This window comes from Catharus ustulatus, chromosome 17 (assembly GCF_009819885.2).
Source record: "Catharus ustulatus isolate bCatUst1 chromosome 17, bCatUst1.pri.v2, whole genome shotgun sequence".
Taxonomy (NCBI): Eukaryota; Metazoa; Chordata; class Aves; order Passeriformes; family Turdidae; genus Catharus; species Catharus ustulatus.
The window spans coordinates 9,610,092-9,665,025 of NC_046237.1; the positions used below are offsets into that span (position 1 = coordinate 9,610,092).

Sequence of the window (54,934 nt, forward strand, 5' to 3'; positions counted from 1 at the left end):
CTTCCTTGCCTGCACAAACCAGGTGCATGTGGGTGAATTAAAAAAAAATAAAATCACCTAGGAAGTTTATTTGTATTATTGTCCTTCAGTATTCCCCACATTCCAGATGAGAAGTATTTTCTTTCTGCTCCTGCTTTTCTTCCACTGTGTGCAGCAGTGAGGTCACTGAGCAGAGGTTTTGTGACTCAGTTGCTGGGTGGCTGCCATCATCCTGTTCCCAGGAAAGGCAGAGGGTGACTCAGCTGGACATGCAGCTAAGGAGGAATATGGATCTTCCTAAAGGCACAGTTCTGCAAAGGCTGAGCCATGGAGGAGCAATCAAACTTACAGCTGGTTTGGGCTGGAAGGCACCTTAAAGATCATCTAAAGAGCTCTGGGGTATTTCTTTAAACCAAAATTGTTAATTGCACCATGGATAGTCCCTAGAGAAGGACATTGACACAGGAGCCCTGAAGCCATGCAATTCCCCAAAACAGATCTCCTCAGGCCCTGCAGACTGCAGAGTCTGTAGGATAATGTGCTTCTGCTGGGGCTGAGCTGGCACCAAGCCCCTCTCCCAGATCCATGGGACTGGCATCTCAGACACCTCTTCTCATGGCTGATCCTCTGTGAGGGCATTGCACCAGGGACCCCCATGGTCTCAGTCAGGCTGAACAAGCCCATGACCTGCTGCCAGAGCCCTCTCCAGCAAAGCCAGGATGGACAGGAACCAGCAGGATGGACAGGAATCACCATGATGGACAGGAATCACCAGGATGGACAGGAATCACCTTGCAAGGACCAGTCCTGCCAAAGCTCCCCAGCTGCACCGCTACCTTCCCTCACAGCACATGGCTTCAGTTCTGCTCCTGCCAGCACAGCTCTGTGCCTGGCACAGCCTCAAGCCCTCACTCTGAAGGCATTTTCCTCTCCTACCACTTTGCCTTCAGGGATATCCTTTCAGCTAGGCAGGAGCTGAATAACATTTTTCTTGCCCTAGGGATCCCTCCCAGATCTTTACCTGTCCACAGAGCAACCTTTTCTCTCATACCCTGGATACCCTGTGGAACAGAACCCCTGCTCCTCCCTAGCCCTGGGCACCAGGCTTTTATAGCATTCCCAGGTTCCTGCTCAGCTGGGATCCTTGGGGCTCACAGGACCAGCTACCCCATCACTACAGGTCCCCAGCACCCCTCTATCAGCATGCTGGGGTTTACTGAGAGGGTGTCATCTCCTCCTTTCCTCAGTCTTCATCCTCTTCATCCTGTCCTGTGTGCTGTTAAATCCTGGGACTGTTCCTGCTCCATCTCTGTGGCTGTTGCCTGTTAATGCTCTCATCCCTGGAGTTCTGGCATAGCTGGGAAAAGTTTTTTAAGAACATCACCTCCTGCTTGCCCCTCATCCTTGCTAGATCTCCCACTGCCAGTCTCCCCACACATTTTCCTGAAGGAAAGACGCTTATGGATATATAAATAAAGCAACCTGTGTATTCTTTTCCCTGCTCAGAGCTTGTATAACCTGTGGTTGACCCCTCCTAGTCCTCCCCAAACCACAACCCCAGTATGTGCTGCCGCCGCCGCTGCTGCTCTGGCATTTTTATGAATGGCCGTGAGCCCAGGGAAGAGATGTGAGCATGGATTTGGAACAGCTCCATCCCTTCTACCGCACGCGCTAATCTTGACAAATGATCAGCGTGTGGCTTTCGAAACCAGAGATAAGGCTGTCTGACCACTTCAAGTCACTAGACTTTCCCACGAAGAAAGGGATTTTGTTCTCAGCCCCCGGCCACAGCTTCCTCCAGAGCCTGGGCAAGCCCAGGTGCCCCCACCCCACAGTTTGGGGGACACACACTGCAATCACACCCTGGGACTGGGGCCAGGGGCTAGCTCAGAACAAAACCCTGGCAACCTCCAAACAAGGCAAATGTTGTGACTTTGCACCAGGGATTCCTCCTGCCTGCACACCTGCACCCCCTTCCCACTGAGACCAATGGGAGAAATGGTCCATGCCCAGCATGGCAAAAGCATGTGCTGGGAGCCAAAAAGAACTTCCAGCTCTGAATCATGAGCATGGTGGATTTCCTTGAGCTCAGTTTTAGCTGGGAACTGGAGCACCTGCAGAATTGTCACTGCTCTCCTTGCCACTGTTGTGGCATTTGGGACATGCATCCTGCCAACACAGTGTCCCCATCCCTCCCCAGGGCTGGGGAAGCAGTGTGGGATAGCTGTGGGATCTTCCCAGGGATTATGACATGGGAAAGGAGCCCTCAGTGCGTCCTGATGGATGTGCACCTGGGAAATCCAGGCTGTCCAGAAGGTTCCCTCTCTCACACAGACACAGACACAGACCCGCTGCCAAGAGAAAAGGCCTCTGTGAGTGCCAATTCAAGGAATGCCTTTGATCCAGTGGGAATCACTAGGGAGAAGCTCTGCCTCTAAATAGAGCTGCTCTCTTGCCTTGCCACTTTGGGAAATGAATTTGTACTTGGAAAAACTCAGGCTGGGAGAGCTCTTGGGAAGCCATCCAATCTATTTCCCTACTCCAAATTGGTCCTGACAGGTTTTTTTTTATCTAACCTTTCCTTTAAAATCTCCAGATGGCTCAATACAGTCTCCTCCAGGGCTATATTATTTTTACTAGAAAATACTGTTTTGTTATTAATATTCAACTTAAATTTCCCTTGCTGCAATCTGCTCCTATCCCATGGCAACAGAGAGAGCAACTGCCCTCTCATTGCCCAGCATGGTGGGGGTTTTTCCACCAGTGGTACCTATTTAAAGCTCAGCATTAGGGTGGGCAAGGCTGGTCCTGGCCAGGATCAAGCTGAGTTGCAGAGTTCCTGGGCTGTGCTGTCACTTTTGCTGTCACTTTTGCTGTCACTGTGGGTCTGGAGGCACAAGAACTCACACCCACTGTGCCCTGTGCAGGCACCAAACCTCAGACCCAGCTGGGAACGGGAGGTCAGGGACTGCTGGCTTGTTGACCCATGAAGGGAGGCAATTACTCAGCTGGAGAGGCCATGCAAGTGTTAATTAAAAGGCATGGGAAGCAGAACAGGTCACTGTTTGGTGTCATCTGCTTGTGAAATTAGCCCTGTGGTGGTTCCCCCAGCCCTCCCCAGGAGTCAGAGCAGGGGAGCAGCTGCCCATAGTGCCTCTGCTCTTGCTCTCCTCTCTTCCCGCTCAGCTCCTGTTTCTGGGTGCCTCCTGTGTCCTGAATAATGTCATCTGCTGGATCCTTGGTAGGGAAAAACTTCTACCTGTTCATTCCTGGACTGGCTTGGAGCATAGCTGTGCAGAGGTGGAACCAAAACAATCAGCTTCTGGCAAACCAAGTGGAGAAAGAAGCTCCCTAGGCACATGGTGAGCCATTGTAGGATGTGCTCATATGGAATCAGTGATGATCACAACCCTCCTGGTTAGGCACCCCTGTGCGTAGGGTTTTCCCAGCATCCAGCTTTGAGCAGCAGCAGCTCTGATCTGATCCCCTTTACTCTCCAGGTGAAGCCAGGGGAGAAAGCAGATTTTTCCTCTGGGAAGCACCAGAGGTTGGTGCTCCCTGACCAGAGAGCAGCTCTGCAGAGCCTTTAAGCAGCAGTTCAGTGAGGCAAAGCCCTTCTGTTCTGCTGGAGAGCTCAGTGCTCAGCATGTGCTTCACAGCTCGGGGAGATGGGGCTTGGCATATTTTCTATCAGCCCTGGGACATGCCTGTGTTGGGACAATGCCCTGGGAGGAAGGAGTCTCCTGTTTGTTCTCCACATGAGACCTCTCCAAAGCCAGGTTGCCATGCCAGGCTCCTCACAGGGACCCTCCTGTGCCTGGCCAGGGCTTGCAGTGTGGTGGGGACTGGCAGCAGCACAACTGAGCACCAGAATTCAACCTGAGCTGCTCCCTGATAAGAGCAACTCCACAAATCCCAGTTTCCTTCTGCTCTGTGACTCATGGCTGGATTAGCTCACAGCTAATAAAGCACATAAGTTTTACCCATAGTTTGGGCACACATAATGGCTCTCTCCTGTATGGATTCCTTGATGTCTTACAAAAGACTTGATGATGAATCCATTTCCTCAGCTGGGACCTAAGTTTGGCGTTCTCTTGTCTACTCAGATGTCTTTTTTCATCAACAATTAGACAATAGAACAAGAAAATGGGATTCAGTCTCTCTGAGGATCCTGCCTCACTCTGAAATCTGGCAGAAAGGGATCTGGTGCTACAAAGGTGGGTTTGGACAGCAGTGACAGACAGACAGACAGACACACCCACCCAAGAGCAGTGATTCCCACCTCCCTCCTTTCCCAGCGAAGGAGGTGAGAATGAACGAGCATTTTAACTGAGTTGTACCCATTGAGCACAGCACAGGCTCAAAGCCCAGGGCCAGGGGCTCTTTCTGAAACCGTGCAACACCAGATGTTTTTTTCCGGAGGCCTCAGACACACACGTGCAGCATGCTGTTATTAGAACTGGCTCACACTCCCTGCGCACAGGGAAAAAAAATTAAGGCTGTGCTCAAGCTTCGTTCTCCACTTTGGCATCCAGCATTAAACCAGGCAGGCTCGGTCGGCTTTTGTTTGTTTTTACAGATTTGCTTATGGACCGTCCCTCCTGCAGCATCCCAGCGGAGCAGAACAATTCAGTGCACCAGCTGGATGAGGATTGCTTCATGTGCTGCCAAATGTACCACGTACAAACCACGCTGCAGCACCTCTGGGGTGCAGCCTGACAGGCACATGGCAGCTCAGCAACACCCTGCAGCAGCTTGAACCAAGAGGATGCACTGCTTCAGTGCTCAGGCTTCCTCCCCTTGGTTTTCTGCCTGGTCTGTCCAGCTTGCCTCTCCCAGCTCGGCCTTCTGATGGATTTTTCTTCTCCTGATAATGTTTCTGTACTCACCTCAGACCGAGCCAAAGACTCACTTTAACTGAAAAAGGCTGTTTGTCTCAATATCTTATCATCTCTGTCTCAGCCCAAGCCTTGATGTGTCAGTGCCAGTGTCAGCCCAAGCCTTGATGCCTCCTTCTCCCAGCAGCAGATTTCACTCTTTCATTTGCAATTTCACCCAGTCACCATTTTTAGTCACCTTTTGTTTTCCTCCAAGAGTTTCGGAGAAGCATGGCACACCTTGTCATGGTGCTTCCCTGACTTAAATCTGCCTTCTGCCTGCCAAGACAGGAGTCTCATCAAAAAATCTCTGTTCAGGTTTTGGTGGGATGCCCAAGGGTGTAACTGTCTGCATAGATCACAAAATTTCCTGTTCCCTGGCATGGCTTCACCTCTGCAGGGCTTCAATACGACCTCCAGTGGGTGGCACTGGGGATGTTACCCCCTGTCGAAATGCCCAGTTCCCCACGTGGGGGTCCCTTCCCCCCCACCTAGCAGCTGTGGCTCACACAAAGGGTCTTGAACCGCTGTGGTTAATGGTGTGGAACCTGGGGAGGGCTGGCAGGGCAGGGCAGGGTGCTCGAGGTACTCTGCTTCCCTCTCCCCCTTCCTGCAGGTGCTGGGATCTCTGGGGATGCTCGATGCACCAGGCTGGCGCCAGCCATATGATTGACAGCTGCCAATCTCCAGCAGCACCGACGTCCTCGGGAGCAGAGTTAGGGTCGCTTCAGCCTTTCCCTCGCTTGTGCTGCGGGATGAAGCAGGGCAGAGCTGATACCGGGGAGAACCAGAAGCCAGAGGGCTCCAGACCCCGCTGCACCTGCTGCCCCGTGGGGGCAAAGCCCAGTGCGCAGGGAGAGGGCATCGGGAGAAGGGGAGAAAAGGGGGCCGGGAGAGGCTGCGAGCCCCTCGCAGCCCCGCGGGGTGGGCACCGCGCTCCGCCCGGGCTGAGCCGGGGCTGCAGCACCGCTGCCTGGGGCCGGACGGGCGGAGAACGGGGGTCGGGGGGCTTCGCTTTGTCTCCCCGCCCGCGGGGCCGGGGTCGGCGGCCGTGGGAGGGCGGGAGGAGGAGCGCGGCCCGCCCCCGCCGCCGCCGTACAAAAGGGGACGGGCGGGCGGCGGAGCGGCGTGTGCCGCCGGGCAGGGACAGGGACAGGGACAAGGACAAGGAGCGGGACAGGCAGGGCAGGGGCCGGGCAGGGCGCAGCGGGCGGCGCTCCGCTCCGCTCCCCTCCGCAGCGCTGTCCCGGCGGGGCCCCGCGGCCGCCCCGTCCCGCCCCGTTCCATCCCATCCCATCCCATCCCGTGCCGTGCCGTGCCGTTCTATCCCATCCCATCCCGCTCCGCCGGGCCGGGACCATGCGGCGGGCGCGGGCGCTGCGCCGCCGCGGAGCGCTGCTCGCCTGCCTCTCCCTGGGGACGCTGCTGGCCCTCGCCGACGCCAAGGGTGCCTTCTACCCCCCCGCCGCCCCCCTGCCCTACGGCGGCAGGTACAGCCTCTACACGGCCGGCTCCAGCCCGCAGCTCGGCCCTGGCAAGCCCGTGGGCAAGCACAAGTAAGCGACCCCCGGCCGCGGAACCCATCCCGAGGGCACCGGGCACCGAGCCGGGTCTCCGTCGGGCATCCCTTACCGGGAACAGACCGCGGCCACCGGGCACCGGCCACGCGTCTGGGCTCTGCAGGCAGCATCCCCGGGGATCGGGTTGCCGCGGGTACCCGAACCCCGGTGCCGAGCAGGGGAACCTCCCGCGGGGCATCCCGGGCTGGGCAGCAGTGCCCGGGTACCGGCCGCGGGCAGCCCTTGCTCCGTGTCATCTGCCGGGTACCGAGCAGGGGCTGGCGGCAGCGCAGCGGGGTCCGTGTGTCTGTGCCCCCCTCCATCCAGAGGAGGGTTCGGGGCTGTATTTCCAACAGGGAACGGGCTGCGTGCGGTGCGGGACGGGGCTGCGGGAGTGGGATGGGGGTGCCCGTGTGTGGTTTCGGGGTAGGTTCGTGTACCTGCTCTGCGGGCGGGGGGCAGGGGGTGCTGATGTGCGGGAGGGGAGGGTGGCAGTGCACAGACCTACGCGTGAAAATGAAAACAGGCTGGTTTGGGAGAGAATTAGCTTGTAAAATACATGCATACTGGAGTTTAAATGCGTTTTCTAGAAACCTGGAAAGCTCAGGCAGTGAGGAATGTAGATTTTACACAAACTGTAGACTTTTTCCGTTCAGTTGCATAAGAGCTGCTACACTGGGGACAGAGAGGGGGCTGTCGCTTCCCTCTCTGCTTGTTCACTGGAGCAGTTTCTGCCGGGCTCCTTTGAAAGAGGGAGGATGTGGGGTTATGAACAAGCTGAAATGAATAAAGTAACACTCGGAACGAACAATACTGGCAGTGCCAGTGAGAGCTTTCAAAAACCCATAACATTTTCCAGCTGCTCACTCTAAAAACATCAGTCTGGAGCCATAAAACTGCTTGCTACAGGTGTGTGAGAAGGGAAGGGGTTCTGAGAGGGAAAGTGAGCCAGAGCCACACTAACCCCAACAGTCACAGGTAGGCAGTGTTTATTAGTAGTGGCTAGTAGATCTGCCTACACTGGCTAGTAGCTAACAGAGGCAGTTGCTGTGTTTGTAAGCAGGTTTATGGATAGATGGTGATCCTAAGTTTCCACATACACACATGAACTCCCCTGCCTCCAGCTAAGAGAAGTGGCTGCCTTCCTTCTCCTGTGGTCCTGTGCACGGATGAATGACTCACTTGTGGAGGAGCAGGGAGCAGCACAGGGCCCTGCTCCTGCTCTGAGCCTGGCAGCCCCTTGCCGGGGCAGAGCCACTCAGGTCTGGGCAGGCTGGAAATGCCAGTCACAAATGAGAGTTGTGTGCCCATCCCAGGGGATCAGAGGGAGGTCTTGGTGAGGGGCCGGGGTGGATGTGCTGGTACAGCACCTGAAGGAGTGAGTAGGATGTGCTGAGGGTGGGGATCTGTGCTGGAAGGGAGCAGAGAGAGACTTGGAGGAGGATAACCCTACTCACACCTTGCAGCTTCACTGAGAGAGCTCCTGCCCTGGGCGGGCTGTTGGAGACCGTGCTCAGGACCTCTGAATGGGGGCCCTGGGAGGCAGCTGGGGTTGCTGCAGCTCAGCTGCCAGGTCACAGACTGGGATGCAGTTGGAGTTCCCTGGCATGGCCATCACATGGCCTGTGGAGAGCAGCCTCAGGGCTAAGCACAGAAACGAGCTGCGGGGCCCCAGCCCAGCTCTCATGGGCTTGCCATGATGCTCTGGATGATATTGAGACACCTCTGGCAGGTGGAGGCAGAGGAAAGGGACTGTGACTGCCAGGATGGAGCAGAAGGGTTTGGTAAGGAGGGCTGTGGTGTCTCCTGTTTGTGGGTGTGCATGCACAGGGTGGGTGTGCACAGCCCTCCCCCAGCCCCCACCATGGCACACTCAGGGGCCAGAGCAGCAGGACTTTGGCTCACCCTGAGTGGGGAAAGATTGATGAAGGAGGGACAAGCACTGATGGCAAACAGGTGAAGACAAAGTCCATTCCCTACCCATCCATACCAAGCCCCCAGCTGGCACAGGGGAAGCCACGTCCTCCCGCCTCACTGAACACCTCTCTGCACCTGCAGCCTGCGCTGGCCCATCTGCTCCATCCCGCTGACCTCCTGCCTCAGCTCTGCTCTGCTCTGTGAGCCTGTGCCCTCCTCTCCTCCCGCTCTGCCGTCTGCCACAGCCCCCTGTCCTTAATCCCTGCCTCACCACACATCCCTGCTGTCTCTGCCCCTGTGGACCAAGTCCATCTGCTCCTGCCGCCAGCTCTGCCTTCAGCTGGAGCAGCCTTGGCCTCCATCTGTCCTACCAGCAGTCCTACACCCTTCCCACACACTGCCTTCCTCCCAGCCAACTTCTCCTCAGTGCCTGGCTTTGCTGCTTGGCTCAGGAAAGCTGCCTGGTACCTGTGGCACCCAGCTGCAGGCGGATGGCAGGAGGGAAGGGGCTCTCTGTGCTAACCGTCCTAGAGATCTGAAGGGGTTTCCAGCCTCCGTCACAGATCTGCTCTGTCCTTGCCTTCATGATGGAGGCACCCACAATGCTGCAGCCCTGCAGAGCAGCATCTCCTCTCTGTCCCATCTGTGGCAGCACCCACAGCAAGGGCTGAAGGCTTTTGTGTTGGCCCCTGCACTGGCAGCACTCCAGCAGCTGCAGCAGGACACTCTGCAGGACACCCCCCTGCCAGGCACTGCTGGAGCTGTTTCTGGGATGCTGTTCCTACAACTGCTGTTTCTGCTGGGATTCTGACTGTCCTCACAGCCTGTCTCACCACAGCCCATGCTGTGCCAAGCACAGCCCAGCTCTGGGGACACCACCAGCACTGGTGACAACACGGCTGTGACTGTGACAGGAACCACGCTCCTGCAGCATGGCTGTGATGTCCCTGCCCAAGTGGGAGGGCTCCTTCCAGCTCCTGCCCCCCAGACCTCGCTGGCAGTGTCTGGCAGTGCAGGCACTGCTGTCTGCTGGGCAGGGGGTGACAGTGACTCGCTGTGTTTCTCCCCAGGAGTTTCTGTGCCTACGTGGTGCAGCGCAACGTGACGTGCACGCTGCAGGACGGGGCTGAGAGCTACGTCAAGGCTGAGTACCACAAGTGCAGCTGGGGACCCAAGTGCCCAGGGAAAGTGCTGTGAGTATGGGGGACACTGGGGGCTGGCTCCCTTCCCCTCCCAAAGACCTCTCTCTCCTGAGACCCTGTGCCACCTTTCTGACCATGAGCCCCCAGTAAAGGACTTTTCCTGGACATGGCAGTTAGTGGCAGGGCAGTGATGCTGGAAGGAGGCAAGGTGGAATCTGTCAGGAGGGAGAGGGAGCTCTATCCCTCCTCAGGAACTGTCAGGGGAGGTTTAGACTGGATACCAAGAAAGGGTTTCCACCCAGATGGCAGCTGAGCCCTGGAAAAGGCTCCCCAGGGAAGCTGATCATGGCACCAAACCTGATAGAGTTGAAGAAGCATTTGGACAATGTTCTCAGGCACATGATGTGATTTTTGGGGGCGTTCTATGCACTTGCTGGGCACAATGATCCTTATGGGTCCCTTCAAACTCAGGATGTTCTATGATTCAGGAATAAATCTGGAGATCATGGGGAGTGGGGAGGTGCCTGTGCACGTGTGTAGGAAAGCAGTTTGTCATGGACCTGCAGTGTGGCAGAACAATGGCAGCTTGGTGAGAACCTGACTGAGACAACGAGGAAATTAAACCTGTAGCTGAGGATGGCTCAGTGCTTCCTGCTCCAGGAAAATATTTTCAAAACTCTTTGCTACCTCAGCAGTAGCAAACAGGAGGGAAACACTTTACTGTGCCACAGCTGGAGCTGCTGGTGCTGCAGGGCAGACACTGGGACTCTGTGCTTCACCACCCTCTGGGGATGCTGCTCCATGTGGAACAGCTGCTCTCCTGCATCCTCCCCAGCCTTGAGGAGTGGAGCTGAGCTGTGCACAGAGGAAAAGTGGGATGAGAGGAGATTTTGTCAGAGCCTGGTCCCCATCCTGTGGAGCTGGCTGGGACTCTCCATGTCCTGGTGGTGTCAGGGCTCTGCTCACATCCTCTGCTGGCAGAGATGGGCAGCAGGACCCACTCACTCACTTGTTCTTTCCATCACAAATGTTTCAGCAGCATTCAGGGACTTCAGGACATCCTGCAGCTGCTGGTACCCATGGAGGAGATCTCCACTATGTCCTCTGTTTGTCTCCTTCAAACAAACCAGGATGTTTTCTGAGGGCAGACAGGCCCACAGCTGAATTTTCTGCAGAGCCTCAGATGCTGCATCCATGGACAAAAGGGAAGCATGGGTCTTCCATGTGCTGGGACCATCAGCTACTGTTTGTGCAGCTGGCTGCAAACACTTCCCCTTGCTTTCTCCTTGTTTGGAGCAGGGGTAGAAAGTTTTGGAGGTGGCCAAAGCTTTGAGCTCCTCTGCAGAGGCTGGGATGACACAGAGAAGGTGCTCTGCCTTTTGGATGCCATTCTCCTCCTTTCTTCACCCCCTGACAGTGGCAGGAGCAGCAATCTCCCATGGTACATCCAGGCAGGTTTCTACACAGTACAAGGGAAGGAAAGATCACTGAAATTCAGCAACATCTGTGAAGAGGAGTAACAAGAAGAGCTTGTTTTGAAACTGTCCCTTTGGGAAATTGATGCTGAGAAATTTTGAAGAGATTCAAAGAGCAGAGGATTTGGGCTTGGTTTATCCCCCTGCCCTGTGGTGTGCATGGAGGTGGCTGTATCTTGCTGGGAATGGTGTGGAAGCAGCACTGCCAGGGCTGGGGACACTGTGGATTCGGACAAGGACGTGGATGGCAGGGAATCAGCCCCATGTGCTGCCCTGACTGATGGATAAGTGCCTTCTGCAGCCCCTCTGCAGCATGGGTGGCTGTGCTGCTCCTCCAAGACCTTCTGCTGAACGTGCTGGAGAAGAACAAGAGGCTGAACATGTGTGTTATTGCAAAACAGCAAACTTCAGGATTTTCAGGCCCTGGAAAATTCAGATTGGAAATTTCCAAAAGGCAGGCTTAAAGCTTTGGTATTTAAAGGTGGTGAGAAAAGTGCTGTGGTCAGCCCTGTATGGCAGGGGGGACACAGGTGCCAGCAGGGTCCTGTCCATCCCTGCTGCCTCTCAGGGAAGTCCCACAGACAAGCAGGGAGCAGCTGAATCCTCCCCCATGGCTGCTGGGACCCCATCAGAGCCACAGCAGAGGGGGAAGGTGTGAGGTGGGCTTGCACTTTGTGTGCTGGGTGTGGGAGGATCAATGCTGTGGTACCCAAATTAATGATGGACACACTTCCCAGGGCATCCCAGCTGGGGCAGGAGGCAGTGTAAGGAGCCAACCCTCTGTGCACATCACAGCATCACCCTGGAGACCCTCACCAGGCCAGCCCAAGCCCCTGTAGGCTTCCCAGTGAACTGATGCCCTCCACACAGAGAGAAAACACCTTTTCAAAGGGATTTTAACCATCATGGGGTCTTTTAGACAGTATTACAGTTGAGAAGAGGATTTTTTGATCTCACTAGGAAATTCTGTAGGTCAATTCAAAGTGCAAACCACTTTTATAAGCGGTCCACTTCCCTTTTGGAAGGGATGTGAGCTTGCAGGGCTTTTGAAATCAGTTCCATCATTTCATCTTGTGCTCTGCTGGCCAGAAGTTGCCAAACAGTGTGGCACCTGTCACAGTGGTCACCTATCAGGCCAGGGACTGCAGCAATACACTTAGAGCTGCAGTTCTAAATCAACACAATGTCCCAGGTTAAAATATACTTGAAAAAAAACCCCACCATAATGCTACATTGAGCTGTGGTGCAGCAAGAGCTCTTGGAGAAGATGGGCCATGGTCTGTAGGTGCAACACAAGGGTTTCAGCCAGGCTTTCCCATGTGCCCAGGTCTCCCAGTCCAACAGGACTGTGACCCTGCTCTATTGCTTGATGTTGAGGTTGCTTCTCTAAACTGTCTTCTCTCTCCCTCTCCTGGAAAGGTACCGCACCTTCTTCAGGCCCAAATACAAGATTGGATACAAGACAGTGACCGAGCTGTCCTGGAGGTGCTGCCCAGGCTTCATGGGAGAAGGGTGCCATGACAGCCCGACAGACCAGCCTGGCCTTCTGCCCCAGCATCCCAGCCCTAAAATGCCTCCTGGGCAAAAGATGTTTCCAATGCCCAGACTTCCTCCCTATCCCAAAAGCCACCCTGACCTGTTTCCAGGACCAAAGAATCAATATGGTGAGATTTTGCTCCTGCTTCATGTCCCCAGGTCACCATACCATTGTTCTCTCTGTTCCAGCACAGAACATGAATCTGGCAGAAATTCAGTGAGTGACATATTTTCTATCAGAGACCTGACATTTGATTGCTTTCTGAATCTTGTTTCTTTCAAAACATGCAGCTTAAAAATTGCCTTTCCTCATTGATTTAGAGAATTTTCCATTAATTATGGGGTTGATAGAGTGCATCTCAAGATGAAGCTCTCCTGGGCTGTTATCATCTGCTGTTGCACTTGGGAACAGAGGGCTGGATCCCAAAAGGAAAGAAGGTTTCCTGATAGCTTAAGGAGAGATGTGGGCTGAGATTTTGCTGAAATGACAGTAATAGGGGATGGGACACATGGCTATGATGGGAAAGGATTTAAAGGAGGGAAGTTAAAGCATCACCAGCCCTCTCTATTTCTTTCCCTGTGCAGGCAGGAAGCTGCCCGGCCTCTTTGGGGACCGCCTGGATCGGCTGGAGGAGGAGGTGAGGCGCCTGTCCCAGTCCTACGACAGCCTGCACACCATGGTGAGCGGGCTGGGGGACCGCCTGCGCTTGGCCATCCAGGAGGACACCACCAAGATGATCGGCTCCCTGATGAACAGCCCGGGCACGCCAGACTCCTCCGTGGGCTTCGGCATCATTCCCGACGGCCTGGTGGATGTGGCGGACAAAGCCGACATGGCCACCTACCCTCCCGTGGGGGAGATCCTGACCAAAGTGACGGAGGTGAGCGACGTGCTGAAAACCAAGGCAGATCTGCTGCACGAGGTGCGCGGCATGGTCCTGGACCACGACGGGCAGATCAAGCACCTGCTGGAGTCCGCCCGGCCCTCGCCCCTCACCTCCATCGACCTGCTGGAGGAGTACGTGGACACGAGGCTGAGCAGCCTGCGCGGAGAGCTGCTCGACGGCTTCGAGAAGAAGCTGGGCAAGATCCAGACCACGTGTGATTTCCGCATCCAAGAGGTGCGGCAGCAGTGCGAGGAGGAGAAAGCTGCCAACCTGCGGCTGCAGCAGACGCTGGATGGGAAGGAGCTGGAGATCAAGAAAGAGATCTCTCAGTTGGAAACCCAGATCCAAGGGCTGACGGTGGTGGAAAGCTGCTGCAGCAACCTGGACTACCTCACTGATCGCATGAATATCCTTGAGAAAGGCCTTCACAGCATCTCCGAGTCCCAGAAGAACCTGCACTCACGCCTGGATGGAGAAATCTCCACTGTCACCCTAGGGAACCTCTTTGAAGGGCGCTTTGAGGACCTGGAAGCCAGGCTGAATGCTACAGAGAAGGAAACGGGGAGCTGCTGCTCTGGTATAGAGGACAGCATGAAAGGCACAGTGGTGGCAGAGGTGGATGGCATGAGGACTGCCTTTGAAGATAAAATGCAGACCCTGGAGGACAGGTTCATGACCATTGTGGGAGAGCTGAACAATGTCAGTTCTCCCACGGGCATGGACGGAGCAGTGGTGCCTGTGCTGGAAGGGGAGCTTGCCAGCATGAGGAAACGGACGGATGAGACACTGGAGGTGTTGCAGAATCGCCTCATCACACTGGAGAGCACCTGCTCCCTGGGCTGCACCTCCGCCTCCAAAGATGTGGAGACCTTCCGGACCGAGATCGAGGACTGCCAGAACAAGAACCAGGACCTGCTCCTCCGCATGGACAGCAATTACGACCTCCTGCGCAAGCTGAACGCCACCATCCTGGAGATCCAGCGGCGAATCGAGGAGGAAGCCTCGGGGGCTTTGCAAGGGGAGATCACCTTGCTAAAGATCAACCTGAACACGGTGAGCAAGTCTCTGACAGGGCTCAAGGACTCTGTCTCCCAGTACTCAGACACTGTGACACACATCAACTCCTCACTCGATGAGCATGAGAGGAAGATTGAGGATGAGGTCCACTCCATCCAGGAGAAAGTCAACGACCAAGGCTCCCAGCTTTTCTTCAGCAATCGCCGTGTCCTGAACCTCAAGGGAGACCTGGAGCGACTCAAAGCCAGGATTGTCAGCGACCTGAGCTCCTGCAAGAGCGTGGCCCACGGCCTGCAGCAGGAGGTGTCTCACTTTGACGAGCGGGTGGCGCGGGTGGAGAGTGCCTGCGGCAGGCTGGGCACCATCACCGGCAGCCTGGACGGCATAAGGGAGGAACTGGAGAAACACACGGGCAGTCTGTGGGACTACATGGACCACATGAACGGGACACTGGCTGCCCACTCTCAGGAAATAACAGGACTGAAGGACAACTTGCTTGACTGCCAAGCCAAGGTGTCTGAGCTGGCGGAACAGGTCGGGCACTTGGAGGAGAAGGTGGAGAGGAGGCAGCATTAGCCACGCTGCCATGCCATGTGTCTTCCTTCTGCTGTGAAGGACAGGATTAAATTATATCACACAGACTCGCTCCAATGTGACAACAGTTCTTGGGATAATTTTTTTTATGAAAAGCTGCTACAATTTTTTTTTTCCTTAATCTTGTTTGCCCCACTTCTCTTTAACTCCACCATGCTGGTACTCCCCTCCTGATGCTCAGCAACTGTCCTGACCCTGGTGCAGCAGTATCACTGCCTCCTGTCTGGGGATGTTCTTTGGCTCCTGGGCTGATGACTGCAGAAGGACAATTCAAGAGTAAGCTGGAGGCAAAAACATTTTTTTAAATTTTATTTTTGTGGATTTATCATTTCTCGAAGAATAAAGCCCTGTAGTTATCAGCTGAGGAATAGTTTCTCTGGCCTAAAGACCACCTGCATCTTAATCCAGAGACTCAAGCAGAGCCAAGGCTCCTTGCAGGGAACAAAACTCACCACAGGAATTGTAGTTTTCTAAGAACACACGTATTCAGACATCCCTCTGGGAACTGGCTTCCCTTCTCTGAGATGGCAGCCCTCCTTGTGTATGGTAAATCCATTTATAATGCTCCCTCCTCCATACAGATGCACATGCCTTATGGAGCATATGAGGGTGTGCATTAGGAAAACACATATGCATATGTGTATATATATATATATATATATGGTATGTGTATATATATTTTTGAACAATTGTGTCATGGTGCTCATCTGATTCCAGTTTCCTAATGCTGCCCCTATATCCGTTGCCATACTCCACAGACCCACACTGAGTAGCTGAAAGCCATGGCAGCAGTGTTTGGAGAGAGCCCCATGTTCCCTGGGGCTGCTGTGCTTTGCCATCCCACTTTGCCGGGCTCTCTGGTAACACCTGGGACTGACATGGAAAACACGTGTCTTCCCGGAGGAGAGATGTATCCATAGGTCTCTGCAGAGATGAAGCTGGGCACAGAGCAGTCCTCTCCTCCAGCTCTGGCTCTCTCCTGTTTTATTGCTCCTTATTATTGCTTAAACTTTGAACTCCATCATCTCGTTCCAGGCAGGGTTGTCTCATCCCTGCTCCACGTTGTAAGTGCAGCAGGGGAGGAGCAGGAGCCTGCATCCTCCTCATACTCTTCTGGGAGGCCAGTAGCCCTGGGACCAACAGTGATGTGGAACAAGGCAGGGCATCTTTGAGCATACCTCAGCTCACAATAAACAACTCACATAATTTTACCAGCTTGACTCTGGTTTCCCTGAATAGGCAGGCTGGAAAATGTTGTCCATGTTCCTGAGCAGCTCCAGCCTTGCCCTACAGAGCTGTTGCACACAGAATCACCTCTCCCTAGGAGCCCACCATGGGCACTCTCTGCTGATCAGCCAATGTGGACTTCATTATTAGGATGAGGAGGAAATTAAAAAGCCTCTACCCAGCAACTCGGGCACTTTATAGCAGAGGAACAGATTTGTATCAGCAGTGCAGCTCATGAACCCCTCCACACCAGCCAGCCTTTGGCTCTCACGCAGTGCCTGTCACCCTCACCAGGCTGTCCCTGCTCTTCTGCACCAGGATTGCCTCCCTGATCCCCCCAGTTGCATAAAGGAGCAGCTCTCTGCTCTGACCAGCACAAATCTAGCAGCTCCCAGCTCAGATACATCTGGGTGCCTTTTGTCCCCCAGACAATCTGGGTGAGCTCCCTTAAACATGCTCCCAGGCTGGGGAGGGCCACAGGGATCACTGAGTCCAGTAGCCACACCATGTTCCCCTGGGCAGTAAAAGCTCCTTCCCCTGCCAGGGGAGGGCAAGCCATCAGCTGTGGGAGCACACAGAGGACATGTGGGCCCCCCACCACTTGCCCAGCCCTGCCAGGTGCTCACAGCATCAGAATCCACTCTCACTGCTCTGGGCTTTGCTGATTTGGAGCGACCCTCCAGCTGCTGAGACACTTCTCCAGCTGAGGAACAACCACTGCTGCCATTGGGCATCCTGCTAAACCTGCCCTTGGACAACAAAACCTATTTTTTTCTCCAGCCTAAGGAAAGAGTCGGAAACCAACACTCAGTACTTTGTGATGGGCCAGGGGAGCCCTCACCCTGCAAGGGGAGCATCCTGCCTAAGCCCCTTTTCCATCCCCTCACACCAGGGAGAAAACCAAAGAGAAAACCAAGCCAAGGGCCAGGCTCCCTGTTCTCCAGCTGGGTTAGAGTGGCTGAACAGGAATGGCCTCCCCAGAAAAGAGGGAGCCAGGACTGACTGTAATAAAACTACGACAAGGAAGAAGTCTGACCTTCTGGAAAATGGTGCTATGTTTGGACTATTCCTGACTAGTCACTTGAAACTATGGACATTATTCATTATTTCAGTTCTCAGCTCTTCATGTTAAAAAGTGAAAGGAACTTTGTATAAAACTGGGAATTTTAAAAAAATGCTTGCAGAGTAAGGAAATGGTGTCCATGAGGTTGTCCTTGCATGGGCAGCTTTCTGAGGCAGTTGATAACTGATCCTGTTAAAAGACTGTGTTCTGTTGTTTTTAAAACTATGTCTATTTGTTCAGATTTTAAAAGCTGAGAAACTGATTGTACTGGAAAGGAAAAAAATAAAGTATTTCTTTCTGAGGTTTCCAGGATCAAAATGGCTTGTGTGGCTTCCAGAAGTGGCAGACAAGAACAAGACTTACACTCACACACAGGGGTCAGGGAAGGAGAAGGTGACTGGAGGAAGGAGCCCAGCAGTGCTTGTGCCTTTGTTTCACTTTATAATCTCCCATGAAGAGACAATTGGAGATGCTCAGCCCGGAGAAGAGAGAGACATGGGGAGGCCTCACTGCAGCTGGGCAGGGCTTGAAGGGTCCCATAGGAAAGATGGGGACAGAGTGTTCAGCAGGGTCTGTGGTGGGAGGAGAAGGGGGGATGGATTTCAGCTGCAGGAGGTTGATTTGGGTTGTATCTAAGGAAATTGGTATTTTACACTGAGGGGGTGAGGCACAGAACCAGGCTGGGCACAGAGGCTGTGGATGTCCCTTCCCTGGGAACAGCCGAGGGCAGAGAGGAAAGGACTCTGAGCAGCCTGGTCTGGCGAGAATAGGTAAGTTAAGACTAAGTGATGGATCCTTTCCAAGCAGTAGAAGAGTTCATCTGAACATTTGTTAAAGGAAAAGTGTCTGAAAATCCTGCTGAGGCGAATTCAGTGGGAAATAGTTATAGAAATCACCAAGTTCTTAAAAGAGAGGTGTGTGCTATTGAGCTGGACACAGCTCAGTCAGGATATCTCCCTGCTGCCTGCATCTTGCCATCCATCCCTGCAGGATGCTCAGTTTTTGTCCCAGTGAAGGTACAGTGCCATTCCATGGAGGTGGGCTGGGGCTCTGTGGGGGATGCTGTGGGACAGGGACCCCACTGTGAGGCTTTGCTCCCTATGCAGCCTGTCACAGACACTGAGGAGATGGAGGTGGACATTAACACTGATGTGGAGGAAAACACTGAAGCAGATGTTGAAGACTATGGAGAGGAAGAGATGCAGGTAGAGGTGGATGTGAATGTAGATTTGGATATGGAGGAGGAAATGGAGGAAGAGACGGAAGTGGAAATGGAGGATGATGTTGAAGACGTGGAAGTGGATGAGAAAGGTGAGCAGGAGGACATTGTCCTGGGATGGACACCAAGCCCAGGCAGGCGCTGGCCATGCCCTGCCCACAGGCAGAGTGGGTCCCCTGCTGCCAGGCTGGGGCTGGGCTGGGTGGCCCTGCTCAGGGACACAGTGCCTGGGGGTGGCCCTGGCTTCTGGTGGCACAAGCAGCACCCCCAGCCTGCCCTGGCCTTGCTTTGGGCCGTGCTTTGGGTGCCACTGCCTGGGGGCAGCCCCCAGCCCCAGGCAGGCTCAGTGCTGGCAGCAGAGTCCTGCTGTGCCAGCGTGTGCCAGCCTGGGGGCACAGGGAACAGCCCTCTGTGCCTGGCTGCAGTGACCCTGTCGCCTGCTTTGCTTCCAGGACCGATGGAGATGCCAGCCAGGGGTGCCACCCTTCTGGATATATGTTTCAGAATTCGTTGTTACATTTTCATCTTTAAATGTATTTTAGAGTTTGTTATTCTCTTCTACATGTATGTTTCATACATTGTTACATAGGTTTTTGCAATGTTAATACCTTTTATGGATTGTTCTTATAAAGATTCTTGCATTGAAAATACATTGGGTAGTTTTTGTTTCTGCTCTTCTATAAATTAACAATCTTTATTTTTCACACCTCAGCTCTTATTTGCATTTGCTTTGGGCACAGGGAGCATTTGCAGGGTCGTGGGTTCCAGCTGGTCTGGGTGCCTGGGACTGGAGGTCCCTGGGGCTGTTGGCAGGGCCACTCTGGGGCTACTTGTGCACACAGGGGTCCCTCTGTGTCCTGATGTGACTTTGTGATGTTGAATTGTACACCCATTTGTCTGTTCAGCAGAGAAATAAGTTTGGTATCTTTAAGGATGGGTGTGAAGGGGGGGAAGGCAACGTGGTGGATATAGACAGTTGTTTGCAAAAGGTAGAGACAGGAGTTCCATCACTTTGTCTCCTGGACTGTGTCCTGCTGGTGGGTAGCAGGAGAGAGCTCTCCTTTGCTTTTAGTTAGTTTCTGACTGACTGAACCAGAGAAGTTCCCTGGAAATTTATTTTCCTTTTCCCAGGAAATATTTGAAGCTGCTCTGGACTGGGGACTGGGGGGAAGCACCAGGAGCCTGCACCTGTGGGCACTGGGTCCTGGCCTGGTCACGGGCATTTTCCAGTGCCAGAGGGACGGACAGAGTGAGCTGAGCTAGCAGCCACAGGGAGAGACTTTGTGAATTTGTAAGACAGTAAACTCTTCAGAGCAACACGAGGTATTGTGTTTAGATATTGTTCTTTTTTTTTAAATGCTGGGCCTGTTGAATTTCCTGGTCTTTTCCGCTTCACTTTCAGGAATTTATTCCTCAACAGATTCCGGAAGGAGCTACTTGGGTTTGCTTCCTGGGGTGGCCCTTTAGAGGTTTTCTCCCAAATTTGCCCTAAACCAGGACACAGTGATGAGTCACACCTTCCTTGCAGTTGCTTTGGACATGTGTGATAAACACAGAGGCAAATCCCTGTGTGCCCTGGCCCTTGGGATCCCATGAGGGAGCAGGGCTGAGCCTGCATGCTCCTGCACAGCCTCACCCAGGGCTCTTCCCTGGCTGTCCCTGGTGCTACTGAGGCCGTGCTCTCTGTGGGCACCCCCTGCTCCCGGCCACCCCAAGGGGCTGGAGCCAGCCCAGAGTGAGCCTCAGCACAGGGGCCTCTGGCTTTGGCAAGCTCTCCTGTCCATTCAGCCCCATGTGCATACAGAAGAAGCCTGAATTTGTTTTCTGTTTTTAATTAATTTTGCCACCGTTGCTAAACATAGTAATTAAGAATTTTAAAAAATAGGAAAAAAGCCGTTTTCTAGAAGCTGGTCCCATCACCCCCAGGACCCACTTGGTAGGAGGCTTAAGCAGAATAAGCCCAATCACATTTTAGAAAGGACTTGGAGGCTGGCTCCCACTTCTAATGCACAGGGATAGAGCCGACAAGAGGCAGCCTGGATTAAGGCACTATTTATTATTGTTCAGAACACTCAAAACCCCAGAATCTATCCTAAACTTTTACAAGTTGATGGGCAGTTTCAGCTACCAAACTGCTGGTAGCTGGACTGTCTGAATCACTGGTCATACCAGAGGTAGTAACAGCTAAATAATAAATACAACTGTGAAAAACCACCACCTTTAAAAAAGAGCCAGGCTTTGGAGGAGCTACAAACACCAAAAGAAACCCAGCTTTCAAGAAAGGGTTTTTAGCAACTGAGTTTTGATGAGTCAGAGCTCTTTGTTACCCTGCCCTTTGGCCCCCTGCTAAGTGGTGTGGTGATCTCTATGACAAGTGCAAAATGCACAAGCAGCACACAGGGAGGATGAGGTGCACCTGGAGCATTTAGTCCTGGCAAAGAACATGCAGGAGAGCTCTGGGTCAGGTCTCCACAGGATGGGGTTAGGACAAGCCATCCAAGTCAGTATGAGGCACTGGAGGTCTCCAGTAGGCAAAGGGGCTGTGCCTGCCCAGTGCTCCCCGTCTGTCCCACAGGAGGGAAGAAGATCTCCACCAGCTCCGACAGCCGCTCGTATCTGGGGGGTGAGAAGGAAGTTACACTGGGGTCATTGGGTGTTTGTTTGATGCTCCTCTGCATCAAAGCCAGGTCACCCCAAAGACCCTGAGGAATAAACACTTTGCTTACATTGACTTTTGGTTCTTTCTGAGCTCCTGGATCAGCTCTCCCTTGGGGTTCACAGTGAACATGCGGCTCTCTGGCAGCCCCACTTGCTTGTAAGCATAGACATCCTGCCCAAGGAAGGCCAGCAGAGCTTGAGGGCTGCAGGAAGGCACTGCCACCCAGCCTGAGCCCTCCCTGCACACCTGCAGAGCCACTCACACTGGGCCTGTTCCCAAAGCCCGCGTAGAAGGGACACTTTGTAGCAAACAGTTTTCGGATGTCTGTCAAGCAGGTGACCTTGAACACCTCTGCCTTCTTCTCAATCACCTCCCTGCAGCACAAGAGACACAGTGGCATCAGCTGGCCACGACTGTAGGCATCAAACCCGTCTGTAATGAACAGATATCAGCCTTCTGAAGTACACTGTGCCTTTTGTGTGTCCTGCCCGCCTCTGTAGTGACACCTTAGTGGGGCTCAGGGAAGTGATTTGAAGGGGAAGAGGTTTTGTGCATCAGCAGCTTCGCTGTGAAGCCCCAGCAAGGTCAGGCAGCTCCCCTGCTGCCTCCCACAAAAGGCACTGGGCACCAAGGAGGGCAGAGCAGTTTAAGGCTGGGACATCCCTCAGGGTGCAGCTGGGGAAGGGGATGCTGACCCCAGGGATACAGGAAGGGCAGGGAAAGACAGTACCTGTGGAAGGCAGACATGAGACTACTGGGGGAGAGCAGCATGGGGCCCATGGGGAGGCCACAGCCTTGCTCATTGACCCATTGGAGGTAGCCTTTGGTGATGTGGGCCATGCCAATAGCCCTGGCCGAGCAGGAGAGGAACTTGTAGCCATTCCTAGAGAGAACACAGGGAGCCCCTCTGAGCTGTGCCCTGGGCAAGGCACTCTCCTCCTCCGAGGAGAAAGAGGTAGCCAAGGACCTGCCCTAAGACCAAATCTTATTCCAGCAAGCAAGGTGGTTCCACAAAGAACATGAATCCCTTATCTGGAAAGCCAGAGTAAGCCCAATCCCCACAGTGGGAGTCCCTGCAGCAGCCTCCATGCTCACCCCAGCAGCCACACACCCACTCACCCAGCTGCACAGCCCCCCTTGCTGCTCAGCCCCCTCACACAGCACTTTCATCCCCCAGCACTGCCCGTCAGCTGTGCAGGGCTGTACCCAGCCCTTGCGGGCTCCTGGCAGGGCACAGCTCGGCAGAGCTGGTGCCGGGGGGCCAGGGGCAGCCGAGGTGCCGCTGGAGTCCCTGCAATCCCCGGAGCGCATCCCTGCCGTGTTCCTCCCGGGACAGAACGGGCCATGCACGGGCCCGCAGTGCCTCTCAGTGGCCACAGGGGCCAAGGACCGAGCAGAGGCTCCGCAGGGATCACTGCTGCTGTCACCCTCGCAGGTGAGTCCCCGGGGCTGTGGGAAGCGATTGCTGGGTGCCCAGAGAGGCACCAGCCCCGCAGTGCTGGGGACCCCCGTGCCACCACTCTCAGGTGTGACCTTAGGTGCTCTTGTCTCCTGCACTGCTCAGCTCTATCTCCCCAGCGAAGCCTCCACTGACACACACTCCTTCCAGGGAAGGTAACGCCAGCATCTGCTCCCAGGGGACCCTCTGCTTTTGCCCCTCAGCATCATGTAGGCAGCACAGCCAGCATCAGCCACCTCTGTATGTCCCTTGACTCCTGGGACCCCTCTAATACCTGTGGTCTGATCCTATCTCCTCTGCTTTGTCCTTTTGACAGGATGGCAATTCTCCCTGCCTCTTCCTGACTTTAGGAAAGATCCCTGTCCTTGGGGATCTTCCTCTTTTGCCTCCTGGACACCATGGAGACATAAACCACGGAACCCCCAGGGAGAAAAGATCCTCTTTTGTATCTTTTGCCCTACTTCATGCTGTTGTCTCAGGCTTTCCCTGCTAATGAGCTGGCACTGTGCAGGGTGAGTCTCATTTAGCAGTTACCTAAATATGAAAGAAACAACCCAGAAATAAAGGACTCTCCTGCTCCAGGCTATGAAAAACCATATAAAACCAGGGCCAACCAAGACGGCGGTGTGAACACAGGGAGACTTGGTGTGATAGAGGCTTGGTCATCGTTGCGTGTTCACCCAGCTCCAAACCCAGGCTCAGCGTTGTCCTTTCCTGCTGTGGCTTCTCAAGACCATATTTTCAGTTGCAAAGATAAAATTGCTGTTTTAATATTTTAATTCGGCTTGCTTAGTTTATTACCTATAACAGGTGGATGGATGGATGGATGGATGGATGGATGGATGGATGGATGGATGGATGGATGGATGGATGGATGGAGCTCATCATCAGGCTAAAAGCTTTGCATCACCTGCTGGGGGACTGGAGCTGTTTGGCAGGGCTGTTCCTGGGGTGCTTTGTGCACCTGGGTAAGGCTGTGGGGTCAGGGGCTGCTGCTCTCCCTCCTTTCTCTTCCCAGGGAATACAAACTGCAGAGCCTTGCTGTGGCTGGGGAAATGCAGCGTGTGCCTCAAGCATTGCACAACTGGGGCCATGCAGCTTCGGGAGGACGGACACAAAGTGGTTTCCATGGAGAAGAGCGTGAGCCATGTGGGATGGGGGCTGCTCCGAGGGGTGCTGGGGCAATGAGTGCTGTACAGGTAACAGAATGCAACCTGAGAACTGCAGGCAATCCTCTGGAGACCTGTCCTCAGCCGAGACTCTGGTTTTGCATGAATGGGCAGGCGGGAAAACATGCACACTCCTGAGCAGCTCCAGCCTTGCCCTACAGAGCTGGTGCACACAGAATCAGTTCTCCCTGAGGAATTAGTCAATGTGCATTTCATTACTAGCATGAGGAGGAAAGTAAGGAGCCTTCATCCAGCAACTCTGGCACTTTATAGCAGAGGAACAGATTTGTGTCAGCAGTGTAGCTCATGAACCCCTCCACACCAGCCAGCCTTTGGCTCTCACGCAGTGCCTGTCACCCTCACCAGGCTGTCCCTGCTCTTCTGCACCAGGATTGCCTCCCTGATCCCCCCAATTGCATAAAGGAGCAGCTCTCTGCTCTGACCAGCACAAACCTGCAGCAGCTCCCAGCACAGATGCATCTGGGTGCCTTTTGTCCCCCAGACAATCTGGGTGAGCTCCCTTAAACATGCTTCCAGGCTGGGGAGGGCCACAGGGATCACTGAGTCCAGTAGCCACACCATGTTCCCCTGGGCAGTAAAAGCTCCTTCCCCTGCCAGAGGAGGGCAAGCCATCAGCTGTGGGAGCACACAGAGGACATGTGGCCCTCCCACCACTTGCCCAGCCCTGCCAGGTGCTCACAGCATCAGAATCCACTCTCACTGCTCTGGGCTTTGCTGATTTGGAGCGACCCTCCAGCTGCTGAGACCCTTCTCCAGCTGAGGAACAACCACTGCTGCCTTTGGGCATCCTGCAAAACCTGCCCCTGGACAACAAAACCTGTTTTCTTCTCCAGCCTAAGGAAGGAGTCTCAAGTCAATGCTCAGTAGTTTGTGATGTGACAGGAGAGCCCTCACCCTGCAAGGGGAGCATCCTGCCTAAGCCCCTTTTCCATTCCCACACAACACAGACAAAAACAGAGAAAATCGAGATCAGGGTCATTTCCCCGCGCTGGTTTTGGTAACATGTCTGAGGAGGAAACACATATTTTTTCTTCAAAACCACAAAAGTGTGTGGGGAGACACCCAAAAGTGATGCCTATCAGGGAAAGTGACAGCATATACATCTTGTCATCCATCCCGCAGCATGCTCTTTTTCTCTCAATGAAGGTACAATGCCATTCCATGGAGGTGAGCTGGGGCTCTGTTGGGGATTTATGGGACAGGGACCCCACTCTGAGGTTTTTCTCCCTATGCAGCCTGTCACAGACACTGAGGAGGAGATGGAGGTGGACATTAACACTGATGTGGAGGAAAACACTGAAGCAGATGCAGAAGACTATGGAGAGGAAGAGATGGAGGTGGATGTGGATGTGGATATGGAGGAGGAGATGGAGGAAGAGATGGAGGAAAAGATGGAAGTGGAAATGGAGGAGATGGAGGAAGAGATGGAGGTGGAAATGGAGGATGATGTTGAAGACATGGAAGTGGATGAGAAAGGTGAGCAGGAGGACATTGTCCTGGGATGGACACCAAGCCCAGGCAGGCACTGGCCATGCCCTGCCCACAGGCAGAGTGGGTCCCCTGCTGCCAGGCTGGGACTGGGCTGGGTGGCCCTGCTCAGGGACACAGTGCCTGGGGGTGGCCCTGGCTTCTGGTGGCACAAGCAGCACCCCCAGCCTGCCCTGGCCTTGCTTTGGGCCATGCTTTGGGTGCCACTGCCTGGGGGCAGCCCCCAGCCCCAGGCAGGCTCAGTGCTGGCAGCAGAGTCCTGCTGTGCCAGCGTGTGCCAGCCTGGGGGCACAGGGAACAGCCCTCTGTGCCTGGCTGCAGTGACCCTGTCGCCTGCTTTGCTTCCAGGACCGATGGAGATGGCAGCCAGGGATGCCACCCTTCTGGATATATGTTTCACAGTTTGTTGTTACATTTTCATCTTCAAATGTATTTTAGAGTTTGTTTTTCTCTTCTATATGTATGTTTCATACATTGTTACATAGGTTTTTGCAATGTTAATACCTTTTATATTTCGTTGCTGTAAAGATTCTTACATTGAAAATACATTGGGTAGTTTTTGTTTCTGCTCTTCTATAAATTAACAATCTTTATTTTTCACACCCCAGCTCTTATTTGCATTTGCTTTGGGCACAGGGAGCATTTGCAGGGTCGTGGGTTCCAGCTGGTCTGGGTGCCTGGGGCTGGAGGTCCCTGGGGCTGTTGGCAGGGCCACTCTGGGGCTGCTTGTGCACACAGGGGTCCCTCTGTGTCCTGATGTGACTTTGTGATGTTGAACTGTACACCCATTTGTCTGTTCAGCAGAGAAATAAGTTTGGTACCTTTAAGGATGGGTGTGATAGTGAAGGGGGGGAAGGCAAAGTGGTGGATAAAGACAGTTGTTTGCAAAAGGTAGAGACAGGAGTTCCATTGCTTTGTCTCCTGGACTGTGTCCTGCTGGTGGGCAGCAGGAGAGAGCTCTCCTTTGCTTTTAGTTAGTTTCTGACTGACTGAACCAGAGAAGTTCCCTGGAAAAATTTTTTTCCTATTTCCTGGAATTATTTGAAGCTGCTCTGGACTGGGGACCCAGGGAGGAAGCACCAGGAGCCTGCACCTGTGGCCACTGGGTCCTGGACTGGTCATGGGCATTTTCCAGCGTTGGAGGGACTGATAACAGAGTGAGCCGAGCTAGCAGCCACAGGACAGAGACTTTCTGAGTTTGTGAGTTTGTAAACTCTTCTGAGCAGCAAGAGGTTTTGTTGTTAGGTTTTGTTCCTTTTTTTTTTTTTTTTTTTTAAATACTGGGCCTGTTGAATAAACAGTTTCTTTTCCCATGTCTCTCTGAGGAAATTTCTTTCTGAACCTGTTGGGGGGTTGGTGAAGGGGCTGCTTGGGTTTGCTTCCTGGGGTGGCCCTTTGCAGGTTTTGTCCCAAATTTGCCCTAAACCAGGACACACTGACAGGTCACACCTTCCATGCAGTTGCTTTGGACATGTGTGATGAACACAGAGGCAAATCCCTGTGTGCCCTGGCCCTTGGGATCCCATGAGGGAGCAGGGCTGAGCCTGCATGCTCCTGCACAGCCTCACCCAGGGCTCTTCCCTGGCTGTCCCTGGTGCTACTGAGGCCGTGCTCTCTGTGGGCACCCCCTGCTCCCGGCCACCCCAAGGGGCTGGAGCCAGCCCAGAGTGAGCCTCAGCACAGGGGCCTCTGGCTTTGGCAAGCTCTCCTGTCCATTCAGCCCCATATGCATACAGAAGAAGCCTGAATTTGTTTTCTGTTTTTAATTAATTTTGCCACCGTTGCTAAACATAGTAATTTAGAATTTTAAAAAATAGGAAAAAAGCCGTTTTCTAGAAGCTGGTCCCATCACCCCCAGGACCCACTTGGTATGATGCTTAAGCAGAATAAGCCCAATCACATTTTAGACAGTGGATTAAGGAACACAGTAAGAAGGTAAAATTTCTATACGAAAAACAGACTAGTGATAAGGTAAAATGGACAGAACAAGATGAGGAGGTTTCAAAGTGGTGAAAGAAATCTTTATGACCGCTCCTGTGTTAAACCTCCCAGATGTAAAAAACCCATTTCAGTTATTCGTTGATGTTATCAACCACACTGCCGACAAAGTCTTAACACAGGATTGGGCAAGAGCCAAGCAGCCAGTAAAATATGTATCAAAACTTGTAGACCCAGAAAGCAAGGGTTGGCCCACTTGCCTGCAAGCAATTGTAGCAGTAGCATTGTTGGTAGAAGAAGCAAAGAAAGTAACATTTGCATCCTCACTGATGGTGTATATTCCTCATAATGTGAGGAGTATACTACAACAAAAAGCAAAGTTATTGTATAAGGCACAGGTTAAGGCCAGAATATGAGAAGTTTCTGACCAAAACAGTCCTGAAGTATTTTTTCCCTCAGATGCAAAAGCTCAAAATCAGCTGCTAGTGTTCTTTTTGGTACACAAAACAGGCAGGCTACCTAAGCACTGAGGTCTAAGACATTTGAAATAGTATATAAATACACGTAAAACAATGCTAAAAATGAAAACTAAACAGCACTAAATTGTTTAGAATTTTAACTACCATACAAAAGCTGCTGAAGTGACTTTCTTTTAAACTAGCCATTACAATTTATATGTGAGAGGTGTGTCATGCTAATACAATGTTTTCTGTTTTTATCTTTCACTCTGCTAGAAGCAAGACACTTTAGAGACCTTTCTTAGTTTCAACTGCTTTTTCTTCAATTCTTCTTATAACTGTTTTATGCAGCCTCACTTGGGGCAGCTGCTGCTAACTTCTGCCTCAGCATTGTCTTGTTTATTGCATTAATTTGGTTTCAGGACTGCTGTGTCTGTGGTCAAAAGGATAAGAAAAAGCATGTGCATCAACTATTGCGCAACTGCAATGCAGCTTCAGAAGGAGGGTCACAAAAGTGCTCCTGAGCATGAGAGTCATGCAGGATGGGCTTGCTCCGAGAGGTGCTGGAGCTACATGTGCTGAAGAGAAGCAAAAGAATGCAACATGACAACTGCAGGCAGTCCTCTAGAGACCTGTCCTCAGCCGGGACTCTGGTTTTACATGAATGGGCAGGCAGGGAAAACATGCACACTCCTGAGCAGTTCCAGCCTTGCCCTACAGAGCTGTTGCACACAGAATCACCTCTCCCTAGGAGCCCACCATGGGCACTCTCTGCTGATCAGCCAATGTGGACTTTATTATTAGGATGAGGAGGAAAGTAAGGAGCCTCCATCCAGCAACTCTGGCACTTTAGAGCAGAGGAACAGATTTGTCTCAGCAGTGCAGCTCATGAACCCCTCCACACCAGCCAGCCTTTGGCTCTCACACAGTGCCTGTCACCCTCACCAGGCTGTCCCTGCTCTTCTGCACCAGGATTCCCTCCCTGATCCCCCCAATTGCATAAAGGAGCAGCTCTCCGCTCTGACCAGCACAAACCTGCAGCAGCTCCCAGCACAGATACATCTGGGTGCCTTTTGTCCCCCAGACAATCTGGGTGAGCTCCCTTAAACATGCTTCCAGGCTGGGGAGGACCACAGGGATCACTGAGTCCAGTAGCCACACCATGTTCCCCTGGGCAGTAAAAGCTCCTTCCCCTGCCAGAGGAGGGCAAGCCATCAGCTGTGGGAGCACACAGAGGACATGTGGGCCCCCCCACCACTTGCCCAGCCCTGCCAGGTGCTCACAGCATCAGAATCCACTCTCACTGCTCTGGGCTTTGCTGATTTGGAGCGACCCTCCAGCTGCTGAGACCCTTCTCCAGCTGAGGAACAACCACTGCTGCCTTTGGGCATCCTGCAAAACCTGCCCCTGGACAACAAAACCTGTTTTTTTCTCCAGCCTAAGGAAGGAGTCTCAAGCCAATGCTCAGAACTCTGTGATGGGCCAGGGGAGCCCTCACCCTGCAAGGGGAGCATCCTGCCTAAGCCCCTTTTCCATCCCCTCACAACACAGACAAAAATATAGAAAATTGAGATCAGGGTCATTTTCCAGCACTAGTTTTGGTAACATGTCTGAGGAGGAAGAGCATATTTTTTCTTCAAAACCACAAAAAGTGTGTGGGGAGACACCCAAAAGTGATGCCTATCAGGGAAAGTGACAGCATATACATCTTGTCATCCATCCCTGCAGGATGCTCATTTTTCTCTCAATGAAGGTACAGTGCCATTCCATGGAGGTGGGCTGGGGCTCTGTTGGGGATTTATGGGACAGGGACCCCACTCTGAGGTTTTTCTCCCTATGCAGCCTGTCACAGACACTGAGGAGGAGATGGAGGAAGAAATGGAGGAGATGGAGGAGATGGAGGAAAAGATGGAAGTGGAAATGGAGGATGATGTTGAAGACATGGAAGTGGATGAGAAAGGTGAGCAGGAGGACATTGTCCTGGGATGGACACCAAGCCCAGGCAGGCACTGGCCATGCCCTGCCCACAGGCAGAGTGGGTCCCCTGCTGCCAGGCTGGGGCTGGGCTGGGTGGCCCTGCTCAGGGACACAGTGCCTGGGGGTGGCCCTGGGTTCTGGTGGCACAAGCAGCATCCCCAGCCTGCCCTGGGCTTGCTTTGGGCCATGCTTTGGGTGCCACTGCCTGGGGGCAGCCCCCAGCCCCAGGCAGGCTCAGTGCTGGCAGCAGAGTCCTGCTGTGCCAGCGTGTGCCAGCCTGGGGGCACAGGGAACAGCCCTCTGTGCCTGGCTGCAGTGACCCTGTCACCTGCTTTGCTTCCAGGACCGATGGAGATGCCAGCCAGGGATGCCACCCTTCTGGATATATGTTTCAGAGTTCGTTGTTACATTTTCATCTTCAAATGTATTTTAGAGTTTGTTATTCTCTTCTACATGTATGTTTCATTCATTGTTACATAGGTTTTTGCAATGTCAATACCTTTTATAGATTGTTCTTCTAAAGATTCTTACATTGAAAATACATGAGGTAGTTTTTGTTTCTGCTCTTCTATAAATTAACAGTGTTTCTTTTTCACACGCCAGCTCTTATTTGCATTTGCTTTGGGCACAGGGAGCATTTGCAGGCTCGTGGGTTCCAGCTGGTCTGGATCCCTGGGTCTGGAGATCCCTGGGGCTGTTGGCAGGGCCACTCTGGGGCTACTTGTGCACACAGGGGTCCCTCTGTGTCCTGATGTGACTTTGTGATGTTGAACTGTACACCCATTTGTCTGTTCAGCTCAGACAGAAGTTTGGTACCTTTAAGGATGGGTGTGATAGTGAAGGGGGGAAGGCAAAGTGGTGAATAAAGACAGTTGTTTGCAAAAGGTAGAGACAGGAGTTCCATCACTTCGTCTCCTGGACTGTGTCCTGCTGGTGGACAGTGGGAGAGAGCTCTCCTTTGCTTTTAGTTAGTTTCTGACTAACTGAACCAGAGAAGTTCCCTGGAAAGTTATTTTTCCTTTTTCCTGGAATTATATGAAACTGCTCTGGACTGGGGACCGGGGAGAAGCTCCAGGAGCCTGCACTTGCGGCTGCTTGGTCTTGGCCTTTGCCCTACCAGCCACAGGAGAGAGACTTTTTTTTTTTTTTTTTTTTTTTTAGTCCTGGGTCCGTTGAATTTACTTACTTCCCCCCGCTGAAGTGGTTTTGGAAGGGATTGCTTGGGTTTGCATCCTGTGGGGTGGTGTTGTGGGCTGGCGAGGTTTAGAAATTTTTCCCATTATTATGTTAAGCTAGCCGGGATGGCTCTCCTATTAGCCGTTAAGAGCTGAAGACAAAGGAACGGCTGAACCAGCCCGATGGCTCCATTAGGGAAAGGTGGAGTCCTGCTTTTGCTTTTCGGCAAGTAGGAGGACACTCGGAGTAGGAGAACTCTGGCAGCTCGACGGCGCAGGAGAGAGGTTGTTTCTCCTCCGTGTTTTTCTTCCCCGCTGGACTCGGACCGCAAAAGCTCCCTGCTTCTGAAACAACGCCCAGAACCCACGGGACGCCCACGGTGAGCAAGTTCTTCCTCTTCTCTCACCTGGGACGGAGCTGCCACCTCGCCCCCTGCTCCTGCAGCAGCCGCGACTGAGAGGCTGCCTGCCCTGCTCCATCTCGACTGCGCGGACGAAGAGGGGAATAGGTGACTGGAAAAAAAGGAGTATTTCGTTCTGTTCTGTCACTGGGTTTTTTTGTTCTCTTTCAGATAGCTGATGCTGTTTTTGTTTGTCTAGTAAATATATCAGTAAAGAACTGTTATTCCCAACCTATACCTTTTTTGCCTGAGAGTTCCTGAATTTCCTTTTCCTGGTAATACTGTCCCTTTAAACCGGGACAGGTGTCCCTTTGGAGGTTTTCTCTGAAATTTGCCCTAAACCAGGACACACTGACAGGTCACACCTTCCTTGCAGTTGCTTTGGACACGTGTGATAAACACAGAGGCAAATCCCTGTGTGCCCTGGCCCTTGGGATCCCATGAGGGAGCAGGGCTGAGCCTGCATGCTCCTGCACAGCCTCACCCAGGGCTCTTCCCTGGCTGTCCCTGGTGCTACTGAGGCCGTGCTCTCTGTGGGCACCCCCTGCTCCCGGCCACCCCAAGGGGCTGGAGCCAGCCCAGAGTGAGCCTCAGCACAGGGGCCTCTGGCTTTGGCAAGCTCTCCTGTCCATTCAGCCCCATGTGCATACAGAAGAAGCCTGAATTTGTTTTCTGTTTTTAATTAATTTTGCCACCATTGCTAAACATAGTAATTAAGAATTTTTTAAAAAAAGGAAAAAAGCCATTTTCTAGAAGCTGGTCCATCACGCCCAGGACCCACTTGGTATGATGCTTAAGCAGAATAAGCTCAATCACATTTTAGACAGTGGATTGAGAAACACAGTAAGAAGGTAAAATTTCTATACGAAAAACTGCCTAGTGATAAGGTAAAATGGCCAGAACAAGATGAGGAGGTTTCAAAGTGGTGAAAGAAACCTTCATGACCGCTCCTATGTTAAACCTCCCAGATGTAAAAAAGCCATTTCAGTTATTCGTGGATGTTAGCAGCCACACTGCCGACAAAGTCTTAACAGAGGATTGGGCAAGAGCCAAGCAGCCAGTAAAGTATCTATCAAAACTTGTAGAACCAGAAAGCAAGGGTTGGCCCACTTGCCTGCAAGCAATTGTAGCAGTAGCATTGTTGGTAGAAGAAGCAAAGAAAGTAACATTTGCATCCTCACTGATGGTGTAAACTCCTCACAATGTGAGGCGTATACTAGAACCAAATCAGATAAGTAGCTTACAGATGCTAGACTGTTGAAATATGAAGCTATACTAATACACTCACATTACTTAGAACTACAACCAACCACCGGAATAAATCCAAAACAATTTCTGTACGGGGAAGCATCGGAGGGACCAACCCATGAGTGTGCTGAAATAGTAGAATTGCAGAAAAAAATCAGAACAGATTTAAAGGAAAAAAAACGGGGGGGTTGTGTGTGGGGGTGGGGGGGTAGGGGAATAGTTTGTAAATAGGTCAGCAAGGGTAATAGGGGTGAAGAGAAAGTCGAAATATGCAATCATAGATAAAAAACCAGGGGAAGTAGTAAAATCAAGACCCCTCAGTGCAAGCTGGTCGGCTCAAGCATGTGAGTTGTATGCTGTTTTGCAGGCATTAAAAAAAATTAGAAGAAAAAAGAAGAGCGATTTTCACAGATTCAAAATATGCCTTTGGAGTGGTCCACACTTTTGAGAAAATTGGAAAAAAAAAAGGGGGCTAATAAATACTTGAGGATCGCAATTAGTTCATAGAAAACTAATAAAGCAAATCTTAGAAGCTATCTGAGAGCCAGAAGCAATCTCAGTCGTACATGTAAAAGGGCATCAAACAGAAATACAATTTCAGATTCAGAAGAACAATTTAGCAGATAAGGAAACCAAAAGTGCAGCGCTACTAAGTACCCCAAAATTTGGAGAAAGTGGGACTCAGAAAAAAAACCCCTTGTCCTTCCCTGAAAAAAATTAAAGAATACAAGAAGACAGGAAGAACATTAGGAGAAAGTAAGTAAAGATTACCAGATAGGAGGAAGTTAGTATCTAAGGACTATACCAAGAAAATGCTAAGAAGACTGCGTTTGCAAACTCATTGGGGATCCCAGGCTCTGACAGAACAGTTCCTGAGATTCTTCAGGTGTAAAGGGATTTATGAATTAGCTAAACAAGAAGTACAGGAGTGCCTGATATGCAAAAACGTTAACAAAACCAGGACATGACAGGTAATCTGGGGTAGTCCCCTATAGCCTATCGTCCATTTGAAAGAATCCAAGTGGATTTCACTGAACTACCAAAGGTTGGGAGGTATAAATGTTTGCTGGTACTATTAAACAAATTAACTCGTTGGGTAAAAACTTATCCAAGCTCGAGGGCTACAGTCCAGACAGTATCAAAGTTTCTTCTGGAAGAAATCATTCCCCAATGTGGTATAATCAATTATATAGACTCAGACCAAAGATTATTAAACAGCAGCTGAGGCTCTAAGAATTCTGTGAGAATACCATATGCTATGGCATCCCCAGAGTTCTAGACAAGTTAAAAGGATGAAATCAGACATTGAAAGCTCAGTTATCAAAATTAATGATGGAGACTAAAATGTCCAGGCCAAAATGCCTCCCCTTAGCATTATTAAATATCAAGACTACACCTCACTCTAAGACAGGGATATCTCCTTTTAAAATATTGCATAGTGTAGCCTATGATCATGGCATGCCCGTGGGACATCCAAAAATAGAAGATCAACAGATACAACCATACCTAATAACCATAAATAAAAATTTACAAGAACTTAGAAAACAGAAAATTGTCACACAAAATGTTTCTTTAGAATTTGCCATACACAAAATCCAACCGGGAGTTCAAGTTCTCATAAAAACCAGGAGAGAAGTTTCTCTCTCCCCTCACTGGGACGATCCTTTTTCTTGTCCTTTTGACCACAGACACAGCAGTCCTGAAACCAAATTAATGCAATAAACAAGACAATGCAGAAGCAGAAGTTAGCAGCAGCTGCCCCAAGTGAGGCTGCATAAAACAGTTATAAGAAGAATTGAAGAAAAAGCAGTTGAAACTAAGAAAGGTCTCTAAAGTGTCTTGCTTCTAGCAGAGTGAAAGATAAAAACAGAAAACATTGTATTAGCATGAACACACCTGTTACATATAAATTGTAATGGCTAGTTTAAAAGAAAGTCACTTCAGCAGCTTTTGTATGGTAGTTAAAATTCTAAACAATTAGTGCTGTTAAGTTTTCATTTTTAGTATTGTTTCACGTGTATTTAATTACTATTTCAAATGTCTTAGGCCTCAGTGCTTAGGCAGCCTGCCTGTTTTGTGTACCAAAAAGAACACTAGTAGCTGATTTTGAGTTTTTGCATCTGAGGAAAAAAAGACTTCAATACTGTTTTGGTCAGAAAGTTCTCATATTCTGGCCTTAACCTGGGACTTATATAATAACTTTGCTTTGTAAATGAGAACTTCTAGTGCCTGTTGAATGGGAAATACCTAAGAAACAGTAAAAATATACAGTTGAAATGTGCCAAATACAATATACAGTAATTTCACGAATACAAGCCGCACCAATTTGACTAAGATTTTGCTCCTAAACCGGAAATGCGGCTAATAATCAGGAGCGGCTAATACAACCTCAGAAGTGCCTGCCAGAGTGCTGAGCCGAGCAGCTGCAAAGTCGGCATTTTGCGATTGTTACAAATCGCTACTCTGTTGCACCGCGGGTGGAGCCTGGCTCCCTGTAGGCAGCACGGGGGGCGGGGAGAGAGGCGGGAGAGCTCTCTTTCCTCCTCTGCCACAGCCCAGGGGAGAGACGGGGGGGGCCCGGCGCCGCCATTGCCGCAGCCCGGGGAGGAGAGGGGGGACCCGGGCCGGCCCTACCGCGGCCCGGGGAGGAGAGGGGGGACCCGGGCCGCCCCTACCGCGGCCCGGGGAGGGGGGGGGAAGCCCGCGCCGCCATTGCTGTGGCTCGGGGAGCCGACGGGAGCCCCGCGCTGCCATTGCTGCGGCCCAGGGAGGTGGGGGGAAGCCCGCGCAGCCATTGCTGCGGCCCGGGGAGCCGACGGGAGCCCCGCGCAGCCATTGCCGCGGCTCGGGGAGCCGACGGGGTGCTTTGTCCCTGCCCGCCGCCGCCGCGGCAGGAGCGGGGAAACTCCGTCCCTGCCCGCCGCCGGCGCCACGGGCGCGGGAAAGCTCCGTCCCCGCCCACCGCCGCTGCCGTAGGAGCGGGGGAAGCTCCGTCCCTGCCTGCCACCGCGGGGCAGCGCCGACCCGGGGTGACCGAGCCTAGGGGCAGCGGCGGCCGGCCCCGAGCTGCAGCACCGTGCTGGACCACCTGGCCCTGTCAGCGGCCCCTAGCGGGCCGAGCCTGCACAGCCTTAGCTCAGCCAGTAAACCCCGCCCTCCCGTGGTTCTGTTACTAATTGCACGCGGGTCCTCGCTGCGAACGACAAAGCGGCTTATATTCGGGTGCGGCTTATCTATGGACAAAAACCGAAATGTTTGCCAACACCCAGAGATGCGGCTTATAGTCAGTGCGGCTTGTATTCGTGAATTTATTGTACCTAAAAACTAGCAAAAAAAGGAGAGTGTCCATATTGTACTGAGGTGTGGTGGTGTCATTCCTATGGTGGGTATCTCCCATTCACTTTATGTGTCCAATGTAAAAGAAATGAACATAAGGAAACTGTTAAGGTACTTGATACCCTATCAGCACAAGGAAAAATCAAAATTGATAGTCATAACTGGTGGGAGTTATTTGAGAATGGAACAAGGGGAAAGAAGAAAGCCAGAGTGGAAGTATTGGCAAAGGAGTGCCAGAAAGGGTTGTGTATACCGTGCTGTCACTGCTGCACCTCGGACTGGAATGCTAAAGCTAAAAGTTGAGACAAAATTAAGAAATGCTACAAATAGGAAAAGACAAGGTGGGAGAATCCAGGATATACTCCCAGATGCTGAGAAGATGAAACAAACCTCGGCTGCTGGTACCTACTGGTAGCACGGACGCTTGCCTTCCACGAGTCTCAATTCAACCTGCTACAATAAATACCATTTAAAATCACCTGGAATGGGAAAAACGTACTGAGAAACCACGCTAGGGCTGCTTTCGCGGGAAATACAAGCTGCTGAACTTTGCCCTTGTGAGTTACCAGCATTTTTCTCGAGCATTGTGCAACTGGGGCCATGCAGCTTCGGGAGGAGGGACACAAAGTGGTTTCCATGGAGAAGAGCGTGAGCCATCTGGGATGGGGGCTGCTCCAAGAGGTGCTGGGGGAATGGGTGCTGTACAGGTAACAGAATGCAACATGAGAACTGCAGGCAGTTCTCTGGAGTCCTGTCCTCAACCGAGACTCTGGTTTTCCATGAATGGGCAGGCAGGAAAACATGCACACTCCTGAGCAGCTCCAGCCTTGCCCTACAGAGCTGTTGCACACAGAATCACCTCTGCCTGAGGAATTAGTCAATGTGCATTTCATTACTAGCATGAGGAGGAAAGTAAAGAGCCTTCATCCAGCAACTCTGGCACTTTATAGCAGAGGATCAGATTTGTGTCAGCACTGCAGTTCATGAACCCTCCCACACCAGCCAGCCTTTGGCTCTCACACCGTGCCTGTCACCCTCACCAGGTTGTCCCTGCTCTTCTGCACCATGATTCCCTCCCTGATCCCCCCAATTGCATAAAGGAGCAGCTCTCTGCTCTGACCAGCACAAACCTGCAGCAGCTCCCAGCACAGATGCATCTGGGTGCCTTTTGTCCCCCAGACAATCTGGGTGAGCTCCCTTAAACATGCTTCCAGGCTGGGGAGGGCCACAGGGATCACTGAGTCCAGTAGCCACACCATGTTCCCCTGGGCAGTAAAAGCTCCTTTCCCTGCCAGAGGAGGGCAAGCCATCAGCTGTGGGAGCACACAGAGGACATGTGGGCCCCCCACCACTTGCCCAGGCCTGCCAGGTGCTCACAGCATCAGAATCCACTCTCACTGCTCTGGGCTTTGCTGATTTGGAGCGACCCTCCAGCTGCTGAGACCCTTCTCCAGCTGAGGAACAACCACTGCTGCCTTTGGGCATCCTGCAAAACCTGCCCTAGAACAACAAAACCTGTTTTTTTCTCCAGCCTAAGGAAGGAGTCTCAAGCCAATGCTCAATACTTTGTGATGGGCCAGGGGAGCCCTCACCCTGCAAGGGGAGCATCCTGCCTAAGCCCCTTTCCCATCCCCTCACACCAGGGAGAAAACCAAAGAGAAAACCAAGCCAAGAGCCAGGCTCCCTGTTCTCCAGTCAGGGCTGGGTTAGAGTGGCTGAACATGAAATACTTTTCTAGAAAAGAGAGACCCTGGAGGGACAACAAAAGCTCCAGTAGGAGAAATGAGTTTTCTGCCACAGGAAGATGACATGTGTATTGACAAACCACACACTGGTTTCAATGTCCCTAAGACTGAAATGCACATGTGAAACTAAGAGTGTATATGCATCTGATGGTACTTCCATTGTGCTATCCATCCCTGCAGGATGCTCATTTTTGTCCCAGTGAAGGTACAGTGCCATTCCATGGAGGTGGGCTGGGGCTCTGTGGGGGATGCTGTGGGACAGGGACCCCACTGTGAGGCTTTGCTCCCTACACAGCCTGTCACAGACACTGAGGAGGAGATGGAGGTGGACATTAAGATTGATACGGAGGAAAACACTGAAGCAGATGCAGAAGAAGATGGAGAGGAAGAGATGGAGGTGGATGTGAATGTGGATGTGGATATGGAGGAGGAGGTGGAGGAAGAGATGGAGGTGGATGTGGAGGAAGAGATGGTGGAAGAGATGGAAGTGGAAATGGAGGATGATGTTGAAGACATGGAAGTGGATGAGAAAGGTGAGCAGGAGGACATTGTCCTGGGATGGACACCAAGCCCAGGCAGGCACTGGCCATGCCCTGCCCACAGGCAGAGTGGGTCCCCTGCTGCCAGGCTGGGGCTGGGCTGGGTGGCCCTGCTCAGGGACACAGTGCCTGGGGGTGGCCCTGGCTTCTGGTGGCACAAGCAGCACCCCCAGCCTGCCCTGGCCTTGCTTTGGGCCATGCTTTGGGTGCCACTGCCTGGGGGCAGCCCCCAGCCCCAGGCAGGCTCAGTGCTGGCAGCAGAGTCCTGCTGTGCCAGCGTGTGCCAGCCTGGGGGCACAGGGAACAGCCCTCTGTGCCTGGCTGCAGTGACCCTGTCGCCTGCTTTGCTTCCAGGACCGATGGAGATGCCAGCCAGGGATGCCACCCTTCTGGATATATGTTTCAGAGTTTGTTGTTACATTTTCATCTGTAAATGTATTTTAGAGTTTGTTTTTCTCTTCTATATGTATGTTTCATACATTGTTACATAGGTTTTTGTAATGTCAATACCTTTTATAGATTGTTCTTATAAAGATTCTTACATTAAAAATACATTAGGTAGTTTTTGTTTCTGCTCTTCTATAAATTAACAGTGTTTATTTTTCACACCCCAGCTCTTATTTGCATTTGCTTTGGGCACAGGGAGCATTTGCAGGGTCGTGGGTTCCAGCTGGTCTGGGTCCCTGAGCTGGAGGTCCCTGGGGCTGTTGGCAGGGCCACTCTGGGGCTACTTGTGCACACAGGGGTCCCTCTGTGTCCTGATGTGACTTTGTGATGTTGAACTGTACACCCATTTGTCTGTTCAGCTCAGAAATAAGTTTGGTACCTCGATGGGTGTAATAGTGAAGGGGGGGAAGGCAAAGTGGTGGAAAAAGACAGTTGTTAGCATATGGTAGAGACAGGAGTTCCATCACTTCGTCTCCTGGACTGTGTCCTGCTGGTGGGCAGCAGGAGAGAGCTCTCCTTTGCTTTTAGTTAGTTTCTGACTAACTGAACCAGAGAAGTTCCCTGGAAAGTTATTTTTCCTTTTTCCTGCAATTATTTGAAGCTGCTCTGGACTGGGGACCGGGGAGAAGCTCCAGGAGCCTGCACTTGCGGCCGCTTGGTCTTGGCCTTTGCCCTACCAGCCACAGGAGAGAGTCTTTTTTTTTTTTTTTTTTTTTTTTTAAATCCTGGGTCCGTTGAATTTACTTACTTCCCCCCGCTGAAGTGGTTTTGGAAGGGATTGCTTGGGTTTGCATCCTGTGGGGTGATGTTGTGGGCTGGCGAGGTTTAGAAATTTTTCCCATTATTATGTTAAGCTAGCCGGGATGGCTCTCCCATTAGCCGTTAAGAGCTGAAGACAAAGGAACGGCTGAACCAGCCCGATGGCTCCATTAGGGAAAGGTGGAGTCCTGCTTTTGCTTTTCGGCAAGTAGGAGGACACTCGGAGTAGGAGAACTCTCGCAGCTCGCCGGCGGAGGAGAGAGGTTGTTTCTCCTCCGTGTTTTTCTTCCCCGCTGGACTCGGATCGCAAAAGCTCCCTGCTTCTGAAACAACGCCCAGAACCCACGGGACGCCCACGGTGAGCAAGTTCTTCCCCTTCTCTCACCTGGGACGGAGCTGCCACCTCGCCCCCCTGCTCCTGCAGCAGCCGCGACTGAGAGGCTGCCTGCCCTGCTCCATCTCGACTGCGCGGACGAGGAGGGGCATCGGTGACTGGAAAAAAAGGAGTATTTCGTTCTGTTCTGTCACTGGGTTTTTTTGTTCTCTTTCAGATAGCTGATGCCGTTTTTGTTTGTCTAGTAAATATATCAGTAAAGAACTGTTATTCCCAACCTATACCTTTTTTGCCTGAGAGTTCCTGAATTTCCTTTTCCTGGTAATACTGTCCCTTTAAACCGGGACAGGTGTCCCTTTGGAGGTTTTCTCTGAAATTTGCCCTAAACCAGGACACACTGACAGGTCACATCTTCCGTGCAGTTGCTTTGGACATGTGTGATAAACATAGAGGCAAATCCCTGTGTGCCCTGGCCCTTGGGATCCCATGAGGGAGCAGGGCTCAGCCTGCATGCTCCTGCACAGCCTCACCCAGGGCTCTTCCCTGGCTGTCCCTGGTGCTACTGAGGCCGTGCTCTCTGTGGGCACCCCCTGCTCCCGGCCACCCCAAGGGGCTGGAGCCAGCCCAGAGTGATCCTCAGCACAGGGGCCTCTGGCTTTGGCAAGCTCTCCTGTCCATTCAGCCCCATGTGCATACAGAAGAAGCCTGAATTTGTTTTCTATTTTTAATTAAATTTGCCACCTTTGCTAAACATAGTAATTAAGAATTTTAAAAAATAGGAAAAAAGCCGTTTTCTAGAAGCTGGTCCCAACACCCCCAGGACCCACTAGGTAGGAGGCTTAAGCAGAATAAGCCCAATCACATTTTAGAAAGGACTTGGAGGCTGGCTCCCACTTCTAATGCACAGGGCGAGAGCAGACAAGAGGCAGCCTGGATTAAGGCACTGTTTATTGTTATTCAGAACACTCAAAACCCCAGAATCTATCCTCAACTTTTACAAGTTGATGGGCAGTTTCAGCTACCAAACTGCTGGTAGCTGCACTGTCTGAAACACTGGTCATACAAGAGGTAGTAACAGCTAAATAATAACTACAACTGTGAACAACCACCATCTTTAAAAAAGAGCCAGGCTTTGGAGGAGCTACAACCACCACGAAAAATCTGGCTTTCAGGAATTTGTGTTTTGCAAGTGGAGATTTGATGAGTCAGAACTCTCTCTTATCCCGTTTTGCTCCCTGCTAAGTGGTGTGGTGATCTCTATGCCAAGTGCAAAATGCACAAGCAGCACACGGGGAGGATGAGGTGCACCTGGAGCATTTAGTCCTGCCAAAGAACATGCAGGAGAGCTCTGGGTCAGGTCTCCACAGGATGGGGTTAGGACAAGCCATCCAAGTCAGTATGAGGCAGTGGAGGTCTCCAGTAGGCAAAGGGGCTGTACCTGCCCAGTGCTCCCCGTGTGTCCCACAGGAGGGAAGAAGATCTCCACCAGCTCCAACAGCCGCTCATATCTGGGGGTGAGAAGGAAGTTACACTGGGGTCATTGGGTGTTTGTTTGATGCTCCTCTGCATCAAAGCCAGGTCGCCCCAAAGACCCTGAGGAATAAACACTTTGCTTACGTTGACTTTTGGTTCTTTCTGAGCTCCTGGATCAGCTCTCCCTTGGGGTTCACGGTGAATATGCGGCTCTCTGGCAGCCCCACTTGCTTGTAAGCATAGACATCCTGCCCAAGGAAGGCCAGCAGAGCTTGAGGGCTGCAGGAAGGCACTGCCACCCAGCCTGAGCCCTCCCTGCACACCTGCAGAGCCACTCACACTGGGCCTGTTCCCAAAGCCTGCGTAGAAGGGACACTTTGTAGCAAACAGTTTTCGGATGTCTGTCAAGCAGGTGACCTTGAACACCTCTGGCTTCTTCTCAATCACCTCCCTGCAGCACAAGAGACACAGTGGCATCAGCTGGCCACGACTGTAGGCATCAAACCCGTCTGTAATGAACAGATATCAGCCTTCTGAAGTACACTGTGCCTTTTGTGTGTCCTGCCCGCCTCTGTAGTGACACCTTAGTGGGGCTCAGGGAAGTGATTTGAAGGGGAAGAGGTTTTGTGCATCAGCAGCTTCACTGTGAAGCCCCAGCAAGGTCAGGCAGCTCCCCTGCTGCCTCCCACAAAAGGCACTGGGCACCAAGGAGGGCAGAGCAGTTTAAGGCTGGGACATCCCTCAGGGTGCAGCTGGGGAAGGGGATGCTGACCCCAGGGATACAGGAAGGGCAGGGAAAGACAGTACCTGTGGAAGGCAGACATGAGACTACTGGGGGAGAGCAGCATGGGGCCCATGGGGAGGCCACAGCCTTGCTCATTGACCCATTGGAGGTAGCCTTTGGTGATGTGGGCCATGCCAATAGCCCTGGCCGAGCAGTAGAGGAACTTGTAGCCATTCCTAGAGAGAACACAGGGAGCCCCTCTGAGCTGTGGCCTGGGCAAGGCACTCTCCTCCTCCGAGGAGAAAGAGGTAGCCAAGGACCTGCCCTAAGACCAAATCTTATTCCAGCAAGCAAGGTGGTTCCACAGAGAACATGAATCCCTTATCTGGAAACCCAGAGTAAGCCCAATCCCCACAGTGGGAGTCCCTGCAGCAGCCTCCATGCTCACCCCAGCAGCCACACACCCACTCACCCAGCTGCACAGCCCCCCTTGCTGCTCAGCCCCCTCACACAGCACTTTCATCCCCCAGCACTGCCCGTCAGCTGTGCAGGGCTGTACCCAGCCCTTGCGGGCTCCTGGCAGGGCACAGCTCGGCAGAGCTGGTGCCGGGGGGCCAGGGGCAGCCGAGGTGCCGCTGGAGTCCCTGCAATCCCCGGAGCGCATCCCTGCCGTGTTCCTCCCGGGACAGAACGGGCCATGCACGGGCCCGCAGTGCCTCTCAGTGGCCACAGGGGCCAAGGACCGAGCAGAGGCTCCGCAGGGATCACTGCTGCTGTCACCCTCGCAGGTGAGTCCCCGGGGCTGTGGGAAGCGATTGCTGGGTGCCCAGAGAGGCACCAGCCCCGCAGTGCTGGGGACCCCCGTGCCACCACTCTCAGGTGTGACCTTAGGTGCTCTTGTCTCCTGCACTGCTCAGCTCTATCTCCCCAGCGAAGCCTCCACTGACACACACTCCTTCCAGGGAAGGTAATGCCAGCATCTGCTCCCAGGGGACCCTCTGCTTTTGCCCCTCAGCATCATGTAGGCAGCACAGCCAGCGTCGGCCACCACTGACAGCAGATAGTGCAGCTATCTGGGCCTGATCAGCGAGTGAGAAGCTCTGACTCTGACTCCATCATCTTCCCACTTCCCCTTGGCCTCAGCTGATCCAATACCCACAGGTGGATTTTGTGGAAGAGTTTAACAATCCCACGGTGAGTCCAATCTTTACCCAGCTGTGGCAAGATTTGTCCAAGAGCATCTGATCTAAAAGGAAATGAGGCTGGGTTAGTGCCATCCACCACCACCCCAATGGGTTTGTGCTCCTGTCTGCTTGCTTATGCAAGCCTTTAAAGGAGACTTTCCCTTAGCAGGGGAAAACAAGGATTTTGGTGTGGGAGAAAGGCCTTTTACTTGGTGATGGTGCCATCGATGTCTGAGATCACCACTTTTTCGTTCCAGTTCCACACGTAGATAGTGGCCTCACAGCGACACGTGCCCTGGTACTGAGTTGTCACGCTGAATGCCACCTCATTGGGGCCATCCTGCAGATTCAACCTTCCCTGGGGCAAAGGAGCAGCAAAAGTGTTACACCAGCACCAATTCACACCACTCCAAGGCTTGCCAGAGGCCAGACTGCCACCCAGCCAGGCCAGAGATGCCAAGGCTCTACAGGGTGGCCAACAGGGCAAAATATTTGGATGTCCTATGAAAACATGAGGTCAGGAGTAGAGAAATTCCTGTTTAAGGGTTGTCTCACCCCTACACACATGGACACTGAAGATGGAGAAAATCTGGTAAAACACGCACATTCCTGAGCAGCTCCGGCCTTGTCTTACATAGATTTGCACAACTCTTGCCAGAGTAAATACTCAATGCGCACTTCATTATTAGGATAAGGAGGAAAGTAAGGTGCCTCCATCCACCAACTCTGGCAATTTATAGCAGAGGAACAGATTTGTCTCAGCAGTGCAGCTCATGAACCCCTCCACACCAGCCAGCCTTTGGCTCTCATGCAGTGCCTGTTCACCCTCACCAGGCTGTCCCTGCTCTTCTGCACCAGGATTCCCTCCCTGATCCCCCCAATTGCATAAAGGAGCAGCTCTCTGCTCTGACCAGCACAAACCTGCAGCAGCTCCCAGCACAGATGCATCTGGGTACCTTTTGTCCCCCAGACAATCTGGGTGAGCTCCCTTAAACATGCTTCCAGGCTGGGGAGGACCACAGGGATCACTGAGTCCAGTAGCCACACCATGTTCCCCTGGGCAGTAAAAGCTCCTTCCCCTGCCAGAGGAGGGCAAGCCATCAGCTGTGGGAGCACACTGAGGACATGTGGGCCCCCCACCACTTGCCCAGCCCTGCCAGGTGCTCACAGCATCAGAATCCACTCTCACTGCTCTGGGCTTTGCTGATTTGGAGCGACCCTCCAGCTGCTGAGACACTTCTCCAGCTGAGGAACAACCACTGCTGCCTTTGGGCATCCTGCAAAACCTGCCCTAGGACAACAAAACCTGTTTTTTTCTCCAGCCTAAGGAAGGAGTCTCAAGCCAATGCTCAGTACTTTGTGATGGGCCAGGGGAGCCCTCACCCTGCAAGGGGAGCATCCTGCCTAAGCCCCTTTTCCATCCCCTCACACCTTGAAGGAAAAGAAAAAATCCAGGCATGGTATGTGTCTACAAAGTTCTGGTCTCTAGCCAATGCTTTCTTAATGAGTCACAACAGGAAACACTTTTTTTCTTTCAAAACTAAAAAAGCGTACGGACAGATACACAAATGTTATACCCACCAGGAGAATTGACAGCATATACATCTTGCCATCCATCCCTGAAGCATGCTCATTTTTGTCCCAGTGAAGGTACAGTGCCATTCCATGGAGGTGGGCTGGGGCTCTGTGGGGGATGCTGTGGGACAGGGACCCCACTGTGAGGTTTTGCTCCCTATGCAGCCTGTCACAGACACTGAGGAGATGGAGGTGGACATTAACACTGATGTGGAGGAAAACACTGAAGCAGATGTAGAAGAAGATGGAGAGGAAGAGATGGAGGTGGATGTGCATGTGGATGTGGAGGAGGAGATGGAGGTGGAGATGGAAGTGGAAATGGAGGATGATGTTGAAGACATGGAAGTGGATGAGAAAGGTGAGCAGGAGGACATTGTCCTGGGATGGACACCAAGCCCAGGCAGGCACTGGCCATGCCCTGCCCACAGGCAGAGTGGGTCCCCTGCTGCCAGGCTGGGGCTGGGCTGGGTGGCCCTGCTCAGGGACACAGTGCCTGGGGGTGGCCCTGGCTTCTGGTGGCACAAGCAGCACCCCCAGCCTGCCCTGGCCTTGCTTTGGGCCATGCTTTGGGTGCCACTGCCTGGGGGCAGCCCCCAGCCCCAGGCAGGCTCAGTGCTGGCAGCAGAGTCCTGCTGTGCCAGCGTGTGCCAGCCTGGGGGCACAGGGAACAGCCCTCTGTGCCTGGCTGCAGTGACCCTGTCGCCTGCTTTGCTTCCAGGACCGATGGAGATGCCAGCCAGGGATACCATCCCTCTGGATATATGTTTCAGAGTTTGTTGTTACATTTTCATCTTTAAATGTATTTGAGAGTTTGTTATTCTCTTCTATATGTATGTTTCATACATTGTGACATAGGTTTTTGTAATGTTAATACCTTTTATAGATCGTTCTTATAAAGATTTTTACATTGAAAATACATTGGGTAGTTTTTGTTGCTGCTCTTCTATAAATTAACAGTGTATATTTTTCACACCCCAGCTCTTATTTGCATTTGCTTTGGGCACAGGGAGCATTTGCAGGGTCGTGGGTTCCAGCTGGTCTGGGTCCCTGAGCTGGAGATCCCTGGGGCTGTTGGCAGGGCCACTCTGGGGCTACTTGTGCACACAGGGGTCCCTCTGTGTCCTGATGTGACTTTGTGATGTTGAATTGTACACCCATTTGTCTGTTCAGCTCAGACAGAAGTTTGGTACTTTAAGGATGGGTGTGATAATTATTGGGGGGAAGGCAAAGTGGTGCAAAAAGACAGTTGTTAGCAAAATGTAGAGACAGGAGTTCCATCACTTCGTCTCCTGGACTGTGTCCTGCTGGTGGGCTGCAGGAGAGAGCTCTCCTTTGCTTTTAGTTAGTTTCTGACTAACTGGACCAAAGAAGTTCCCTGGAAAGTTATTTTTCCTCTTTCCTGGAATTATATGAAGCTACTCTGGACTGGGGACCGGGGAGAAGCTCCAGGAGCCTGCACTTGCGGCCACTTGGTCTTGGCCTTTGCCCTACCAGCCACAGGAAATAGACTTTTTTTTTTTTTTTTTTTTTTTAATCCTGGGTCCGTTGAATTTACTTACTTCCCCCCACTGAAGTGGTTTTGGAAGGGATTGCTTGGGTTTGCATCCTGTGGGGTGGTGTTGTGGGCTGGCGAGGTTTAGAAATTTTTCCCATTATTATGTTAAGCTAGCCGGGATGGCTCTCCTATTAGCCGTTAAGAGCTGAACCAGCCCGATGGCTCCATTAGGGAAAGGTGGAGTCCTGCTTTTGCTTTTCGGCAAGTAGGAGGACACTCGGAGTAGGAGAACTCTGGCAGCTCGACGGCGGAGGAGAGAGGTTGTTTCTCCTCCGTGTTTTTCTTCCCCGCTGGACTCGGATCGCAAAAGCTCCCTGCTTCTGAAACAACGCCCAGAACCCACGGGACGCCCACGGTGAGCAAGTTCTTCCCCTTCTCTCACCTGGGACGGAGCTGCCACCTCGCCCCCCTGCTCCTGCAGCAGCCGCGACTGAGAGGCTGCCTGCCCTGCTCCATCTCGACTGCGCGGACGAAGAGGGGAATAGGTGACTGGAAAAAAACGAGTATTTCGTTCTGTTCTGTCACTGGGTTTTTTTGCTCTCTTTCAGATAGCTGATGCTGTTTTTGTTTGTCTAGTAAATATATCAGTAAAGAACTGTTATTCCCAACCTATACCTTTTTTGCCTGAGAGTTCCTGAATTTCCTTTTCCTGGTAATACTGTCCCTTTACACCGGGACAGGTGTCCCTTTGGAGGTTTTCTCTGAAATTTGCCCTAAACCAGGACACACTGACAGGTCACACCTTCCGTGCAGTTGCTTTGGACACGTGTGATAAACATAGAGGCAAATCCCTGTGTGCCCTGGCCCTTGGGATCCCATGAGGGAGCAGGGCTGAGCCTGCATGCTCCTGCACAGCCTCACCCAGGGCTCTTCCCTGGCTGTCCCTGGTGCTACTGAGGCCGTGCTCTCTGTGGGCACCCCCTGCTCCCGGCCACCCCAAGGGGCTGGAGCCAGCCCAGAGTGAGCCTCAGCACAGGGGCCTCTGGCTTTGGCAAGCTCTCCTGTCCATTCAGCCCCATGTGCATACAGAAGAAGCCTGAATTTGTTTTCTGTTTTTGATTAATTTTCCCACCATTGCTAAACATAGAAATTAAAAATAAATTTTAAAAAGAAAAGGAAAAAAGCCGTTTTCTAGAAGCTGGTCCCATCACGCCCAGGACCCACTTGGTAGGATGCTTAAGCAGAATAAGCCCAATCACATTTTAGAAAGGACTTGGAGGCTGGCTCCCACTTCTAATGCACAGGGCGAGAGCAGACAAGAGGCAGCCTGGATTAAGGCACTATTTATTATTGCTTTTAGTTCAGAACACTCAAAAGCCTAGCATTTTCCCTCAACCTTTACCAGTTGATGGGCAGTTTCAGCTACCAAACTGCCAGTAGCTGCCCTGTCTGAAACACTGGTCATACCAGAGGTAGTAACAGCTAAATAATAACTACAACTGTGAACAACCACCATCTTTAAAAAAGAGCCAGGCTTTGGAGGAGCTACAACCATCAGCAAATGCCCAGCTTTCAGGAGTTTGTGTTTAGCAACGGGAGTTTTGATGAGTCAGAGCTCTCTCTTACCCATTTTTCTCCCTGCTAAGTGGTGTGGTGATCTCTATGACAAGTGCAAAATGCACAAGCAGCACACAGGGAGGATAAGGTGCACCTGGAGCATTTAGTCCTGGCAAAGAACATGCAGGAGAACTCTGGGTCAGGTCTCCACAGGATGGGGTTAGGACAAGCCATCCAAGTCAGTATGAGGCAGTGGAGGTCTCCAGTAGGCAAAGGGGCTGTACCTGCCCAGTGCTCCCCGTCTGTCCCACAGGAGGGAAGAAGATCTCCACCAGCTCTGACAGCCGCTCATATCTGGGGGTGAGAAGGAAGTTACACTGGGGTCATTGGGTGTTTGTTTGATGCTCCTCTGCATCAAAGCCAGGTCGCCCCAAAGACCCTGAGGAATAAACACTTGGCTTACGTTGACTTTTGGTTCTTTCTGAGCTCCTGGATCAGCTCTCCCTTGGGGTTCACGGTGAATATGCGGCTCTCTGGCAGCCCCACTTGCTTGTAAGCATAGACATCCTGCCCAAGGAAGGCCAGCAGAGCTTGAGGGCTGCAGGAAGGCACTGCCACCCAGCCTGAGCCCTCCCTGCACACCTGCAGAGCCACTCACACTGGGCCTGTTCCCAAAGCCCGCGTAGAAGGGACACTTTGTAGCAAACAGTTTTCGGATGTCTGTCAAGCCGGTGACCTTGAACACCTCTGGCTTCTTCTCAATCACCTCCCTGCAGCACAAGAGACACAGTGGCATCAGCTGGCCACGACTGTAGGCATCAAACCTGTCTGTAATGAACAGATATCAGCCTTCTGAAGTACACTGTGCCTTTTGTGTGTCCTGCCCGCCTCTGTAGTGACACCTTAGTGGGGCTCAGCGAAGTGATTTGAAGGGGAAGAGGTTTTGTGCATCAGCAGCTTTGCTGTGAAGCCCCAGCAAGGTCAGGCAGCTCCCCTGCTGCCTCCCACAAAAGGCACTGGGCACCAAGGAGGGCAGAGCAGTTTAAGGCTGGGACATCCCTCAGGGTGCAGCTGGGGAAGGGGATGCTGACCGCAGGGATACAGGAAGGGCAGGGAAAGACAGTACCTGTGGAAGGCAGACATGAGACTACTGGGGGAGAGCAGCATGGGGCCCATGGGGAGGCCACAGCCTTGCTCATGGACCCATTGGAGGTAGCCTTTGGTGATGTGGGCCATGCCAATAGCCCTGGCCGAGCAGTAGAGGAACTTGTAGCCATTCCTAGAGAGAACACAGGGAGCCCCTCTGAGCTGTGCCCTGGGCAAGGCACTCTCCTCCTCCGAGGAGAAAGAGGTAGCCAAGGACCTGCCCTGAGACCAAATCTTATTCCAGCAAGCAAGGTGGTTCCACAAAGAACATGAATCCCTTATCTGGAAAGCCAGAGAAAGCCCAATCCCCACAGTGGGAGTCCCTGCAGCACCCTCCATGCTCACCCCAGCAGCCACACACCCACTCACCCAGCTGCACAGCCCCCCTTGCTGCTCAGCCCCCTCACACAGCACTTTCATCCCCCAGCACTGCCCGTCAGCTGTGCAGGGCTGTACCCAGCCCTTGCGGGCTCCTGGCAGGGCACAGCTCGGCAGAGCTGGTGCCGGGGGGCCAGGGGCAGCCGAGGTGCCGCTGGAGTCCCTGCAATCCCCGGAGCGCATCCCTGCCGTGTTCCTCCCGGGACAGAACGGGCCATGCACGGGCCCGCAGTGCCTCTCAGTGGCCACAGGGGCCAAGGACCGAGCAGAGGCTCCGCAGGGATCACTGCTGCTGTCACCCTCGCAGGTGAGTCCCCGGGGCTGTGGGAAGCGATTGCTGGGTGCCCAGAGAGGCACCAGCCCCGCAGTGCTGGGGACCCCCGTGCCACCACTCTCAGGTGTGACCTTAGGTGCTCTTGTCTCCTGCACTGCTCAGCTCTATCTCCCCAGCGAAGCCTCCACTGACACACACTCCTTCCAGGGAAGGTAATGCCAGCATCTGCTCCCAGGGGACCCTCTGCTTTTGCCCCTCAGCATCATGTAGGCAGCACAGCCAGCATCAGCCACCTCTGTATGTCCCTTGACTCCTGTGACCCCTGTAATACCTGTGGTCTGATCCTATCTCCTCTGCTTTGTCCTATTGGCAGGATGCTAATTCTCCCTGCCTCTTCCTGACCTTAGGAAAGATCCCTGTCATTGAGGATCGTCCTCTTTTGCCTTCTGGACACCATGAAGAAATAAACCATGGAAACCCCAGGGAGAAAAGAGCCTCTTTTGCATCTTTTGCCCTACTTCATGCTGTTGTCTCGGGCTTTCACTGCTAATGAGCAAGCCGGGTGCGGGGTGAGCCTCAGACATTTAGCAGTTACCCAAATAAGAAAGAAACAGCTCAGAAACAAAGGACTCTCCGACTGCAGGCTATGAAAAACCATATAAAACCAGGGCCAACCAAGACGACAGTGTGAACACAGGGAGACTTGGTGTGATAGAGGCTAGGTCATCATTGCGTGTTCACCCAACTCTGAACCCGGGCTCGCTGTTGTCGTTTTTGGCTGTGGCTTCTCAAGACTGTATTTTCAGTTGCAAAAATAAAATTGCTGTTTTAATATTTTAATTTGACTTGATTAGTTTATTTCATATAACAGATGGATAGATGGATAGATGGATGGAAGGATGGATGATGGATGATGGATGGATGGATGGACGGACGGATGGATGATGGATGGATGGATGATGGATGGATGATGGATGGATGGATGGATGGATGGATGGAAGGATGGATGATGGATGGATGGATGGATGGACGGATGATGGATGGATGGATGGATGATGGATGGATGGATGGATGGATGGATGGATGGATGATGGATGGATGATGGATGGATGGATGGATGGATGGATGGATGGATGGATGGATGATGGATGATGGATGGATGGATGGATGGAAGGATGGATGATGGATGGATGGATGGATGGATGGATGGATGGATGGATGGAGCTCATCATCAGGGTGAAAGCTTTGCATCTCCTGGTAAGGGACTGGGGCTGCTTGGCAGGGCACAAGCTGTTCCTGGGGTGCTTTGTGTACCTGGGTAAGGCTGGGGGGTCAGGGGCTGCTGCTTTCCCTCCTTTCCCTTCCTGGGGAATACAAACTGCAGAGCCTTGCTGTGGTTGGGGAAATGCAGTGTGTGACTTAAGCATTGTGCAACTTCAGAAGGAGGAAGTAAAGAAAAGGGTTTCCTAGAATGAGTCATGCAAGACAGAAAGTGCTCCGACAGGGGCTGGGCCAGTAGATCCTGCACAGGAAACGAACGCAACATGAGAACTGCAGGCAGTTGTCTGCATCCCTGCCGTCAGCTGAGACTGGTTTTGCATGAATGGGTAGGCGGGGCAAACATGCACATCCTGAGTAGCTCCAGCCTTGCCCTACAGAGCTGTTGCACACAGAATCAGCTCTCCCTAGGAGCCCACCATGGGCACTCTCTGCTGATCAGCCAATGTGGACTTCATTATTGGGATGAGGAGGAAAGTGAAGAGCCTCCATCCAGCAACTCTGGCACTTTATAGCAGAGGAACAGATTTGTCTCAGCAGTGCAGCTCATGAACCCCTCCACACCAGCCAGCCTTTGGCTCTCATGCAGTGCCTGTTCACCCTCACCAGGCTGTCCCTGCTCTTCTGCACCAGGATTCCCTCCCTGATCCCCCCAATTGCATAAAGGAGCAGCTCTCTGCTCTGACCAACACAAACCTGCAGCAGCTCCCAGCACTGATGCATCTGGGTGCCTTTTGTCCCCCAGACAATCTGGGTGAGCTCCCTTAAACATGCTTCCAGGCTGGGGAGGGCCACAGGGATCACTGAGTCCAGTAGCCACACCATGTTCCCCTGGGCAGTAAAAGCTCCTTCCCCTGCCAGAGGAGGGCAAGCCATCAGCTGTGGGAGCACACAGAGGACATGTGGGCCCCCCACCACTTGCCCAGCCCTGCCAGGTGCTCACAGCATCAGAATCCACTCTCACTGCTCTGGGCTTTGCTGATTTGGAGCGACCCTCCAGCTGCTGAGACCCTTCTCCAGCTGAGGAACAACCACTGCTGCCTTTGGGCATCCTGCAAAACCTGCCCTTAGACAACAAAACCTGTTTTTTTTCTCCAGCCTAAGGAAGGAGTCTCAAGCCAATGCTCAATACTTTGTGATGGGCCAGGGGAGCCCTCACCCTGCAAGGGGAGCATCCTGCCTAAGCCCCTTTTCCATCCCCTCACACCAGGGAGAAAACCAAAGAGAAAACCAAGCCAAGGGCCAGGCTCCCTGTTCTCCAGCTGGGTTAGAGTGGTTGAACAGGAATGGCCTCCCCAGAAAAGAGGGAGCCAGGACTGACTGTAATAAAACCAGGACAAGGAAGAAGTCTGACCTTCTGGAAAATGGTGCTATGTTTGGACTATTCCTGACTAGTCACTTGAAACTATGGACATTATTCATTATTTCAGTTCTCAGCTCTTCATGTTAAAAAGTGAAAGGCACTTTGTATAAAACTGGGAATTTTAAAAAAATTGCTTGCAGAGTAAGGAAATGGTGTCCATGAGGTTGTCCTTGCATGGGCAGCTTTCTGAGGCAGTTGATAACTGATCCTGTTAAAAGACTGTGTTCTGTTGTTTTTAAAACTATGTCTATTTGTTCAGATTTTAAAAGCTGAGAAACTGATTGTACTGGAAAGGTAAAAAATAAAGTATTTCTTGCTGAGGTTTCCAGGATCAAAATGCCTTGTGTGGCTTCCAGAAGTGGCAGAAAAGAACATGACTTACACTAACACACAAGGGTCAGGGAAGGAGAAGGTGACTGGAGGAAGGAGCCCAGCAGTGCTTGTGCCTTTGTTTCACTTTATAATCTCCCATGAAGAGACAATTGGAGATACTCAGCCTGGAGGAGAGACATGGGGAGGCCTCACTGCAACCGGGCAGGATTTGAAGGGTCCCATAGGAAAGATGGGGACAGAGCGTTCAGCAGGGTCTGTGGTGGGAGGAGAAGGGGGGATGGATTTCAGCTGCAGGAGGTTGATTTGGGTTGTATCTAAGGAAACTGGTATTTTACACTGAGGGGGTGAGGCACAGGCACAGGCTGGGCACGGAGGCTGTGGATTCCCCATCCCTGGGAACAGCCAAGGGCAGAGAGGAAAGGAATCTGAGCAGCCTGCCCTGGTGAGTCAGAGTAAGTGATGGATCCTTTCCAAGCAGCCAAAGAGTTCAGCTGCAGAGGTACTGTGTCTGAAACTCCGGCTGACCCGAATTCAGTGGGAAATAGTTATAGAAATAACCAAGTCTTAAAAGAGAGGTGTGTGCTATTGAGTTGGACAAAGCTCAGTCGGGATATCTCCCTGCTGCCTCCATCTTGCCATCCATCCCTGCAGGATGCTCATTTTTGTCCCAGTGAAGGTACAGTGCCATTCCATGGAGGTGGGCTGGGGCTCTGTGGGGGATGCTGTGGGACAGGGACCCCACTGTGAGGTTTTGCTCCCTATGCAGCCTGTCACAGACACTGAGGAGATGGAGGTGGACATTAACACTGATGTGGAGGAAAACACTGAAGCAGATGTAGAAGACTATGGAGAGGAAGAGATGGAGGTGGATGTGGATGTGGATGAGGAGATGGAGGAAGAGATGGAGGTGGAAATGGAGGAGATGGAAGAAGAGATGGAAGTGGAAATGGAGGATGATGTTGAAGACATGGAAGTGGATGAGAAAGGTGAGCAGGAGGACATTGTCCTGGGATGGACACCAAGCCCAGGCAGGCACTGGCCATGCCCTGCCCACAGGCAGAGTGGGTCCCCTGCTGCCAGGCTGGGGCTGGGCTGGGTGGCCCTGCTCAGGGACACAGTGCCTGGGGGTGGCCCTGGCTTCTGGTGGCACAAGCAGCACCCCCAGCCTGCCCTGGCCTTGCTTTGGGCCATGCTTTGGGTGCCACTGCCTGGGGGCAGCCCCCAGCCCCAGGCAGGCTCAGTGCTGGCAGCAGAGTCCTGCTGTGCCAGCGTGTGCCAGCCTGGGGGCACAGGGAACAGCCCTCTGTGCCTGGCTGCAGTGACCCTGTCACCTGCTTTGCTTCCAGGACCGCTGGAGATGCCAGCCAGGGATGCCACCCTTCTGGATATATGTTTCAGAATTCGTTGTTACATTTTCATCTTTAAATGTATTTTAGAGTTTGTTTTTCTCTTCTATATGTATGTTTCATACATTGTTACATAGGTTTTTGTAATGTCAATACCTTTTGTAGATTGTTCTTATAAAGATTCTTACATTGAAAATACATTAGGTAATTTTTGTTTCTGCTCTTCTATAAATTAACAATCTTTATTTTTCACACCTCAGCTCTTATTTGCATTTGCTTTGGGCACAGGGAGCATTTGCAGGCTCGTGGGTTCCAGCTGGTCTGGATCCCTGGGGCTGGAGGTCCCTGGGGCTGTTGGCAGGGCCACTCTGGGGCTACTTGTGCACACAGGGGTCCCTCTGTGCCCTGATGTGACTTTGTGATGTTGAACTGTACACCCATTTGTCTGTTCAACCCAGAAATAAGTTTGGTACCTTGAAGGATGGGTGTGATAGTGAAGGGGGGAAAGGCAATGTGGTGGATAAAGACAGTTGTTTGCAAAATGTAGAGATAGAAATTCCATCGCTTCATCTCCTGGACCACGTGTCCTGCTGGTGGGCAGCAGGAGAGAGCTCTCCTTTGCTTTTAGTTAGTTTCTGACTGACTGAACCAGAGAAGTTCCCGGGACAGTTTTTTTTTTCCTTTCCCCTGGAATTATTTGAAGCTGCTCTGGACTGGGGACCTGGGGGAAGCACCAGGAGCCTGCACCTGTGGCCACTGGGTCCTGGACTGGGCAGTAGCATTTCCAGCGCTGGAGGGAGTGATAACAGAGTGAGCCGAGCTAGCAGCCACAAGAGAGAGACTTCCTGAGTCTGTACACTTGTAAACTCTTCAGAGCAGCAAGAGTTTTTATGTTTAGGTATTGGTGGTTTTTTGTTGTTTTTTTTTTGTTTTTTTTTTTTAATGCCTGGCCTGTTGAATTTCCTGTTTTTTTCTGAGAAATTTAATCTGGAACAGATTCCGGAAGGAGCTGCTTAGGTTTGCTACCTGGGGTGGCCCTTTGGAGGTTTTCTCCCAAATTTGCCCTACACCAGGACACACTGACAGGTCACACCTTCCGTGCAGTTGCTTTGGACATGTGTGATAAACACAGAGGCAAATCCCTGTGTGCCCTGGCCCTTGGG

The 54,934-nt window shown here is 52.3% G+C and overlaps 4 protein-coding genes across 4 annotated transcripts; 1 reads left to right on the forward strand and 3 right to left on the reverse strand.

The window, feature by feature from the left end:
* Positions 1–6,215: 6,215 nt before the first annotated feature.
* Positions 6,216–16,558, forward strand: EMILIN3 (elastin microfibril interfacer 3). The gene is made up of 4 exons (XM_033075379.1): positions 6,216–6,412; positions 9,403–9,525; positions 12,369–12,613; positions 13,071–16,558. Exons 1-4 carry the CDS (start codon positions 6,216–6,218, stop codon positions 14,963–14,965), a joined length of 2,460 nt encoding a protein of 819 aa, XP_032931270.1. The 3' UTR covers positions 14,966–16,558.
* Positions 16,559–20,993: 4,435 nt separating this feature from the next.
* LOC117004469 (phosphatidate phosphatase LPIN3-like) lies at positions 20,994–22,462 on the reverse strand. The gene is made up of 5 exons (XM_033075243.1): positions 22,358–22,462; positions 21,882–22,123; positions 21,414–21,525; positions 21,219–21,322; positions 20,994–21,108 (listed from the first exon to the last, which is right to left on the reverse strand). The coding sequence occupies exons 1-5, from the start codon at positions 22,460–22,462 to the stop codon at positions 20,994–20,996; spliced, it is 678 nt and encodes a 225-aa protein (XP_032931134.1).
* An 18,500-nt stretch (positions 22,463–40,962) lies between these two features.
* LOC117004470 (phosphatidate phosphatase LPIN3-like) lies at positions 40,963–43,062 on the reverse strand. The gene is made up of 6 exons (XM_033075244.1): positions 43,002–43,062; positions 41,926–42,078; positions 41,458–41,569; positions 41,263–41,366; positions 41,084–41,153; positions 40,963–40,968 (listed from the first exon to the last, which is right to left on the reverse strand). Exons 2-6 carry the CDS (start codon positions 42,033–42,035, stop codon positions 40,963–40,965), a joined length of 402 nt encoding a protein of 133 aa, XP_032931135.1. The 5' UTR covers positions 42,036–42,078; positions 43,002–43,062.
* Positions 43,063–47,816: 4,754 nt separating this feature from the next.
* Positions 47,817–49,360, reverse strand: LOC117004471 (phosphatidate phosphatase LPIN3-like). The gene is made up of 6 exons (XM_033075245.1): positions 49,256–49,360; positions 48,780–49,021; positions 48,312–48,423; positions 48,117–48,220; positions 47,938–48,007; positions 47,817–47,822 (listed from the first exon to the last, which is right to left on the reverse strand). The coding sequence occupies exons 1-6, from the start codon at positions 49,358–49,360 to the stop codon at positions 47,817–47,819; spliced, it is 639 nt and encodes a 212-aa protein (XP_032931136.1).
* Positions 49,361–54,934: the final 5,574 nt, after the last annotated feature.

Coding starts and splice junctions, on each gene's coding strand:
- EMILIN3 (XM_033075379.1), top strand. CDS start 6,216: ATGCGGCGGGCGCGGGCGCTGCGCCGCCGCGGAGCGCTGCTCGCCTGC. Junction 6,413..9,402: donor AAGCCCGTGGGCAAGCACAA/GTAAGCGACCCC, acceptor GTTTCTCCCCAG/GAGTTTCTGTGCCTACGTGG. Junction 12,614..13,070: donor AGGACCAAAGAATCAATATG/GTGAGATTTTGC, acceptor TTCCCTGTGCAG/GCAGGAAGCTGCCCGGCCTC.
- LOC117004469 (XM_033075243.1), bottom strand. CDS start 22,462: ATGCGCTCCGGGGATTGCAGGGACTCCAGCGGCACCTCGGCTGCCCCT. Junction 21,526..21,881: donor CTCATGTCTGCCTTCCACAG/GTACTGTCTTTC, acceptor CTTGTGCTGCAG/GGAGGTGATTGAGAAGAAGG. Junction 21,109..21,218: donor AGAAAGAACCAAAAGTCAAT/GTAAGCAAAGTG, acceptor CTCACCCCCCAG/ATACGAGCGGCTGTCGGAGC.
- LOC117004470 (XM_033075244.1), bottom strand. CDS start 42,035: ATGGCCCACATCACCAAAGGCTACCTCCAATGGGTCAATGAGCAAGGC. Junction 41,570..41,925: donor CTCATGTCTGCCTTCCACAG/GTACTGTCTTTC, acceptor CTTGTGCTGCAG/GGAGGTGATTGAGAAGAAGC. Junction 41,154..41,262: donor AGAAAGAACCAAAAGTCAAC/GTAAGCAAAGTG, acceptor TCTCACCCCCAG/ATATGAGCGGCTGTTGGAGC.
- LOC117004471 (XM_033075245.1), bottom strand. CDS start 49,360: ATGCGCTCCGGGGATTGCAGGGACTCCAGCGGCACCTCGGCTGCCCCT. Junction 49,022..49,255: donor CAGGAGCCCGCAAGGGCTGG/GTACAGCCCTGC, acceptor ATTTGGTCTCAG/GGCAGGTCCTTGGCTACCTC. Junction 48,008..48,116: donor AGAAAGAACCAAAAGTCAAC/GTAAGCCAAGTG, acceptor TCTCACCCCCAG/ATATGAGCGGCTGTCAGAGC.